Below are 72,089 nucleotides of genomic sequence, written 5' to 3' on the forward strand. Positions count from 1 at the left end.
AGAGAGGTGTATTACCAAGTAAGAATCAAGGAAGGAGACAAGTGGAAAATGGCTTTTAACAGCCCCTTGGGGAGTTTCCAGTACAATGTTATGCCTTTTGGTCTACCGGGGGCCGCTGCTGTGTTCATGTAATTAATTTATCAAGTACTGCATGATCACTTGTATAAGGGAGTTTTAGTTTACCTTGATGACATCCTCATCTACACAGAAACCATGGAGGAGCATGTCAAATTAGTATGTGAAGTGCTCAGAAAACTCCTAAGCACTAAACTTTACACTAAGCTCTCAAAATGTGAGTTCCATCAGACACGCCTGGATTACTTAGGATATAGTATTTCCAGTGAAAGCATTGAGATGGATCCAGCTAAAGTGAAAGCTGTGTTAGAATGGCAGCCCCCCCATGGACCCATAAACAACTCGAGTTTTTGGGATTCACAAACATCTACCGTCAATTCATCCCCTCCTTTGCTGAGATTGCTTTGCAATTACTGAACTGTTAAAAATGGGGAAAAACAGGGGGAAGCCATGACCCTGCCAGCCCCTGCCATGGTCCATAGAATGCCAGATTGCTGTTGAGAACTTAAAGAAGCTTTTTGCAGCAGAACCCATTCTCAAACATCCCAATCGTGAAAAACAATTCATCATTCAAGCTGATGCCAGCGATATGGCTGTAGGGGGGCATTCTTTTGCAAAATAATGAGAATGGAGATTTGCAGCCCTGTGCCTACACCTCCAAAAAGGACACTGAACGAAGGTGAGCAGTCTGGGAGAAAGAAGCTTTTGCAGTGAGGTGGGCTCTGCTTACATGGTGTCATTTCCTTGAAGGGAGTGACTTGCCTTTTGAAGTATGGACTGATCACAAAAATTTAGAGGCACTGAAAACACCCCCTAAGTTATTTCCTAAACAAGTTTGATGGGCACAATATTTTAACCATTTCAACTTCACATGAAAAAACATCCCGGGAGGGAAAAACTTCCTAGCTGACGCCCTGTCCAGACTGTCCCAGTACAAAAGCTGTCAAGAGGAGATTGTAAACTCCATCATTTTGCAGCCAGAATCAATCTCTCAAGTAACTACAGGGGGCCCATCACAGGCAAGGTCAACTGAACCTGAAAGCCCAATATTGTTGTTGTTGTTAGTTGCGAAGTCATGTCCAACCCATTGCGACCCCATGGACAATCTTCCTCCAGGCCTTCCTGTCCTCTAGCATCTTCTGGAGTCCATTTAAGCTCATGCTTACTGCTTCAGTGACTCCATCCGGCAACCTCATTCTCTGTCATGATAGCCTATTAATGAAGAGTTAAAAACTAATTCCTAGTTCTTGGTAAATAAAACCACACTGACTTGTCGGGACAAGTTGGCTTGGAAGGGGTCAAAACTTTATCTACCTGAGACCCTTAGAGTTCAGGCCCTCCAACACAGTCATGATAGCAAACAAGCAGGCCACTTTGGGTACCTAAAGACTTTACGTTTAATTTGATGGCAGTTTTTGTGGCTAGGGCTAAAGAAAGATGTTGAGAATTATGTGACAAGCTCTGCAATTTGTGCAACAATGAAAAAATGTCCAGGTAAGCCCCCTGGATTATTGCAGAAAGTCACAGATCCTTCCCAACCCTGGGAAGAGATTGCCATGGATTTTATTGTGGAATTACCTGAAAGTAGGGGTAATATGGTAATATGGACTGTGATTGACCTTTTTTCTAAGCAAGCTCATTTCATTGTCTGCACCTTTCTTCCTTCTGCAAAGAAACTAGCAAGAATGTTTCTCAAAGATATGTATCAGCTCCATGGAGCTTCAAAGTAGATTGTTTCAGATGGGGGTGCAATTCACTGCCAAGTTCTGGAAAGACTTTCTGAAACTTATTGGGTCCATGCAGGGATTGTCATCGGTTTTTCATCCATCTACTAATGGAGCTATTGAAAAAGCCAGCTCTACAGTGGAACAATATATTAGATGTTATGTTGACTACCAACAAACAACATGGGCTGACCTCCTCCCTTTTCCTGAGGTGGCTTACAATAGCAGAGTACATCGCAGCACTGGACTCACTCCATTTAAAATAGCCTTATTCCCATGCCTGAACTTCCTCAGGACCCTCCTGTTTCTCAAACTTTAGATCAATGGATGACTTCTTGGAAAACCATTTGGGACAATGTGAAAGCAGCTCTAACAAAAGCCTCAAAAATTTACAAAGAGCAGGCAGACAAGAGAAGGGCCTGCCAGAGGCCATTTTGTGTGGGTGAAAAAGTTTACCTCTCTACAAAATATTTAAGACTCACGCTGCCTAGTAAAAAACTGGGACCAAAATTCCTTGGACCTTTCCCCATAGTGTGGATTATAAACCCAGTCACCGTGGAACTAAAGCTCCCTCCCCTTTTAGGGAAAGTTCACCCTGTGTTCCACTACAGCCTATTGAAGCCATACAGAGAGTCTTCATTGCGACCTCCTCCCAAACAGGCACCTGGTCCCCTTGTTGTGGAGGGAGAGACTCATTATGAAATGAAAGGAATTCTTGATTCAAAGTTGTACAAGGGAAAGTTACAGTATCTACTGCAGTGGAAAGGTTACCCAATATCAGAGGTCACCTGCGTAAAAAGTGCTGATGTAAAGGCTGATAGATTAATGTGTAAATTTTATGATAAACATCCAAATAAGCCTAGGGGTGATTCCTGACTCTAACTCCTTTTCTACCTACAGGATTTCTCTCTTCTTTAGAGGATCCAATTGTCAACTTTCAAACGATTCTTTCTGCAGCCATCTGCACTTCGTTTTTGGTTGCCACAACAATAGGAGGGGGGAGATGTATTTTTCTAGTTTAGTCATAACAATAACTTTCCTGTGGGAACCAAGGTCAAGCTACATGAGTTTTGGCGGGCTGGAGCTTCCGCTGGAAAGCCCACCAAAGTAGTTAATTGGGCATTGTGATTTATGACATTTTACAGGGGTGGGAAGTTCAACTTATTACATTGTAACCTTGGGGGGGGGACTTTCAGTCTTGGTTTCACCTTTGTTCATGCCGATACTATGTAGCCATTAAATGTGTTCTTTGAGGAAAGCAAATGCCTTCTTATTTCTACTGGTCTCATCTATCAGAACCATGACACAATGATTGGAAATGGATCAAAGAGAGAAGCAACTTAGAATTAAGGAGAAACTTCCTGACAGTGAGGACAATTAACCAGTGGAACAGCTTGACTCCAGAAATCATGGGCGCTCCATCACTGGAGGTTCTTAAGAAGAGACTGGACAGTCACTTGTCTGAGATGGTATAGGTTCTCCTGCTTGAGCAGGGGGCTGGACTAGAAGATCTCCAAGGTTCCTTCCAGTTCTATTCTATTCTAAAGTACAGGGACTATTTCATATAACCTAGTGTAGCTCATCAAATGCTATTTGAACATCAATAATTCCCAATGTTGAAAGTTAAAACTTATTTATGGGTCTATCTGGATAAAAGTTTAAAAGCTAGCAACTTAAAATTACCCAAATGAAGAAAGTATGAGACAAGAAAAGGCAAGTGGTTTCTTAGCCCTCCAAGCTAGCCCTATTTTTCATCTCTATCCTATCCTGCTAAAGATTTATACACAGCGTACATAACACTCACATTCCTAAACATGCATTATTGGAGACTCTGAGGGCTGGAGGAGTTATAATTCAGGAAAGGGGGTAATGGCCTTTAAGCAGTCAATTAAATTGTGGGACACTTGGGGATATATATTATGTAACTGAAAAGAGGAAAAGAGGATAAGTGAAATTAGCACTTTAATGGAATGGCTCCCTGACTACTCACAACAGTATAGATCTATGCAAACCTATGGGACCATGTCTACAACTCTGTCTAATGTTTCAGCCTCAAGGATCCCTTCCTTCACCACCACCACCACCACCTTCTTGGAAGATAAGGAATCGTCATTGGCACTTTCCTTAATCAGTTTTGTTTACTTTTACTTCTTTTTACTTTGGTGGAATTTGCATTGTATGAGGTGTGGGACATTTTGAATATTTTCTAGACTTGGTGTATAGCCAGAATGGAAACCATTGGGCAAGAAATTAATTTTGGACATTAAATACCTAACGCTTCACATAAGTGGTGCTTAGAGTTCCACTGTAGAATACAGATGGAGACAAAGAAAAAATTACAAAGATTCCTTTTACTCATTTTTAATATTTTCTGTTTTGTTTTGGGTTTTTTTGCTAGTATTGCAAATATGTCCTCAACATATGTGAATGTTTGGGATGCCTTAAAATGGCCTAATTGTTGAAGTCTACAGCAATTACAACTATTTTTATGGAATTCACTTTATGTTGAAGCAATATTAAATAATTATTATTGAGTAGAAGAACCTTGCCTCTGCATCTACATTTCAATAATTTTCCATTTGTAGTGTGGATACATGGTATATTACCCATATATTTTTGGGAAAGGTATTCTAATTTAGCAGGGGGAAATTTAATGATCCATAATATTAGGTAACACTGGACAATTTTTTTCAAAAGTTTTGCTTTCTGAAACAACTTTTGGTGATTATGATAGATCTCTACAAACTGAACATAAATATAATTTCAGAATGACTGTATCATGTAGGAATCTTTAAAAACATGAAATTAACTTTTAATGACTATAATGTATTTAATCACATAATGTTTTCAACATGCAGCTGAATTCAACAGGGCTAAAAGTTATTTTGCTGCTGATTTTCATTTTTACCCAGTGTCCCATGCATCTCTCTACAGGATCCAATAATAGTCAACCAGTATTGATGGATTCCAGTTGCCCTGATATCCCTTTTCCCTTGTGGCAATGTCCTGGTGAAACTTTTCACCATATTCATCACTGACTGCATCCAGATTTTCAGGAAAGAAATCCAAGTACGAATGCAGAATATGAATCCTCAATGACATGTCGCACTTCAAGCTGTAAGTGGTTTATCAACCAGCTGAATGTAGTCTGGTGCTCTGTACTTGCGAAGAAAATTCTCAATGACATCCTTGAATGCTTTCCAGCCAATTTTCTCTGGCTCCACTAACAGATCTTTGACTCGCTTGTCATTGATTTCTGGACCAAAAAATGCCTTCCTTAATCCTGGCATTAGTCATTTTTCAAAACATCTGTCTCAAATAATGAAAACCTTCAACTTCTTTGTTCATTGCTTTCCCAATTTTTTTCATTAGTTCAACTTGTACGTGAACTGGAGACAAAAATATCTTTTTCGGATCAACAAGTGATTCACATGCCATGTTTTTCTGCCCTAGAAACAAATTCTTCTGGAACGGCCATTTTTTTAAAATATAATGCCACTCTTTTACATGGCTGTCCCATTCATGTACATAACAACAGTGCTGGGTATACCCAAGCTGCATTCCAAGAAGCAGAGCCACTACTTTTAGATCTCCAATTGGTGTATTGAATGTGATTTAACAACAATTCCATGTTTTTATATGTTTCTTTTATGTGCAGAGCATAGCCAATAGGTACTGAAGGTGTGTATTGCAAAAACAGAATTCTATAAAACAGAACATGATAGGTTAAGTTATAGGTTATTTTCATGATTAGCAGCCAAGTGAGTTTAGGAAGCAAAATCTTTGTTGTCCAATGTAATCATACTAACCTCTCTTTTCTACATTTCATTCTAATAATAATAATAATAATAATAATAATAATAATAATAATAATAATAATAATAATAATAATAATAATAATAATAATAATAATAAAGTTGGAAGGGACCTTTGAGGTCATCTAGTCCAGGGCTTTTCAACCAGTGGTATGGGTACCACCTGTGGTACATTGGCACCTGGCAGGTGGTACACAACCATCCTAGAAAAGTGGTAGCAGGGGAGGGGAATGAGCTGAACCGGTGGCAGCACCGCACAAGCCTGAGCGAGAGATGGCTGGAGCTGCAGGGCTGTCAGGGCTCAGTGGAAGCATGAGGATCAGCGCCAGACTCCAGCTGGAGCTCAGCGCTGATTCTGGCGCTTCTGAGCCCAGAAGAAGTCCTGATCAGCTGGAATGTTACAGAGTCTCCAGGGTCTTGTGATTTACATTCAGATGTTTGGCAACTGATTCATATTTATGACGGTCACAGTGTTCCAGGGTCATGTGAAGTGACCAAAACCTGCTGCAACCACCCAGCGGGGGGGGAATAAAACCCAAACACCTCCCACCCCACCCCCGCTGCCAATCCTCAACGGAAATGCTCACAACAATGAAAACCTCGGACAGGAAGAAGAGCACTGCCGGGCAGGCAGGCAGGTGTCTTGCTCGGCTATGGCTTGGGGGCATTTTTTTCAGTGCCATTGTAACTTCAAACAGTCACTAAGTGAACTGTTATAAGTCGAGGCCTAGCTGTACTTCATCACTTTTTTCTTTCTTTCTTTCTTTCTTTTCTTTCTTTCTTTCTTTCTTTCTTTCTTTCTTTCTTTCTTTCTTTCTTTCTTTCTTTCTTTCTTTCTTTCTTTCTTTCTTTCTTTCTTTCTTTCGTCATCAAGTTTTTGACACCTTGCTAGGCAACGGGTGGTACTTGGACGTTGCCATATCCTAAAAGGGGTACAATGGGTGGAAAGGTTGAAAAGCCCTGATCTAGTTCTTAAAAACCTCCTGCAGGCAGGTTGTTCCACTGGTTAATTGTTCTAACTGCCAGGAAATGTCTCCTTAGTCTAGATTGCTTCTGTCTTTGGTTAGTTTCCATCCGTTGCTTCTTGTCCTGCTTTCAGGTGCTTTGGAGAATAGCTTGGCTCCCTCTTTGTGGCAACCCCTGAGATATTGGAACACTGCTATCATGTTACCCCTTCTCCTTCTCTTCATTAAATTAGACATACCCAATTCCAGCATCTGTTCTTTATATGTTTTAGCCTCCAGTCCCCTAATCATCTTTGTTGCTCTTCTCTGTACTCTTTCTAGAGTCTCAACTCCTTTTTTACATTGTGGTGGCCAAAACTGGATGCAGTATTCCAAGTGTGGCCTTACCAAGGCATTGTAAAGTGGTATTAACACTTCACATGGTCTTGATTCTATCCAGTAGTGGGATTCAAATATGTGAACAACTGGTTTTCTGTTTCGATGCTCCTTCTGGAAGTCTATTCTGGGTCTGGGCAACAAAAAATTAGCTACCATTCTGCCGAAGTGGTGCAAACTAGCTGAATCCCACCACTGATTCTATCCCTCTGTTAATGCAGCCTAGCACTGTGTTGGCTTTTTTGGCAGCTGCAGCACACTCCCGGCTCATATTTATGTGATTGTCCACTAGGACTCCAAGATCCCTCTCACAGTTGCTACTATTTAGCATGGTACCACCTATACTATACCTGTGCATTTGGTTTTTCTTGCCTAAATGTAGAACCTTACTTTTTCACCATTGAATTTCATTTTGTTAAATAGCTCCCAATGTTCAAGTCTGTCAAGATCCTTCTGTATCTTAAGCCTATCTGATTGGATTAGCACTTAACATTCAATTGAACTTAGTCTCAGATAAGGACTAAGAGCAGGAAATCTAGCAAAAATATTGGATATTTTTAAAATATTGAAATGCTTATGAAATTTTCTTTACAGACAGTCCTCCCTTAATGATGGCAACTCCATCATTAAGTGACATGGTTGTAAGTTGAAAATCCATATGAACATGCCGCAAAGCAATGGCAGTTTTAGCAGGCTCAGTGCTATCTTTAATTGAGGCCTTCACATGATCACAACTTGCAGTTTCCCATTGATTTTGCTGGCAAAGAAGGTCACATATCACAATCACATGACTGCAGGATGCAGAAATGTCATAATCTCAGGATGGACACTGAGCACTGTTATAAGTTCAAACAGTCACTGAATGAGTGGTTGTTAAATGAGGATTATTTGTATTAAGTCCCTATGAGCTGATATCCTCCAGCAATGTTGGGACTTCAGCTTCTAGTAATCCCAGCCAATGAAGCAGCTGGCCAGAATTATATGAGCTCTAATCCTCCAGGGTACCAATTTGGAAAACATTGTTCTACATCTTGAATGATGAGGATAAAAGTACTGAGAAACAGCCACACAAAGCTACAGGGTCACCACCCAACTGCAAAGAAAACAGGAGCAAGTAAAGTGGAGCCTGGCCTATCCACATCAACCTGGAAGTAAATTTCATTCTATTTAGGAGGATTGATTCCAGTGTAATCATGTATGCTGTTGGTTTGCCTTGGATAAATGCCCTCTATATATCAGGACATTTTCTTCTTTTGGAGCAAATCCAATGGTATTTGAGTTCAGATACTTCTACATAAATATGCATGGCTCTTCAGAAAATTAAAATAAAAAATATGCAGGGAAGGAAGAAAACAGCATACATTTCACCTACTACAGTCTCTCTCTCTCTCTCTCTCCTCTACCTAACCCACTCTCTTTCTTATTTTCCACCAAGTATGTTTCTGCTTTATTATTGTTGGTATTTTTCCTTAGACAAGGAAGATAATTGTCTGTTTCCTCAGCCACACTATAATTTAATATCGAACAGGAAAAGGGGAAAAATCCATACCCACAAAAAGACTGAAGCTGAAATACCTTCCTTGAGGCTGGAGACTTTTTTTTTTTGTAACCTGAGAGTAGAGGCAGAAGATAATTTCAATGAAAATGAAAGATGTGGCATTCTCCTCAAATGTCTTTCTTTCTTTTCTTTCCTTTCCTTTCCTTCTTTCTTTCTTTTTCTTTTTCTCTCTCTTTCTAATGTTTCTGTCTCATATTTTGTGGGATTTGAAGGAAGCACTCCAAAGAAAACCTGCCTTAACCTGGCAAAATAAACATGATTCCTGCCACCCTTGGGGGAAGAGACCCAGGAGTGATAGGGATTATCCAGCTGTCCCTGGCAGAGGAGGTGATCTGCTTGATTCAGGTTTCCACCTAGGTGAATGACTGGTTGCTAGTGCGAACCACTTGCCTACAGACTGGAAATTCTGCTGCCCTGGAAGGTCAGCCCTACAGACATAGTACTCCTGGAAGAAAACTCAATCATTGTGTCTTTTGGGTGAAGTGGAAATTGGGTAGATAAACAATGAACCAGTGTAGACCTCTCTCCATAGCTGCTGGATACTTCAATCTCTAACCTCTTGTCACAGGGAGGAGGCCTTACCAGTTCAAAGGATAGAAGATGCAGTTCTGTGAGCCAGGTGAAACAGGAGTCTTGGGCTACAAAGGTTCCAGGCTGGCTGGAGTTGGGGAAGGGAAGGGAAGGAGCTGGGGAAATCCCTCAGCAGCCAAGGAGAGGAAGGTTTGAGACTTTGCTTAATGAGACACAGGCTCCAATTATGTTACCTATCTCTCCAGAAAGGCTCTCCTGCTGGGAAAGGTGCCAGGAAGGAGAAGATGACCAGTAGCAAGGTGGATAGTTACAGAGATGATGGAAGCACCATTGGAAGATCTGAATGACCATTTAGCGACAGTCCTGGGAAAAAAGATATGTAGCTGCTAAGGGTTGGTGCCAATTTGATGGCACACAATTAAAATGAATGCAACACAGCAGGCAAGCTGCAAAGGAATGGATCATCCTCATGAGTGTGATTAAAAATGTTGAAAGCAAGAGAGAAATTTCCACTGCAGCCAAAGATATGTGCAGTAAAAGTGTTTCGGGTGCTAAAATCTAATAGACCTACATGAATCTGTCAGCAGCTGCAGCGTACATTCAGCTGCATTCATGAGAGAATTCCTTAAGAACAGTTTGAACATGTTGGCATAGATGTTGCTCTTAGAAAATGTTGGCATGTAATGAGAGCAGGTCTCAAAATCACACTCAAGAAGAACGGAAAATATCTAGGAAGCATTGGCATGCCTGGCCTAAAGATGCATTGTATGCATTGGCTTCATTTGTGAGAGATGTTGGATTGGGACGAACGTATTCCTGATTTACTCAGTCCATTTTTTTTTAGTTTGCACAACACCTTCATCCTTCAACTAGCCAGCATGACCCTGTGCAATACATTCTGCGAAATCACACTTGGCTAGTTTGTGGTTTAGTATATGTGGCATACCCAGTTAAATTGTTCCCCCAAAAGTCTCTGAATTCCAGATGGGAAAAGGAGGGTATCTTTTCAATGTTTGAGATGAACCAGACTCAAATAAATAAGAGAAATATGCTCCTTCAAAAAGAGGTTTATACAGGAAGCTAGCATGTAAAGGGAAAAAAAATAGTTCCCCACAATGAACTTTTAAAAGATTTAGCTGCACTTAGCAAATCGTGCTGTAGCTTAATGTGTTGTGCCAACGCAGCCAGTCTGGTCAGTTTATTTTTCTGTTTTGATAATCCAAAAAATTGCACTCATTCAATAAGTTACGATTCAGTTAACTATGTCCAATGAACAGAGCCATAGACTGAATTCATGCTAAAACATACTCTATAAATCTTTTTACCCGTATGACAAGCAGATTAGAAAATGATCATGCTAAATATGTGCAATTGCCGGAGAGGACTTTTCTCCAAATTAATGGGAAAGTTCTTATTCTGCCCTCAGCAAAGACAACAGCAACTTTCCTAAAGACTTTATAAAGATCAAAAATAGTCAATACATGTGGGAGGAAGGGTGGAACTTGTTCATCTTTAATATATTTATTATACTAACACAATTCTAACGTAAGTCTTGTTTTGTACATAGGATTTACCCAAGTAACCATTTTTTATTTTTGGAAACAAAACAATAACAAATAGTAGCTTGCTAAATAGCATTTGGAAAGTCATCAAGTCACACAGAAATCATTCTCAGATAGATGTAGTTTTGTGAAACAAAAAGCTCACTCTTTTTACATGCTGTTTTTGCACAAGGCTACTTTGTACCTGGGACTTTCATTCCATTCTGATCAAGCTACTCTGTTGCCATAAAGGTTATTCACATATTCAAGACCTGTTCTGGGGGATGCCAAATACTGTTTCCAACCTTGTTAGTTTCCAGTTTGGTATAATGATAAAAGGCACAAGGCTAGGAGTGAGGAGGCATGAGTTCTAATCATACCCAAGCAAAAAAGCCAGCTGAATTCCCTTGGGCTTGTCACTCTCTCTCAAATCTAGGTAGGAGGCAAGAGCAAACCACTTTGGAAACTTGAAAACTTCAGGCAGTGGGAGTCAAGATTAACTTGACAATTAGCAACAACGAAAGTGGAAACAACAGCACTCAGACCTCTTGGTTATTGCTCTCCCTTTGGCTTCCACCAAAAGGCTTTTGTACAAGCTTGCCCTTGTTTAACTGAATCAGGATTAATTCAATTAGCCCAATAAAACAATAAGAGCCGATTTGATGTAATGGTTAAGGCATCAGGCTAGAAACCCAGAAACCGGCACTTCTAAACCACCTTAGGCACAAAGCCAGTTGGGTGACCTTGGGCCAGTCTCTCTCTCTCTCTCAACAGAACATGATAGGTTAATTTGCATGGGCTCAATTTGCAAAGTTACTAGGCAAAACTGGGGCTGCAGCTTGATGTGCACTTCTGGTGCAATACCTACCACATTTTATTTCTCCTTTTTGCCCTACCAAAGTCAGGAGATTTCAGTTCAAGTTACAGCAGATTAAATAATCGCCTTAGTATGCTTTATGCCAGGCTGCCTTTTTTTATTTGGGGCACAAATCAATTTCAGAACTTTTCTATCACTATCTGAATATTGTAATTATTATTATTATTACTGATTTTATTATTCTTGTCAGCAACTTTTTTCTCTTGTCCTCTTTCCCCTGCCCTCCATTCCGTTGTTTAGTTTTGAAGAACCGGTTCATAACACTTATGATTGGAAGGTGCTTCAGTTGCTTTCAATGAAAATATATCAGAATGTGCTATGCTGAATTAATTACACATACTCCATAACCGCGTCAAACTAACTTTGCTGTTTGAGCTGTTCGACCCAACCCTCCAACAAGCCTCTTGCAAAACGTCTTCCTCCGAGGGCACATTTTGCTCAGAAATCCCTTTGGACCACCACCTTTATACCAATTTGCCCCTTCCAAGTGCCACGAATCGAGTGTCACTCGGTCCGTCTCTTCTGTGGAAAGCAGGATTCCATTCTACTTTCCTCCCGGCTTTAACGTGGCGCGCCTTCTCACGCGCGGGAACCGCCGGTCTGTTCTCGCCCAGCAAATGGCTCTGTTTAAAGCGCCTTTAAAGCGCCTTTAACTGTTTCTAAATGTAGTAAAGGGAATCCAAATAAAGATTCCCACTAACTAAAATGGGACAAGACAGATGTCCTCAGACAAAATCCGTTTCCTGAATTAAGAAATGTGCCTCCAATGCGCCCGGGAACAAGCGAATCCGAAGCGGTGAGGCTTCTGGCGGGAGAAAACAGGCGCGGTCGGACCGCCATTTTTTTTCTGGGCCAATCCTGCTCTAGCGACAAGTACGAGACAAAGGGCTTCTGGGCGACCTCCCGGGTCTTAGGCGCAGGCCCTAAGTCAGGGGTCGGCAACCTCGGCTCTTTTATGACTCGTGGACTTCAACTCCCAGAATTCCTGAGCCAGCATAGCTGGCTCAGGAATTCTGGGAGTTGAAGTCCACGAGTCATAAAAGAGCCGAGGTTGCCGACCCCTGCCCTAAGTAGAGAAGGCAGGCCTTTCCCAGGGTTAAGGCAGGAAAGGTAAGCGACTGCTGCTGCGGAAGAGCGCGGCGCTTTCTGAACGTCGATCCGGCCGGCAGGACGCAGCTCCTCTGCAAGTTCAGCGGCTTCCTCTGCCCATATTGGAGAAATCCCGAGGTCAGGACAGCAACTTAACGAGGAAAAACCATCTGGAGCGGCCTGAAAGTCTGAGCGGGTCCAGCGCCCTCCGAAAGCTAAAAGAGAAAGCGTAGGTCCCCACTCCAAGGCCTACCGCTTCGTCGCCACTTCCCAAGTCACTCGCGCGCTTCCTTGGAGGCGATCCTCCGCTGCTTAGGCTCGGACGTTCAAGTCCTCTCGGGCCAGGGCCACAAATACGTGTCTGGATGGATCGCAGAGCAAATTACGCTTTTAAAGAAAGACGGCGGCGGCGGCGGCAGCAGCAGCTTACTCCAGACTTGACGGTCGCCAAAACGCCAAGCTTCAAAGGCGACGTCTTTCCGAACCCAGCACCATCTTAGCAGCGCAAGCTGCTAAGCTTGTAAGCCGCCCTGAGTCTTCGGAGAAGGGCGGGATATAAATGGAATTAAAATAAATAAATAAAATCTCCTGTTAGTTTTCTAACGACTTATTTAGAAGAATAGCCAGCTGAGGACTGACTGACTGACTGCTAAGAGGGCTGTTCGAACCCGCCCCGCTTTTTTTCCATTCTCCTCTCTCGCCTTCAGACTGAGCCCTGAAATCCTAAATTCTCCACCGAAGGGAAAGGTTACATTGTGCAGGGCTGCAGAAATCGGAATGACCTCTAGATGGCAGCCAAGGGGATATTTTCTCTCTCCCGTTTGCTGCCCTCTAGTCGTCGCCCCCCTCTTCGCAGTCTCGCCGCTGCCGTCCCACCCAGCCCCCGCCCTCTCCAGGTCTGAGCGACCTTATCTAGAATAGAGTTGGAAGGGGTCAACTAGTCCAACCCCTTCTCCAAACTTCTTTCTCAGCTAACCTGTTTTGAAGGCTCCTGCCTGAATAGAATTGTGGAAAGAGCGGTTTAGGATCGGGATTGTCAGTAAAAGTTTATGAATACATAAATGAGAGCACCGTGAAATTAAAGTGGGACATACCTCGAATAAATATTAAGCCTCCGTGTTTAAGATTAAGGCGCAAGTCCAAACAATAACCGAGGCAGACCCAGGCTAAGAGTTGATTTCCGCAGGCCTTCGAGTCCGTTCCAAGGACAGCGCTAAGAACTGAAGCCCATTTCACGTGTTTATTCCCCCGCTGGTTCCGAGAACTCTTCTTTTCCTTCAAGATAGGCTGCTCCATCTTTTTTTCAATATGCAAACTGGGTTTAGATATTGGAGACGGAGAACCTGCAGAAAGTCTCCGGAGAGGCTTTGCCAGCTTCCCCAAAACCTGGGCTGCTGTTGGAAAGATTATTTGGGGGTGGAGGTGGGTTGTGGAATCACCCGTCGCTTAGATTACCTAGAACCAAGGATATTTCAAGCCCACCCATTTCAAAGGGGGAAGATTAAACCGGAGGGGGGGGAGGAATATATATGTAATAAAGGCGGGATAAAAATAAATTAAAATTATATTCGAGAATTAACGACACACTACGGTCCTCCGAATATGCTAGATTTCCACTCCCAAAACACTCAGCTGCCGTATTGAAGTCCGGCACACCAGACCAGAGAAGTTTGGAGTTAATGAAGGATAACCAAAATAATACGAGCAACTCGGTGGGCGGCATTTTGAAGGTCTGCAAAAGAGAGGGAGGGAAACCGTGAGGATTTGTCTCTCTCTGTCTTATCCCAGCGTGCTGTCGAGTTAGGATAAGCGAGCTGGGGAACTACAGCTGAGAAACACAACCAGGGACCGGCCATGCCTCAGGAAGGCAGTTAGAACCAGAAGCAAACTGCAGCTCCTCCGCGAACAATACCAGGGCCGACCTTCTTCTCTTCTAGGCTCAAAGGCGAGCGGTCCACGTTCACTTCTTTGGAGTCTTTATTCTCTGTTGCCTTGTTGGGAGCAAGCCCCGTTTGCTGGGGGGGGGGGGAGGCTTTCTGCCAAAGTACAAAGCCTAAAGTCTCCCTGAGGGCTTACTTAGCACAGCGAGAACTTTCGCCCAACTTAGCAGAAAATGTTTTATAAATCCGCTGATCTCTGGCTTACCTTGGCTACTACGAAATACTTGGAAATAAGGGCCCCCTCTTTCTATAACTATAGAATCTATATAGGATGAAAGGATCCTATGCTCACGAGAGAAGCCAGCCTGGTCCCCCTGCAATTACACTTACTCCAGGAAAATGCAAGGTTTCAGCTCAGCTGCTTTTGTGTTTGTTTTAGGATTGTCTTGCCCTAGTTCCCAAAAGACACTCTGCCTTTCTCGGCTTTGCCCCGTGGGAGCTGTTTTTTTTAAGGTGGGGGTAGGTTTATTGGAAGTAAAACTCAGGGTGAGCCCTTCTCTGGGCCCATTCGGGGCACAAAAGGATGTGCGGGCTCCAATCTCTCCCAAAACTTTGCATTAGACCAACCCACAAAGAATCCAAAAGGAGAGGGAATGTTGAAAGCCACCCAGGCTGCCTTAAAATGGGAAATAGGATTCCTGCAGGTTTCAAATTAGGCTACAGGACTAGGTAATGAGATGGCTTGAGGGAATGAGTGCCTTAATTCTGCTCCTAGGAGCTGGAAAGAAGAAACGGAAACTATCCAAGCCCCACCCCATTTGTTAAAAAACAAAACAAAACCAGTTGCTGCTACTTAGAATCATCCATCTGGATATACAGTTCGAGCGGCCCTGTTAAAGTTTTAGGCGGGTTGCTAGTGATCGGATACATTCATACATTGTATCCATACATTCCACTACATCATTAGTTAAACCTCTTCTATAAATTCAATTATCTTGCAGTTTATCCATTAGACCGTGTCTAAATGGCTTTCCATCGTCTATAATGAACTCTGCCCCTTGGCCGCGGTGTGCTCTACAGAACATGAGAGCAAAGCGCGGAGACTTGGTTTTAGTCAATTCCCCATTTTTTCCCCTCAATTACTGTAAGTGAAGGTGACCAAAGCAAACGAAAGAATGGGTTCACGAACGTGGAAAGATAACCGCTAAAATTTACCGCCCTGCACTTAAAATGTGAAGCACCGCTGAAGCAGATTCTGCTTTGGCTTTACGCGGAAGTTTCAAAACGCTCAAAGCAAACCAGTTTTCGGGAAACTGACCACGTTTTATTCTGCTGATTTCAGTCTGATGGCCTTGGGGCGTCTTCCCTCGGAAGTCCATCTCTTTCGTTTCAGGAAAAGAGAGAGTTCTCGTGACGATTATTACCCTAAATGCATTTATTTAAGAACAGGTTCCTGAACGCTATCAAACTGGTTTCTCACTGGATCCGAAGCGATCCCTTCTTAAAACAGCGGGCGCTGTTAGCTTCTACTTCTGTTTAGTGGCCTTTCGGGGTTCAGAGCTCTCACCAGGTTTAGCGGCTCCGCTCAAGGGGCAGAAGGGAAAGGTAGGTTCCCAAACCGGTGACATTTCACTGATTTTTCAGGGCTGCACTTTAGGGCGGGGGAGGGAGGGAGCGGGGTAACAGAGATATACCGGGTGAAGGCTGCTTGGATCTTGTTCCGAGGTTGTTTCAGTGGTATGTTTTGCTGAACTGCAGCTCCGTGGGTTTAATGAGAAAAGTCAAGTCTCCCACTAGTGGAGCGCGGCTCCCTGGTCCTCCTTGGCCACGTCCCTGCGCTTTTCTTGGCAAGGAGGCAAAAGCAGTCTCTCACTGTTGTTTTCCAGTTGTTGTTGTTTTTTTTAACCTGGTCTAGCTTAAAGCCTTAGAATTTTCTGAACGCATCCCAATCGGATTCTTACCGGCCCAGCTCTGAATCAATTCGGAGCAGCGCAGAGAAAGTTGACCTTAAAGCAGCCTCTTTAAAGCAGAGAATAAATAAGGACACCAGATCAGAGCTCGGGGCTCCGCGCCTTCTTCCTTCAGCCAAATTTCCTTTCGCAACTGCCTCTGGATTCTCGTCTTGCGATCGGGCTGGTTTCCCAAGACCAGGGGTAGGCGACCTTGGCTCTTTTAGGACTCGTGGACTTCAACTCCCAGAATTCCTGAGCCAGCTCTCCACGAATCCTAAAAGAGCCAAGGTTGCCTACCCCTGCCCAAGACGAACTTCTTGCAGGCTTTCCTCGGAGAAGGACCCCTTGAGCGCAGCGGGGCCTCCTCGCGAGGAGGCCTGCGGAGGAGGACGGTGGCATTTATCATAATCCCAGGGAAACGAACGCACGGCACGCCTGAGGCCCATCGTTCATAAAATACTTTATTGAAATAAAATCAATATCTTTACGTTAACACAAACTGGTTGTAAAATGAGTTAGCCGGACAAGTTCGGAGACGCTCCCCGCCCCCTCCCCTCTCTGACAGAGCGCAGGAACAGCCACGGCCGAACCCCCAAGAGGGAGCGGCTCTTCCTTAGGCGCACGCAGGGAGAGGGCGGAAGGGCTCAGACGCCTAGGAAATCCTACAACGGAATCAACTGGGAATCGGAGTCCACCCTCACCTCCATCCCCGGATCGTCCTCGTCGCCTTCTTCCACGCGGTAACTTTCTTAAACGGCGACCTCTGCAACCCAGGGCTTCAGTGGACCCCCTGATGTCTGCGCTCAAGGCAGGCGACCCGCGGGATAGTATTGCAAGCCGGCGGGGCCTCGTCGCTGAGTGAGGCCCGTGAGGCTGAGGTTCAGTCTTGACGGCCGCAGGTCCCAGTCACACCCTTCCGGGCCAAGCCGGGAGGTTCGGGCGCCAGCAGTCCAGCATCCGCAATCCGGCCTTCAGATCTTTAGTCCGCGGGCGTGCGGCGCTCCCTTATTATTCCTGGATGACTTGGCAGGGGGAGTCGAGGTTTTCCGCGGGCTGCTTCTCGGCTTCCCGAACTCGCTCTTGCTCGGTCAGTTGCTCGCTGGTCGGGATGGAGTTTTTTTTCGGGCGCCCTTTGGGCTTGGTGGGAGACTCAAGGCCTCCGCCTTGCAAAACCTGTTTTTTTTTTAAAAAAAAAGAAAGACAAGAACCCACGCTTAAAGGTCGCAAAGGGTCTGACTTAGACCAAATCCAAACACAACAATAGTTAACGCTGGGGAGCGAAACTCTGGGAGGGTTGGGAAATGCAGAATCGCCCTCGCCCCCAATGAAAAGACATCACTGCTGCTTAGCGCTGCGCAACAGGCCCGGCCAGCCGCCTGGCCTCTATTTCCGCCTGCGCGTCTTTGGGGAGAAGGTTCCTAAGTGCTGAAGTCGAGTTTGAAAGGCAAATTGCCGAGCTGGTCAGCTTCTACCTAGCAACACATACACCTTGAAGCGGAGAAAAGTCTCTTTCGTTGGACTCCTTCCCCCCCCCCCCCCACACACACACACCCCGCTTGCCTCCTCGCATTTCAGGCGGGTGAAAAACAAAGGCGCCGTTTCTCGTTCGCGGCGCCCTTCAGTCAAATTCACATCCACACGGATGTGATTCGAAACTGGAGTAAATAAGCCATCTCTTTATCTGTGGCAAAGGGGCTACGAGCGGTTACTTTTAAAACGACGAGAGCACAGGTTACGCTGTGTTCAGGTTCAGGACGTGCCGGTTAAAGGAAAGTGGCTGCCTTTCCTCCTCCCTCCGAGTATGGCTTGGAAAATCAGCTGCTACTCTCTAAATCAGGGGTCTTCAAACTTGGCCCTTTTATGACTTGTGGACTTCAACTCCCAGAATTCCTCAGCCAGCTTTGCTGGCTGAGGAATTCTGGGAGTTGAAGTCCACAAGTCATAAAAGGGCCAAGTTTGAAGACCCCTGCTCTAAATGCTGCTCAGCATTTTGAAGGAAACCGTCTGCCTGCGCACCCGCCAGGACAGACGTTGCCTTTCAAACCAGGGAATTCTCCCTGAATAGAAAGAATGCAGCCGGATTAGTTACAGACTCACCTTCCTTCCGAAAAAGTTTTCTCCAACCGCTGCCCTTCAGCAACGTTGGGCCATGACTCTCATGATCCGGAAGGCGCTTCTTCAAGAGGCGAATGGACCTTGTTTGTTTTTGTTTTTTTCTCTCTGAAGACGTTTCGCTTCTCCTCCAAGAAACTCCTTTAGACCTGAAGAAGCTTCTTGGATGAGAAGCGAAACGTCTTCAGATGTCCTCCTGCTTGAGCAGGGGACTCTTCCAGCTCTATTCTGTTCAAAGAAAAAACAAGATTGCCTCTTGAAAAAGCGCCTTTGGGACAACCAGAACCTGGATGGCTGGGCGAATGGATGAATCTCCATAGATAATTCTTATCATCCTCAGCCAAAGCAGAAAGGGGCTGTCTGGAAAATGGGATGAGACGTGGCCTGAATAGTTCTGGTCAGAAAATGTTGGAAAAAGATGCTTTGGGCCTAATCAAAAACCACTCAGTTCAGTGGAATCTTCTTTTTGCCTTCGAGGCTTGCTTGGCTCCCTTCTCTAGATGAAAGCTCCAAGGCAGGAAAGCCCGCGTTCCCTAAGTCTCCTCCTGGCCCCATGTCTGAGATTTGAGCATGCCCTGGCTTCTGCCATGGGGTGGAGTATTGTTCATAAAACCAGCCGGCTCCCAGTTTATCGAAAGGCTTCTCCCCTATTTTTGCGAGGGACTACAAGCGGCCTTTCAGTCTTGGTCCTTGAGATGAGAAAAAACAGCTCTGCCCTGCCCGGATTGGGTGGCTCAGTCATCCAGGTCCTGGTTGGCCCAAAGGTGCTTTTCAAAAGGCAGCTGAACTTTCTTAAATTTTGCAAAAACCCAAGAAAGTCCGTTTGCCTCTTGAAAAGCGGATTTGGTGGGCTACTTATGGACCCCCGCAAAATCTTCCACAGCTTCCATAGGTGAAGGCTGGAGGCCTGGGCCCAGGAGGGGAGAAGAAATCCTTCCCAGAAGAACTCCTCAGGCAGTCAGCTTGCTTTTCCAATGCGGAATACCCATAGTGGTTGGGAACGATGGGAGTTGTACTCCAAAGGAAGGGATCCCTGAGAGGAAGGATTGTAGCCCTAGGTCTATTTTTCCGAAAACATCCCATTGATAGGAGGGTAGACTTCCTCTATTTGGCTGTATAAATAAGGGCTGGGTGAAAATTTCATAGCCTGAAGTTCAAAACAGCACACTTACTATTTTCTTCCACTTCATTCTTCTATTTTGGTACCAGGTTTTCACCTGCAATTGACTCAGGCCCAGGGATTCCGCCAGGTCTATCCTACAGGGAGGAGAAAGATGCATGGATTGCTGGTCCGTCTTAAGTGTGTCTGGCGCACTGAAGGCAGAGCCCTCGGCTCTCCTTCCCTCCCCGAGCCTGAAAAGAAGAGCCGAGCCGGGAGCAGCCCTGAGAGGCCGGCTGCTTCCAGGAAAGGCGAGTGGAGCACAGGTTGCAGTTTGATCAGCAGCTCCCGGCTACATTTCCTGCTCAGGAAGTGCTTGTCAGCTTAAGATCCCAGGAAGAGGTGGGTGAGTGAGTGAGTGAGTGAGTGAGTGAGTGAGTGGTGTGTGTATGTATGTGTGTGTGGGGTGGGTGGGCAAACAAACAGGCTACCTTAGCTTTTTTCGTTAAGGTTCCCTTTGAGGAACCTTAATCCTCCTGACCTCCACCGCTCCCCCCCCCCGCATGCGAGAGAAGGCCCCGGTTTTCACTCAGGACTCCCTTGTCGGAAGTGCGGACACACACACACACACACACACACACACACACACACACACACACGCTTTCTCTTCCATGATACACTACTGGACCTCCCAGACCCTCCTCTTGCAGATCTGGAAGAAATCTCTCCTCGAGGTAACCCCTCTCGTCATCTCTCTCCTGCAAGCTCGCACATCCACACAGTAAGCCCCCCCCTTCCTCCCCCCGCGGGACTCTGACCTCCGGGGGATGCCCACCTGTCGGGGGTGGAGAGATACTTCTGCTTTTCGAAGCGCTTCTCCAGGCCCATCAGCTGCAGTTCGGTGAAGACGGTGCGGCTCCGACGGCCTTTCTTAGCTTTACCACCCCCCTCGGGGGCTCCCGGCTCCAGCTTCCCGCGGAGGTGCAGCTCCAGCGGCAGGTGCGGGGATCCGGAACCGCCTTGGAGGCTGGAGCCGGCTGCCAGGAGCGCCGAGCTCAGACCCGAGCAGCCCAACGGCGCCAGCGGGAACTTGAAGACCGCCGCCTGCTCCGCCTTCAACACCGCTGGGGAGAGAGAAAAGCAGAGAGACAGAGGGGTAACACACAGGATAGACGCTGGGTAAAAACAGAGAAATCCCCACCTCACCCCCATCCCGGGGTGTGTGTGTGTGTGTTAGGGAGAGGAGAGAGAGAGAGAGAGAGAGAGAGAGAGAGAGAGAGAGAGAGAGAGAGAGAGAGAGAGAGAGAGAGAGAGAGAGAGAGAGAGAGAGAGAGAGAAAGAAAGAAAGAAAGAAAGAAAGAAAGAAAGAAAGAAAGAAAGAAAGAAAGAAAGAAAGAAGTGAGAGTGTGAAGGGCAAACAAAACCTTTGCGAGGCTAGGGCAAAACGAACCCACCACCCCCCCCGTTTTCTGTTTCACTTCAGGAAGGGCGGACTCTACAGACTGCTCTGAGATACGAGATAGCTGCGATCCTGACGCTGCCTTTACTCGCCTCCAGCTTTCTCGATGGGGCTTCTACGGTAGAGAGGCTGCGGGAAGGTACATCAAGCCGCCTGCGTTTCCTGGGACAGACACACACACACACACACACACACACACACACTCAGCCCTCTGCATTCCCCCCCCCCGGGGGCTCTGTCAGCCCCTTAGAAACAAGCTGAAGGGGGGGTGGCGTGGGGAGAAGAGGGCAACGGCACCTTCTGGACAAGTTGGACTATGGCAGCAACCCAATACATCTGGAGGGCGCTGGTTGGGACAGATGTTTTTTTTCAGTTAAGTTCGGTCTGGGATTTGCTGTGACTGGCTACAGTAATGGTAGCCTCTAGGTGGATTATTTTTTTAAAAAAAGGGGGGGCGAAGGGGGGGTTGTCCGATTTCGGCAGGACTCCCCTTTGACCTCAGAAGCATCTGACTGGTCTAAGCAAGAGTTTAAGGAGAGGCACGCACATTTTTTTTTCCAGATTTAAGAGCTGCCCTGTAGGAAAGAAACTCAGGAACAGCGATAACAAATCCAACCCTGCGGTGCCTTTCTGGGCTCAATCTGGTGCCTTCGCATGCGCGGGGTGTCCCTTCCCATTACCCCAATCTCTGCAAGTCTCAAGGTGGTGGCCTATTTAGTCCTTCCTGCTGAGGAAGGCTGACATCAGGTCGTGGGTGGGGGTGGGGTGGGGGGTGTCCCAAAGCTGCAAACACCACTTTCTAAAGGTCTTGGCTCTGTTGGTTAAGAACGGGATTTCTTTCTGAGGAATTGTGGTTGGCTGCAAAAAAAAAAAAAAACCGTGCTCATTGCACGCAAATCCCTGCGCCTTTTCTGCCGGCAATCAAAGTTGCAGGGACCCAAGGGTGCGGGCAAAGGAGCACCCTTGAGCTTTGGGGTTAAACTTGAAGGGCTCTGGGTTGAAGGTGAACGGAGCCCCTTTGCGAAGCCCCCTTGCATGCTCTTCGGGGATGGGAAGCGCTTCTTCTGGAACAGGGGTGGTAAGGACAGCGCAATCCGACGGATGCTGCTTGACCGCAAATTTCGAGGAACTAAAGCTGCGATCCAGGCCTCTTCGTTGGAAGCATTTCCAAGGGACTCAGCAGCCGGTAACTTCAAGGGAGCCCTTCCATCGTAAATCAATACGGTGAAATTTTCCATTGATTATGGAAATTAATGGTACCCTTCCAGGGTTGTAAATAAACTCTTGTGATGTCAGGAAAGCCTAGTTATTTCCAGCATGGAATTGACTCTTGTTTTTGTTGAGGTTTTGGGGTTTTGAAGTGCGTCTGCAAGGCATTAAGACAGCGGTCAATATTGGCTTCCTTAAAGGTATTATTTTATTAAGCTGCTCCCAGAAATCATGAAATTCTTTCTTCCTCTTTCTTTTGGTCCCAGAAGCAACAGATTAGTCTTTTGGAAAGCAAGCAAGGACTGCTGCTAAAAAAAAAAGTACCAAAATAATTTTCAAAAAATGCAGCTCATTTTTTAATTAGGCAAAAATGAGATTAGATTTTACCTAGTTTGGTAATGAAATGTCTACAAGAAACCAACCAAGCTCAGAGTGCACAAAGGACCCCACAACATTAAATGTGTATTTACCAGAATTTACGATGATATATGTGGAAATAGATAATCACGTATTTTCTTTCACAGCTATATATGCAACCTATAAATTTGATATTTTAAACTGAAGCATAAATCCTTTTACTGTAGAACAAACTTACAGACACAAGCATATATCATAAATATATGACAATTATATATAGTTCCAGTTGTGTAACTTTTCAGCTGCTTGTTAAGGATAGCTTTCAATTCTATTGTATAAATAAATTTAGAAATAATCAGAGCTGTACTGTGATCTTTCGGTGAAATGAGAAATAAATTGCTTTTGGGTGCAGCAGGATATAAAAAAGTACATTTTTAAGAACACGCAATTGTACACTTTTTCATTCAATTGAGGTACAACTGAAAACATACAGATTTACTTTTCAATGTTTCACAATACTGAACCCTAAAGGGGCTCAAATCTATATTATTGCATTAAACCATGTTTCCTAATTTTGCACCAACCACTGCTATAAAATAATAAGACTATTCCAAATCCTTGGGAAGGCCTTAACAGATGGATAAATATGCCAATTCAGTCTAATTCAGGCTCAAGGTTGACTCAGCCTTCCATCCTTCCGAGGTAGGTAAAATGAGGACCCAGATTGTTGGGGGCAATTAAGCTGACTTTGTAATAATGCCGCTTGGGGGTGTGTGTGAAAGCCCTCATAAGCAGGCATATACATAGAATGAAGGCTACTGCTAAGCTTGTAAGCCGCCCTGAGTCTTCGGAGAAGGGCGGGATATAAATGGAATTAAAATAAAATAAAATAACTGGCTGACCAGGCAACTGACCATATCAGCACACTGGGTGCTATACCAAAAAAAATATTGAGCAACTGTTAGAAAATCTGCACGCTGATAAAATTTCCATTAGTCAATTCAGTTCAGCTCAGTTTGTTGGATTTGTAGACTAGTGCATCCATCAGTCAATTGCAAAAGGCTTGGATATACACATATACTAGCTAGCCCATACACAATGACATCCTGGGTTCTTGGGAAGAACTTGGAGGCCAACACCAGCTAAAGAATTGGCAGCTGTGACTTCACATTGTTGTAAACACATAACATCATCACAATACAGGCTCTATTCAAGTTCTCTAATTCAGTTCACTTTTATGTGCATTTAAAATCCCTGGAACTTGGAACACATCCAGTCTGAACTCTTTTGCCCTATTACTTAGTGCTGAGTCTTCTCAGGCAAGTTTATGCAGAAGCAAATCCCACAGAACTGAACAAAATTTGAGGAATTTCCCCCCAAGACTTCATACCGTAGAAGGAAGAAACCACCACGTTAGCTTCTTCGCCAACTTGCTAAGCCAACAGTAACAAAAAGCAAGGACACAATAGCTCAGAATCTTTTACATCTTTTGGAAGTCGGGAGGAAAGAGATAGCTCATGGAAACATCCAATCAATATCTATTTTCTTTCTTTTATTTTTTAAAAAAGGGCAAGCTCTGGAGTGCTCATTGTTTGAAGGTCTGTTTGAGGGTCAAGAAGCCTCAAGGAAAGTTGAACATTAATTCCTGAACCCTAGTTCCAAAAGTTATTCCCTTCCTTCTCCAGGCGAATTCCAGTCCTAACCCCAGCCTTCTTGGCGATATATCCTAAAGAACAGGCATAGCTTAAAATCATTTCACGAAAATAAGTCCATTTTTACTTCCCCTGAAGGCTTCTGAAAGGCGATACTCAAGTTGACAAAGGTAAATTAGCGGCCGGGGTGGGGGGATGTAAAACGGAGCGGAGATCCAGCCGGATTTGTTCCAGTGGGCAAAATCTGCTAATGTCTTGCTCTGGAATTTCCGCTCTGGATTCTTGCCATTGATTAATCCATAGCGAGCTGGAGAATCTCCCTGTAGACCCACAATCTTTCTGCCTTCATTGCTGAAACCAGCTTACAGCAATTCTTCCTCTCGCTATCAGTCCAATCCCTCCTTACCAGCAAAGCTTGGGGGGGGTGGTCCTTAAGTAGAGCTGCTCTGCAAGCCGAGGGGCCTGTTCGTTAATCTCCAGTTCCCCCTTTGCTCTGACATAAAGACAGGGTGGAGAATTGTTGCAAGGATTTAGGGCTATGGAGTAAGAAGAGAAAATAGGTTCTGCGTAAAGCATATCCCAAAGCAGGAATGCAAAGGCCCTCCAGAATTGCTCTCAAAGACAGAACGTTTATCTAAGCGCCTCCACCTATTCTTATCTTGTTAGGCCCGGGTTTAGCAGTGGGCTAATGCCTCCTTAAGTAACACCAGCTGCCTGCAATTAGTGCAGGTTCGCATCCCACCAGGCTCAAGGTTGACTCAGCCTTCCATCCTTCCGAGGTAGGTAAAATGAGGACCCAGATTGTTGGGGGCAATTAAGCTGACTTTGCAATAATGCCGCTTGGGGGGGGGCGAAAGCCCTAATAAGCAGGCATATACATAGAATGAAGGCTACTGCTAAGCTTGTAAGCCGAAGGGCGGGATATAAATGGAATTAAAATAAATAAATAAAAAATATTTCGGGAGGTGATATTTTCAAAATGGAAAAAAAAGAAGACAGAAGAATAGAAGAACATCACTTCTTTACAGTGGGTAGTCACTTTCGCGTTTGGGTTGTACAAATAATGTCACTGGAGCTAACTTTTTGGCAATTTGGCACTGTCCCCATTACTGATATAACAACAGGGCAGTGCTACATGTATATGTTAGCCAGTGAAGAAATGGCCTTTTATCTGAACGGGCCTTTTCACTTGTTTTGCAGGCTGGTTGCTCTCACTATCCTCGATCTGAGCAAAACCCGGAGCAACCTCCTCCACTGCGCGCTCCTCCCTCTTCCCCCATCAAGCTAAAAACGTGTTCTCGATGAGCAGCCCCCTCAAGAGAAGGGGCAGGGGCCGGTTCGTGGCTGCTGCAGGGTCATTCTCCAATTAGAACAAAGCAAAAGCAGGGAACAAGCGACTCCCCAGAACTGAGCCTTGGATTTCGCTTTTTAAACCGTGCGAAAAGAGTCTGGTTCCAACCAAGGCTGGTCGGATTTCAGCCGGTTCTGGAGCGGCCCTTGTCTCTCGCTTATGATTGGCTTTGTCGGGGAGATGTAAGCGTGCGGGGGTCCTGATTTAGAGAGGACCCACTGAAATGAAACCAGCCCTGGTTCTCGGCTCCCAGCTGAATGGAGGGTGGGAAAGAACCCGATTACTGATGTTGCATCTCAGGCTCACCTCAGAGAAATGCAACTACCCGCCCAAAGGATCGGACCTAGGCATCCTTGTGCTTTCCGGTTTCTCCTCGAGGTACAATTCACGGTTGGGACATGGGGAGGACCGGGTGATAAGGAGCTGGCAGCCAAGGAGACCCAGCTGAGAGTCTCTTAGCATGTTAGCTTTTCCAAGGCAACATGCAGATCCCACGGACGGGTGGGAGTGCAACGGCCAGAAGGACACACACACACACACACAGAGCCTACACTCTCTCTCTCTCCTCCAAGCCTTGTCCGGGCCCACCGGTTGTTCTTGAGGGAATGGCCTAGTTTGCCCTAAAGTCAGGGCCACCTTCTGAGGACTCCTCCAGCTCTTGGCAGGCCTCTGGGGGGCCTTTTTCTGCAGCAGTCTGGGGGGGACCCGTAGCAGAGAAGGAGGTCAAAGAGGTGTTCCTTGAAAAGAAACCGGCCCAGGAGATCACAGGACTTTCAAATACGATGACCTACCCAAGCCTCCTCAGCCTTCCCTATCGCAGCCGCTGCTCCAAACGCGATTTCCTTTTGCTGGTCCAGATCAATTTGAGAAGGGACCTCGTTCCTGAGAAGCCGCTCTCACTCAGCTCCGCGTCTCAGAACTAAGGCCCGGCCAGACCGACCTCCTCGAAGTTGCCACCCGAGGGAAGTCTGGCGCAGCTCGGCTCAATCTGGCCGCTTTCCACTCCCCAGCTGGGTCGGGGGTCCTTGGACCTCTACATAAGCTTTCTCTGTTTTTTAACCTTTTCCCTGCAAGCTTGGATAAAGCTGTCAACTTTGGAGCCGTCGCTCTATCCCGAAAGTTTTCAGATAGAGACTAGAATGATCTTATGAGAGCCCATCCGTACTGCCTTATTCCCAACAGAACTAGCCCGCAGCCTATTTTTTTAAGGCGGTGAGGGAGAGGCCGTGAAAAAGTTCAGATTTTCCATGGGCTTTGAATCAATGGCAAGGAAAATATTACTCTCTGTGGAAAAGAGAATGCTCTGAGGAATGAGGCTGTCCTTGTTTAAACCCACTAAGCGTAATTGGTCACTCGTTTTCAGAGAGAATTACTTGGACGCTTCTTGCCTGTTCCACCGCGGCAGGCGATCTAAACTAAAAAGCCTCCAGGGGTGTTACCGGATCCTCCGTCCCAGCAAGGCACTAAAGACCCCCGCGTTTTCCCAAGATCGACTCTCAGCTGATTGCAGGGTCTCAGCTGTAGAGCCCAGCCCTCCCAGTTGAGTGGGGGGGGGGCTCCTGAAAAGAGGGGAGCTTCCGTCTCCAGCTGTAGAGAAGATAAGATCGGGGCGACACCCCAAAGGCAGGGTGCATGGGGGAGAGAGGGAGAAGGGAGCCGCAATTCCTCTCTAGATCAATGGGAGCCAAACCACTGATTTCAGGGCTGGGTGGGAGGAGGAACGGCTGGTTGGCGGGCGAATATTCTTTCCCGCAAGCGCTGTGAGCAGCCCCATCCTCTACAAAGGATTGATCTTCGCCTTAGCCCCTCCCTCCAAGAAGACCTGGTTTTTGCCCCCTCCCGTATACACACACACACACACACACACACACACGCACGCACACACAGACAGGACAGGTCCACCAAGAGAGACAGCGCACAAGCGAAGAAAGACCTACCCAAGGGGTTGTGGTAGGGTCGGGTCGACAGTAGAGCCTTCACGCCAAATTTGAGCAGCTCCCCGGCTGGTGCCGCGCTCTTGGCATCCGGGTGATCCGTCAGGATCTCCTCGATCATAAAGCTCCGATAGCGATGCGACCGGTGGTCCACGAAAGGATCTGCGGGGAAATAGTGGGCGGCAGCGGCGGCGCCCAGATCCAAAGGGTGCTGCATTGTTCCTGTCGGGAGAGTTCCCTTCCTTCTGCCAAGTCAGCTCCGCTACGCCCGACTCAGAGCAGCCTCTCATCGGGCGCTTCGGCCGGAACACTCGGAGGCCTCGGGCGGGCCGGGGCCATCCTCGCTGCTGGAGAGCGCCGCTCCTTTGGCTAATGCTCCGGGGATCTCCACCGACCGCCCTGACACCAGCTGGATTCCGCCGCCGCCGCCGCCGCCGCCGCCGCCGCCTCTGCCGCTCTTCCACCGTCGCCAGGCCAAGCAGGGAAGCCTGCACCCTCGGTTTGCTCGAAGGCGCGGCCTCGGAGAAGCAGCTTCTTTCTCCACCCCAGCGCCACTCCAGACAACAGCCTAATATAAGAGTGACGCTGCTCGGAGCGCAGGGGGCTTGGGATGTCGACGCGGGGGGGTGGGGGGGGTGTACGGCGAGGGGCGGGGAGTACCTGGCAAAGCGCTCTTGATCCGGCGCGAAACCAAGCGGATTGGTGGCTGAGCTGGCCGGCTGAAGCGCGCCCGCCCCCTTTCGCAACTCCATCTACGAAAGAAGTCCCGGGGTCTGCCCTGCCTGCGGGCCAAGCGCCCGGACAGTCTCGGAGAAGGGAAGGGAGGGGAAGGGGAGATGCAGCGGTGGGTGCCGAGGAGCTGAAGGGGGATGACCAAGTCCTCACTGCTAAGGCCATAGATGAAAAGGCAAGGAAAAAGGAAGGGAGAGATCCTGCCTTTCCCTCCTCTATCTGCTGCCTGCTTGGTTTAATCGCCTTACAGACTGCCTCTCAGGTCCCCAAAGTCCCAAATGCTAAAACCAACCCCGGGCGCTTTGAACGGGGCATTTTACTCGGGTGCCTCTGAAGTACGAGGATGCGGTGCAGATTTATTTGGACTTGCGTTTAGAGAGAGCGCTTTAAAACAAGATAATCATTATATTCTACAACTCTCTATTCGCCCTGGTGAGGTTATTCCTTCCACCTCCTCCTTTCCTACCTTTATTGGCTCTCAAGAGAAGCTTCATTTGTGAGCGATCAGATGTAAGAATATGAGGGTTTTATTTCATTTGTATTAATATCCCACCTTTATTATTTTTCAACTAACATACTGAACTTAGACAATACACCTTCCTCCTATCCCCCCCCCAACAACTCTGTAAGGTGGGTTGGGGAGAGAGAGAGAGAGAGAGAGAGAGAGAGAGAGAGAGAGAGAGAGAGAGAGAGAGAGAGAGAGAGAGAGAGAGAGAGAGAGAGAGACTCGTTCAAAGTCACCCAGCTGGGTTCCATGGCTAAGGATGGACTAGAATTCACATTCTACCCTTTCCTAGCCTGGGTGCCTTAACCATTGGACTTAACTGAGGATAATGAGAATGTTTCTAAATGCGTGGTTGCTCATTTGACAGTAAAAAGATCGGTCCCATGAATAATCCCCGCTGGGTTTTGGTCCACCCATCCCCACCCCGGTTGAAATAGGATTCCAGAGTCAGAGAAAACCAATCATCCCTAATTAGCCTTGGGCAGCAGAAACGACCTCGCTTACAGTACAAATGTTGCAGAGCTCATTGTATCTTTTAGGTTATCTGAGAATCATTACCTAATAAAGTGTTCAGGATGGTCAACAGTATCATGTAAGATTATTTGAACTTTTTTGGGGTAATGTTTAAGAAGTTGTGTAAGGCAGCAACCTAATACTCATCTGGAAATTAGTGCTATTCGACCAGTTGGAGCTGAGTAGACTTGGACTGTCCATCTTACTGAAAACAAAATGAGCGCCCCATCAAAATTAGACACTTCTGTGCCTATTTAACCAGAAGCGTCTCCCGCTGGGTTAAAAGTATACAAAAGATCGAAAGCATTGAAGCAATTATGCTAGAAATGCCTCCAGATACAACAGGGGGGAAAAGATTGCATTCCTCTCCTTCTTAGGAGTAGGTCGTTCTTTCCCCGAGTTTTCTGAGAAATATTTTGGGAAACGTGCATAAAATCGACGAAGGAGAACCAATTTAGATAAAATTCTGCCCTGGAAATGTATTTCTTTTGATTGGTTGTTAGAAATTCTCTCTCTCTCTCTCTCTCTCTCTCTCTCTCTCTCTCTCTCTCTCTCTCTCTCTCTCTCTCTCTCTCTCTCTCTCTCTCTCTCTCTCCTTCCTTCTCCTTCTCCTTCTTCTCCCCCACCCCACCCACCCCCGCTTTCTCTTAGAAAATATTTATCCCAGAGCTAGTGAGCTTTTATGAACAGGCAACATTTACGCATGTTCCCTTAATACTAAGGGAATCGCTCTATTGCAGCAGTGCCGAAGGTGTCTTTCAAATTTAGGAAGAAGGAGAGCGAGCAGGAGGCAGAAGCTGCGCTTTGTCCAAATGTAGGTTAGTGTCCCTGCAAGGGAAGCCCAGGTAGTGAAAGAAAGCAGTTGAACCAAGAGACAACTTGACTTATCACAAGCTGGCCAATTTATGATTGTGGCAACGTCTAAGTTCAACGTATTAATTTATGGCTAGATCAAGCAAGGATTTGGGCAGCTCTAGTCAGGTATATCCAAGACTTCATTCCCGGGAGTTCAGGAAGATGGATATCTGCTGGGCATGCATATGATTGCCGGGCTGAAGACAGCTATCTGTTACACAGCTCCTTATGCTGGAGCTGTGTAACAGATAGCTGTGTTACTTCCGAAGCAGGAGCCTGTGGGGGCTTCCCTGCTTAGGACCATGCAGCGCATCTCATTGTCTCTTTCTTCAAACTATTTAAAAGCCTTTACCTTAGGTTGGATGCTCAGGTCGTTTGATAGTTGGAGATTATATTCTGCTGCTGTTTTAGGAAAGAGGTGGGGGCTATGCTTGGTTTCGTCTGTGCTAGAAATTGGATTTGTTTCCAAACGCTGGCCAATTCATTATGTTTTAATTCAATAGAACGCTTAGCCCACTTTATGATTAAAAACAACCCCAAAACAATACCCAAAGAAGCTTCTGAAATCAGCGGGAAACAATGCCCCAAAGAAGAGCCTATCACCCTGCCCCCCCCCCCATTGAAAATGGCACTCCCGATTTAAAACCAAACCAAACCAACCCCATACCCAAAGTCAATTGAAAGGCCAAGAAGAAATGTGTCTGCAAGGGGATCTATTTTTTTTAAAAAAACAGATATAGCCCGATCAGTTAGCAACATCAGAACATCCTGTTCACACCCTATCCAAGAGTAAGGGAATCCCAGAAAAAGTGCCAGTTTCTTTGTGACCAGTTAACACGAGGTTGATAGACTAGAATAATCAGCCCGTCTCGCTGCCGCCTTCAACTGTACCTACCGCATTCCACGCGGTGTCGTTCCGTAGGATCTGTCCGCATTTTGGACAGCCTGCCTTTTGGTAGGGAGAAATGTAAAAGCCAATCCAAGGTTCTGTAGGGAGGTCATCAAAAGGCGCTGTTAAAAAAAATCACGTTCTCTGCTTTTGGCCTTTCCAAAATATTATTCATCTGAAATTTCTCCGAGCTTCCATTTTCTTATATCCCGTTTGTTTGCTCAACATTTAAGCTAGGCGGGAACTGCTGTAGTTCTCTCAACCTTCTGTTTCCCTACGCCGGACCTCCAATTGAGGAACTTTTGCTCGGGAAATATTTGAAGAACGGAGACACCTTGGTAAGATTGGACCGACCACCTGGCGTTTTATCTTCGGGTACCATCCTTTGAGTACCAAAACCTACTCTGCTGACAACTGGAAGAATCAAATCGGACTTTATTATTCAAAGTGAGCGCCACCCAAATATTTGGATTGGGGTTTGAATCACCCAGTTTCCAAGGGGCAACAGAGAGCAGTAATAAAAGGCTATGCAGAGCATTGAACTTCTGCTATAAAAATGACCAATCTGCCCTGCGCGGAGGGCCTCCGCTTTCATTCTCACTGTCCTGCGGCTCCTCCGAGATTGGCGCAGTCCTGCAGGGCGATCCACTGCCTGCCTAGCCGGCGTTCGTTTCGCGGACATTATATCAGGTTGAGGACAGGATAGAAATGGCTTTCCGAAGACGCCCCGTTGCCGCCTCTTCATTATAGTCCACAGAAGTCTCATCCGGACGGAGGAAATTGATTGCAGCCCAAGTCCTCCACTTCTTTGTCTGCCAGATTCGATTCTCAGAGATCTGGAAGAATTGTGGCGATCTAGCGGCCATTTTCAAAAACTGGTGTGGGCAAACGCTGGCCGGCGAGCAGTTGGCAACCTTAGTCGTCTAGTTTTTCTAGTAAGTGGAGTCGCGCTCCGTGGAACTTTTCTAAAATAAAAAAAGGTGAAACACGAACAAGGACAGTAGTACCGTGTAATAGAAAGAGGTTTTGGTTTTTGGTTCACAACTATTCTCTTCACTAGCCCTCCTTCCCCCTTGAAAATTCAAGTTGGGCTGGATTAAAACCGAAGCGAATAATCGACCTCAATTTCTTTCTGTCTTATGCAACCTGCCAATATAAGGCGGCAATCCGTAATTTAGTGGTCTATAATTTTGTTGGATTGCGGACCCGTCTGGGATGGTGAGAACGGTAGTCCATCATTTTTGGAGATCGCCAGGTATAGGGTGGCCCATGCGATAAGGGTAGAAGGAAGCGGTCGTGAAGGAGCCAAAGCTGATGGTGGATTCACAACTGACAGTGGGGCAGGAAATCCGATGGTGTGTTGAACCTGGGAAATGCTCCCATGGGTGGCCCTGGGCTCCTAGGAAATTCCTAGAGCAGACTTGGTGTCTGCTTGGGGTCACTTGCTGCTGTTACATAAATCCTAGTCTAACTTGGCCTGCACTTCCCTTTCGACTCGGTGCATTTCTGAGAGTCCCTCTGCACGTCTGACTGTACATTTAAGTTCCCCAGTGACCAGCAGGCAAAAAAAAAAAAAAAAAAAAACCCAAGCCTCTACCGAAGTCTGGCTTGGCAGGAAGGATAATCTGACATTTTCAGCCCTGCCCCATCCCTGGTAAAAAAAGAAGAAGAAGAAGATTAAAAAATCCTTTGAAAATACCCAAGCAAAGAGCTTCCTTTGCTGTTTGGGTAGGAAGACAGGATTAAAAAAACCAGGTTTCATTGGGCAACACCATCTTAAGGAGAGATGTCCGTGTGTTTGGGGGGGGAGAGTTTTCTCTTCTGGGGCACGGAGACAGAGGTTTTATTGGATTCATTTTACAGAGCAAAGAGAGAAGGGATTTCTGATCCCTGGGATGACACTCAGGGGACTTTTCATAGGAAATCACAACTTTCTTCAGCTGGGGTGTGCTAAGAGGCCAGTCTGGAAAATGGATTCAGTTCCTTTCACATGTTTTGTAGCATAGTCATCCATATCCTTCCGAGGTAGGTAAAATGAGGACCCAGATTGTTGGGGGCAATTAAGCTGACTTTGTAATAATGCCGCTTGGGGTGTGTGTGAAAGCCCTAATAAGCAGGCATATACATAGAATGAAGGCTACTGCTAAGTATGTAAAGCCGCCCTGAGTCTTCGGAGAAGGGCGGGATATAAATGGAATTAAAATAAAAAAATAAAAAAAATATTATTTCCCAAATATTTTACACTAAGTTCCCCCTTTCTATTACTTTATTTCAGAACCAGTCTTTGGAGGCATCCTGAGAAGTTCCAGATGAAGTTGTCATTTTATGTCATAGGTGTAAGGATCCAACTCTGTGGATACTTCTGACCACACAAGTCATGTCTTCCACAGTTCCCATCTTTCTTGATGTGGTAAGAGGACAATAATCCTTTGATAATATCTAATCAAAAGGGGGGAAATAGTTGGCATGTAATAATAATAATAATAATAATAATAATAATAATAATAATAATAATAATAATAATAATAATAATAAACCTTTATTGTCAAAGTACAACATGTGTACATTGAGATTAGCTGAGCCTCCCCCGTGCTCTCTCCCCCCAACACACAGTGACAACAAACCCTCCATCCTACCACACCATGTGAACCAACAACACCACACACCGGCCTCCCAAGTCAATTCTGCATAAGATTATGTCCCATTTAAAAGCCTAACAGCCCACGGATAAAAGCTATTTTTCAGCCTGTTGGTACGGCTGGCTATGTGTACAGTTTTGCAGTTGAATTGGACTTAAATCAAGCCAAAGGCACCAAATGGCAAGCTTTCCTCACGCTAAAGGTATCAGTCTCATTTTGTTGGGGAATGATCATGAATCCTGAAAGCAAGAATTATGAAAGCTACGCACCTTCCCGTGTCCTGCTGGCTGCTTTGGGCAGGGAAGAAGAGAGCAGAAAAGTCAAGTTTGCCTGCCTCGATCTTTAATCTGGTGATGAGATGCAGCCCAGCCATGTTATCAGTTTTACTAAAGCATTTTGCAAATACAGCTCCCTCAGTCATACTGAAGTCTAGGTAATAATCTGCCAAGATGATGAAAGTTAAAAACTTTATTGTGATTGGTTTAGTTTGTTGTCCCAACAAACAAAAACATTGCTCCTGTTCTGCCTGCTCCCCACCTCCACTCTAGCTTGGCCAACCAAGCCTACACCTAGCTGAACATGATGACTCAGCAAGGATGGCAGGGCTGCACCAGCACCAGAGGACAAAGTGATTAAACCTGGAACCAGCCAGGAAAAATCCAATATAATGGTTAAGGAAAAGGCAATTCGTTGCCCATATTTATTGTATCATGCAAATATTTCTGGAAGTGCGTAAGTCTGTATCATGCAATAAAAATACTTTGTTATTTACATAGCGGCACAAAGATGATGTCTCTAAGATGCTATAAATCACTAGTGTGGTCACACAGATTCAGTCAACCTGATTTAGATCATTGAAAGCATGATCACCAAGAGAAAGTAGAGTACCATTGTAAAAGTGCAACCACACACATTTCTGCTCAGACTTAATTCTCACTGATTAGCCTAATACTTTTATCTCTGCAAATTGTTCGGTCTTTTTCAGATTTCAGCCTTCCAGAGGGGTCAGACTGCTACTATAGTCCTTGCTGACTGATAATTGTATGAGATGAAGTCCAAAACATCTGAAAAGGCCTGTTTAACTGGAGATCCAATTCCTTTATTCCAAGCAACCTTGCTAATTAATAGAAAGCACTGACTTAGGATCACAGGACTTCTCTGCCTGAAACACACTAGAGAAAATTCCTTCTAGACATAATGTTCATATATGGATTTAAGAATCAGCCAGACTTTGAAAACTGTTTGGAATTCCAATTTCTATTTTCTGGTTGAAATTACTCCCAGCTACTGATTACGGATCTCTCTGCAGGAAGGATTTGCTTGGTGCATGAGCTCCCCAGTCATCAAAACCCAGGTCATATCTATCCGGAGCACCCTAAGTCAGGATGGAGTTACTCTGAAATGAAACCCCCTTGAATCCTCTGAAGGGAAAATGACAAGATAATGCTAACAAATCTCCAATTGTTGTTTGCTGTTTAAATTGGGAGATAGTTTTCCTTCCCTTCCCTGTCCCCCCCCCCCAGCACATGCTGGCTAAGAAAGGTGCAAAAGGTAAAGGTAAAGGTTTCCCCCCCCCCCGCACATGCGTGCTAGTCGTTTCCAACTCTAGGGGCCGGTGCTCAAGAAGGCTTTAATTTGGTATAAATCCCTGCCCACTTGTCCCCATCCTGAATCAAGACAACGTGAAAAGCAGACTTCCAAGAATGCCAGGAAAAGGAACAAAGCGTCTTGTTTTGCTGCTCCAGGTCACTTCAGTGACAATGACAGCTAGTGAAGTTATAACTCACTGGTAAGAAAATCCACCTTTCTGTGTGAGCAAATGTCATTGGCCGTGAAGGACAGCTTGGGAAGGAAGAAGGGAGAATTCAAAATGAACAGTCAAGCCACTTACATAAAAGTTTGTTTAACAGAGAGGTTTGTCGGGGAAGGAAGCAAGCAGAAGTCAGAGTGTCAGACAAAGCTTTTGAACAAATAGAACACACTGTACGTGGACTGGTCCTGAAAAGGGAATTATATCGATGCTCTGTCTCCACAGGAGCTTGAAGTTTTTCCATAGCCAGAAGAAATCCAACTGTAGCAGCGGGAGTTTAATTTTAAGTACTTTATGCTGGGGACAAGCTGGAGCGTTAACCAGAGAAAGGTGGCGTATAAAGGGGGAAGAAGATATTACTTGACACTGACTAGTTCATCAGGGACTGGCTTCAGCTACCATCCATAACTGAGTTATCGAAAATAACTCGATAACAGGAGTTATTTTCACAGCTAGCCTTGATGAACTTGTTGAGGCATCCTTCAGAGGTCACAACATCAAAAGGTGAGATGATCTCAAGCTGAACTGGAGATTTTGAAGATGCGTCTGTCTAGTGTACAGTTTTCTTGATACTCGTCTCTTCAGGATCACTTAACCTGAAGAGGATCGTCTCCTTTTCAGGTTAAGTCTGACACCACTTAAAAGCAATATAGTTGCTTTTAAAAAATTACACAGGTGGCTGGGAAGTTATGTCATGGCAGACAGTTATTTTACAATTTGTATTTTGCCCAGTGCTTTTTCTACCATAGGGTGCTTACTATGTGAGAAAAGGAGAAATCGAAGATATATTCAAGAGCTTTTAGGGGAAGGTGAGTGGTGGTGGTCATGGTAAACTTATCTATTTACACCCTGGCCAAAGAGTGAAGCCTCAGATAATTGTAAGAAGAGAACGCCTATAATAGTGATTCACTGGACCCCATTTATTTGCAAGGAAAGCTATTAAACTCCAATTAAAGTACCTGAGGAGGATACTGCACAGAAGGAGAAGACATAGGATCTGTGGTAGTATTAATCTGTGTAGTAATAACTTACATTTCTTAGTTTATTGCTGTTAACTTTAAGAGTACATTGACAGCATATATTGGCTTCTGCAGAAGAAGGTCTACTTGTGTATAGTAGTATTTTTAAGTTCTTGTGTGTGTGTGTACACATGCATTCTTCATATATGTCTCTCTGTGTGTACATATGGCCTGAATACTGAGATGTTTATGATGTGCTGGCTTATTGTATTGTGTTGTTCTTTTTAATTAAATTTTAATTAATTTAAATTACATTACATTTTCGGTACAAAGAAGGACATTTACAGAACTACTATAAACAGATGGGGAAGGTACAATATACTACAGTTTTCTTAAAATATTAAATTATACATCTCATAAGCAATTTATTTTGTGAAGCACTTGACAGATACAATGAAGACATTATTGGCCCCAAACGGCAACATCTTATGCTTGCTGACAAGTTAATAAGCCTACAGCCTTGTTCCCATGGAGGCTTCCATAGGTTCAAGTAGTGCAGGATTTAGGCTATTCTTTTTGGCCAACTGTCAGGTAAGCATCTTAGGAATGGAATGTCATCTTTAATTTTGTTCTGCTTAGCCCTTCTTTAATAATAAATAAATATTCTACATAGTTGTACAATTATTTCACTCCCTCACAAATATCTAATTATATAGGTACTATTTTTGCCTCATTCAAAATTATTTATTTTGCACTAAAATAGAACACCTCCTAGAAATAAAAAGAAGCTATGTGCTTGAGGATTGAAAACAAAACAAAGCAAAACCAAACCAAACCTGGGAGGCTCATTCTGCAGTCCCATCTTTGACAACTGATCCAGGAGTCACCCTTCAATTGGTAAAGAAACCGGGAACTTTCTTCCTAGCGACTGTGTACAAGAATACTTTTAGGCGATTCTCCTACCATAGTCAGAGCCCCAAAAAGGCCAGCGGGAGTCCAGCTGAGCCAAAAGAAAACGGAGGCCTTTCAAGCACTAGCAATAGCATTCCGGTGCCTTAAAGAAAGATGTGGGGTAAAGTTGCTTAGACCTGGGGCTCGGCTTGCACACAGGGGCGGATAAGGCCATGCTTAGCACTGTCGGTTTTGGCAAAAGGAAGCGGTGGAAATGGGCTCCCCTCCCCATGGCGATAGCAAGACAAACCAAATTAGCCACTTTCCAGGGAGCCCAGAGGGAGACGAAAAACATTCTCTTCCCAAGTCATTCGAGGACCTGAGAATGGCACCACTGGAAAGAAGCGGGTTTAGCCCACGGGTGCCAAAGCAAGCCAGGATTCCCACCCAGCCCTTTTCTTATGGGCTCTTCCCGGCGTGGAAAAGAGCGTGGATCGCAAAAGCGTCTCCAGCGCGCCCTTCCAGACTCTCTTGAGTTGTCAACTCCAAGCTCCACCTGGTGGCAATTTTAGAGCCGCCGTCCGTCCTCCCTTTCCGGGCATTCTGGATTTGACCGGGCGCTCCCCCGCCTCCCAAGGACGCGGGTTTAGTTTGCCATTCAGAAGATAAAAGTCAGGGCTGCGGTGGAAGCCGAAGCGATCTCGAGAAGAAGGATCGAGCGGGAAGGATCAAGTCCTCTCGACTTAGGGGGGGAAAAAAACTGGCCATTCTCCTGCAGCCCCTTTGCCGGTTCCCTCCAGCTGCTGACAGCCGCCGTTCACCAGGAACCCAGAACGTGCCCCGCCAGCACATTCGGTTCGACCCAAACCGATCCCCCAAACCAGGGGTCTTCAAACTTGGCCCTTTTGTGACTTGTGGACTTCAACTCCCAGAATTCCTCAGCCAGCCAGCATGGCTGGCTGAGGAATTCTGGGAGTTGAAGTCCACAAGTCACAAAAGGGCCAAGTTTGAAGACCCCTGCCCAAAACAGTCGGCGGGGCGGGCCGGTGGGGGGGGGGCCGACAAGAATGGCTGCGATCGCGGCTTCCCAGATCCACTTTTGCAGCTGCAGGGGCCGCGCCGCCCATTCCTCGCCCCGCTCTTTCGGCTGGGGGTCCGGAGCGAAGGCTCGCGGCGTGAAGGATCCTGGCAGAGGGTCGCGCTTCGGTCCCCCTCCCCTTCTCAGGTTCCCCCCCCCTCGCCGCCTTTTTTTCTCGGCCTCCGGACGAGCAGACCGGCCGGCTGCAGCGCCTCTGGGCCGCTGCGCTCGCCGAGATGGAGAGTTCTCCAGCCGAGGGCCGCTTCTCCGGCGTCCGGAAGAGGGAAGGGCTGCCCTCGGAGCCACGGAGGCCAGATCTGGGCGCGTCGCTGCCGCCCCCTTCGTGACCTGCTCCGGCGGATCTGGCTGCGGGTTTGCGCGCGGGGCGAGGTTTTCTGTCTTGGGATCTGATTTCAAGAAGCCGTTTCAAGCCTCCAGCCCTGCTTGTTCCGTTTGCTCCGCTGACATAATGGGAAGAAATCGCCCGTGTCGAATAGTTTTAAAGAAGAATGGACTTTAAAGGTTTCCGACCTGGCAGAGATGGCGAAGATTTCGGCCTACTTGAAAGATCATTCGCAAGAACGTTATATTATGGAATGGAGAAAATGGATTGAGTTTATCCAGAACAAGTATAGGGTTAAGAAGTTTTATGTAGCATTCGAATAAGTCTTCTTTCGTTTTTTTTTCTTTTTCTATTCTAGTTTTTTATATATATTTAATATTGCTAAGGTTTGTTTTATCCTATATAAGCTAGAGAGTGATGGATTTTAGAATTTATAGTTGTTAGTATATGGTTGTTTATGATTGCTTTTTTATATATATATACCTTGTATTTAGCTCTGGGAAGTCGGGGGGGGGGGAGGGGGGGAGGGGGGAGGGAGGGGGGAGGAGGGAGGGGGGGAGGTAGGGGGGAGGTAGGGGGGGAGCAGGGAGGGGGAAGGGGGGTTTTTTAAAGGAAAACTGTATTTTAAAACTTTTCAATAAAAAAAAAAGTCTGCGACTTTTTTGGGGGTGGGGGAGCAGGGGGCGGGGGAGAAAACCTCGTTAAATTCTAAATTTCATATTTCTACCTGGCTGGGAGATTGGCCTCGTTTCTTCTGCGGGGCGTGAAGGGGAGTCGCTTATAACGTCGAGGTTAATTATACCTGACCTAAAGGTATATTGAGGAAGCAGCCTGGATCCTCAGGGAAAGAGGCCACCGTGCCCACGGCGAGCCCTCGCTCCGGAGCGCCTCAATACTAGGTAGTCCTGGGCAAATCAAACACGGCCCTGGACCGGTTTTGTGGACTTTAATTTTTTGAGCAGATTTCATGGACGGACAGCTGAATTCAGTCCGTGGGAAAGTGTCTTGCAAGACGGCCTTCGCAACTTCGTTGAACTTGACAACTCGCCGCAAGAAACCGAGATGGCTGGACTCCTTCACACGCTTCCCACGTTCTTTGGATGTCTAAATCAGCTTGGACTGGGAGTACAGCCTCTCGTCTTCTCTCCCTATAACCCTTTCCAGGTTAGCCAAGTCAGCCAAGGAAACTTTCTATAAAGCGGCATCAAACTGGGGGAGAGACCATCGATGCCAATCTTGGGGGGCTTCCGTCAATCTGCCTTCATTTGTTCCCCACCGAAAGTTGGGTTCCCCCCCCCCACACACACACTCGTATATTCAGACAACCTAGAAGTCTAGAAAAACAGCCAGTCTCCGGTTGCATTTCTCTTTCCATCGCCTTGCCCTTCAAAAATAAACTCATCCCCACCGGCTTTATCTCTGAACTAGAGAGAATCCTCTCTTACCACAGGATCCTTGGATGACAGAAGATCCGGCAAAGAAAGCTGGATAGGCCTTTCCTTTTGCCAGTTGGTTGCAAAAGGACCCCCAGAGAGCAAGAGCTAAAAAGATCAAAGCCTATAGTGTTGTCACTCACTTTCCCACCTGTAACCCAGAAGGATTATCTGCAGTTGCTTGCATACTTTACAGGGTAATAAGGTGTTGAGCCTTCCAAAGCCGCAGGGCTTGAGAAGCACGCAGCTGCTTAGGAGGTAATATAAGAACTAATACAAAAGGGTTTATTTACAGCACCTTCCTGTTCATAACACCACAACCAGAAACTGTAAATAAGATCCATCGTTAAAACCCGCTTATTTGTTGAGCAGAACAAAAATCCATAATGCTTATAAATGATTTTAAGCTTATAGCAACTTGATATAGTTCCATTCGATCTAATAAAAGTGTTACATCTCCACAGATTTTTTTAAAAAGGCAATCCCATACATTTAGCAGGAGTAAGTCAACAGACAGATTTAGGGCACTGAAATAATTTTTGACTATCCTAGGCTAAAAGAGCTGTTTCCTATCACGAATTTGTTCCAAACAACTTTGAAGTTCGAAAAGAGGTTTGAAACTGCAGTCCTACTTACAAAACCCCTTAATTTTTAGGAAAATGAGCTAATTCGGAAATCAAATGAAGTGTGTTGAATTTCTGATATCTAAGCAGGATTCACATTTTAAATCAACCAAAGAAAATCAAGCAGCTGGGAAAATAATTCCGGAATGAAAACTTTAAAGGTGATATGGGATTGGAAAGGCTGAATTGAAATGGTCAGTCCTCCTCCACCACTAAAAAAATACATCTTTAGCCAAGGGCTATTCCAGTAAGCCATTTCCTCGGTTTACAGAGTTTTCTAGTGTTTCTAGTGATTTTAAAGACTTGCAGTTTTATCCTATTGGCAGAGTGACAGCGAGATGGTGATGGTGGTGATGATGATGATTAAAAAATGCTATGAGTTTTCCCTACTATTAAGTGCTCAGCCTTAAAAAAAATGCAAATGTGAAATTTGTGCCCTCATGGCTCATTCTTATCCTGCCTATATTGATTCTGTGTGCAATCATCTCAGTGTCCAGACGTTCTGCTAAATAATTAGGAAACAAAAAGCTAAAAAAAATCTTGTATATGGTAAGGCTGTCCTTGGAAAATGCTGGAATAAAGAGTGAAGCACTGTTTTTAATACTAAGACTAAAATGCCTGAAGCCTGCCTCACTTAGAGCATGGGATCAAGCAGAGGTAATGTGGGACACGGACACAGTAGGAAAAGGATGCTGCAGGGGCATGTCCAGGCTCTATGAGTGGAGTATGCAGGGTGACATTAAAATAGAGGATACAATTAATCAGTGGAACAACCTGCCTCCAGAAGTGGTGAATGCTCCAACACTGGAAGTTTTTAAGAGGAAACTGGACAGCCATTTGTCTGAAATGATATAGGGTTTCCTGCCTGAGCAGGGGGTTGGACTAGAAGACCTCCAAGGTCCCTTCCATCATCATCATCATCATCATCATCATCATCATCATCATCATCATCATTATTGTTGTTGTTGTTGCTGTTGTTGTTGTTATATATTCTGACATTGTACACTCTAGAAATGAGGGGAATAATAGAATTACCCCCTAAAAGCATTACACAAAACTGTGCTTTGTAAATTAATTTACATATGGTTGGGTTTCTCAATCCCACTAACCATAAATCATGGATTATAACTAGCGGTTACTGCAATGTATAAATTCAACTATTATAGGTATAGCAATATTAGAAGCCGCAACTGTAGGTAACACTGGATGATATTATCCATACATCAAATGCTTATTTAACATGTAAAAGTCACCAGCCTACTAAGTCCATGCTCACAATCCTTGACAAATCATCTATTTTAGACTTTCCCAACCTGGTCCTTTTTCAGATTTGTCAACAGCAGAACTCCAAAATTTCCCAGCTTGATGGAATTATGAAAATTGTTACCCACATTCTCTGGAGATCTGATACATTTGCATTGTGTTAATTAAACCTTGAGTATTACAATTTGCTTCCAGATTACCCTAAGACTAACTGCTTAAGCTATTTACCCTGACATTCTTTACATTAAGCTACATTTGGCCACTTAGATCCTCAGGTACATTTCATATCATATAAATGATGATCCTGCCCAGCTCTTAGGTTTGGTAGGAAAGGCCTTACTTTCTGGCATACAAAAGGGGACTTTCTCCTGCAGTGATCTCAGACTACAAAACACGCTTCTTTGGGAATGGCATGGTGGAGGGGGGGCATTTAATCAGTACTGTAAACCTTTTCATCCAGAATTTTAACTACTAAAGAATTTTAAGGGCTGTTTTATTGTTAACTTGTATGTCTGTTTTAAACTTTTTATATTCTGAATTTTAAACAATAAGTTAGACACCTTAAGTACTCACTAATGAGTATGATTTCATAAAACACTTAAGTAAGTAAGTAGCTAAAATGTGCTTGAAACCAGTGGGTCTATACTACAGTAGTATGAAGCATTAAAGATTTTAATTAAGACAAGTCTTCCCCAATCTGGAACCCTACAAATGTATAGGATTTAAAGGGTGTAGGACTTCTGAAATTTAAGGCCCAAAACTGGGGAAGCTTGAATTTAGATAATATAGGACAACGCAAACAGAGAAAGGGAAGGAAAACAGATTATTATATTTTCCTCCTTTCTTTCTAACATTGCCTATTTCGGCATTCTTCAGTCTAACAGTTTTGAAAAGTATTTAGAGTGCCACTCCCAAAATTCTTAGCTAGCAGATTACTAAGGAATTATTTATGGCAATGATAAAAGACATGATTAGTTCTTTGCTCATTTCTGAGGGAACCTAATCCTCATATCTGTTGCAATGTAGTAAAAATTATTCGGATCAAAATTTGTTTTCACTCAGAAATGTGATTGACATTTAAGTTATATTCCATGCTATTCCCCACCCTTCCTATATGATTAAGTTACATTTTGGACAATCAAGGTATAATTTAAGATAGGACTCAAATATATCATCTGAAATTGTGTTTTGCAGTTTCTAAGGAGAACTGGATAAGGAATCAAGTGAAGAGGCCTTTCCCGTTAATAATCATAGCAACGAAAGACTGAGAAGGAACCTCTCTGCTCACAGGTCAGATCTGGACCAGGAGTCCTTCTCATCCAAGCTGTCAACATCTTGTTTAAGGCCAAACTATCCTCCCAGCAACTAGCAAGGAAAGTCAATTTAGTTTTGTGCTAAATCTCCAAGATGCCTGGAGCCCTTTGCAGTGGTTTCAAAACAATGCATGCATGAGAGAAATGCCCTTACCTTCTACGAACTCTTCTCTCCCAAGCCCTAATCTAATCTAATCTCTAATCTAATCTAATCTCTAATCTAATCTATCTAATTTTCCCATATATTGTGACATTTTTATTGAAACTACATTAAAAGGTGTGGAGAATTTGTATTTTATTCTGTTGTCCTACCTACAAGTAAAGGGACGTGGTGGCTCAGTGGTTTAGGATGCTGAGTTTGTCTATCAGATGGTCGGCAGTTTGGCGGGTCGAATCCCGAGTGCCGCATAACAGAGTGAGCGCCTGTTACTCATCCCAGCTTCTGCCAACCTAGCAGTTCGAAAGCATGTAAAAATGCAAGTATAAAAATAGGGACCACTACGGTGGGAAGGTAACAGCGCTCCGTGCGCTTTTGACATCTAGTCATGCCGGCCACATGACCACAGAGACATCCTCGGACAAGCGCTGGCTCTTCGGCTTTGAAACGGAGATGAGCACCGGCTCCTAGCGTCGGAAATGACTAGCACGCATGTGCGGGGGAACCTTTACCTTCACCTACAAGTAAAAATTGGATAATATTTTCCTTATTGTTTCTTGTTAAATAAAAACATTGTTTAAAATTTTACATTTAATAGAATTGTGAAGACTGGCCTAGAAGAAAACTAAATTTTTAATTTCTTATTTCACCTTCAGCAATTATTGAGCCATGATGTAGTGCCACTTAACCAAAGGAAGGACCCAGAGGCACCATTTTTGGGCTGTAATTAGGGCATCAACTGGCCTTAATCTCATCCATTTTAAAATAAGATTACTAATATTATGACAAAGAAAATAGGGTGTCTTTAGGCAAATATAGATGCTTTCATACAGTCAACCAACAATGGATATATTGACCAGTTTTTAAACAAGAAGGAGTGATTTATTTGGGTATTGCTTACTAACTTTTGTGAAACTGGGCATTATGGTGGATTTATCTAAATCATGGTTTATGACTTAGTTTAGGATGCAGAGAATGGCAACAGCGGTGCTTTAAAAGGGTGCAATGGTTCCGGGGCCCATAAAAAGGGCTATATTTTAGGAATCTTATTTTTGTTATCAAGTGGAAAGTGGCAAGTTATGATGAGGGAAATCATGGCATAGTATAATGTGTGAAGCAGACTTTGTATGCTTTGCTTCATTGATAAACACATTAAAAGAGCTTGGCACACAGGCCTAATAGTGAGGCTTATTTGCTGCATAGAAAAACCCAGGAGACTCTGTTCTTCAGTGCCATTTTCAGTGGCATAAAATTACAGGGTTGGCTTCCTGCACTTAAGCTTTCAACAGGGTGGCTCCAGATCCTAAGCTATATCTTCCTGAAATCTTCAAAGGATATAGGTTCTTATTTCTTATTCCACCTCTTCTTGGTGCTCTCTAACCTTAGTTGCTTGCTTGCCAACATTTCATCACCTGTCTAGGTAACATCATTAGTGATGGTGAGTGTAGGTTTTGCTCAGTAGCTTGCCCTGCCGATGTTGGTTTTCTCTTTGGGAGTTCCTTGAATAGGGGATTGTTTTTCGCTTTATTGTTTGGTGTTTATCTGGCTGTAGGCTGCTGGAAAGGATGTATTTGGTCTTTTTATTTTCTTCTTAGCTTTCTTATTGGCTCTTTTGAACGGTTTGTAAATATGCTTTATCTCTAGATGTCTATTGTTGGCTGATTTGTCTGAGTGCCAAGCTTCCAAGAATTTTCTAAGATTTCTTAATTTAGCTTGGTCTGGGATGCTCACCGTTTTCCAGGTGCAACTATGGTTGAGTCTGTCCATGTCAAGGTAAAAATCACCTTTGTAGAGGGCGAAGGACCGTGCTTCAGAGAATGCATGATGTGCATGCAGGAAGGAAATAAAACACGACGCATAATCTTACTAAATACCATTTTACTTACAAAAATATAAAAACTAAATATATATTATACAGAGAACTAGCTAGCTACATCCTAACGTAACAGACAGTAACAGCAAAGAGAATGAAACAATAAAGATAAACACTGTGTGAAACTTTTCTAGACATACGCACTAAACAGACTGAAACCATAACATAGCTAGTCATATGGGATTCACTATGGTTACCAGATAAGTTATCACAACAGGTGCAGAGAGCAGGGGAAAATGTACAGTTAGAAATGAACTTTCTGACGAACAAAAAAAAAGTGCAGTGACAAGTGTGCAAGATTAAGTTCAAACACACTGCAGCAACCCAGAACACCAGGAGAAGGACATAGACTGCCTATACAACGTCTTCCAACAAAATGGATACACACCCAACTCGATCAAAAAGTGCCTGAGTACTCAACCCACTACAGTACAACTAACACAAGCCCTGAAAAGAACACCAGCATACATCAAAAACATCTCAGAAACAACCAACATACTTTTGCAACTGCACAGTATCACCATAGCGTAGAAACCAACTAAAGCCCTACAAAAGAGCCAGTAGCTCAATAAGATAAAACAGGAGTCGTCAACAAGTATACAGTGTAAGGACTGTTACGAGCTTCTATGTAGAACAGTCAGGCAGAAGACCAGCAGAGTATATCCATGAACACTAATTAGCAGTCAGAATACATGATGAAAACTCTTAGTTTCATAAGGCATGGGGTCAGCCTTCCCAGGTGAACCAGACAAGAAACATGACCAGATGAGCTAATTCTTCTTTATTGTAATTCTACATCAACAGATTCTTGAAAGTCTGAAAGTATAAGTCTCCTGCCCTCTCTATTTGCAGCCTTATGAATTAAGGACGGGCTCTTCCTAAATTTCTTTCTGTAACTCTTAAGCATCTGTGGTCTCCTGCCTCTCTTGTCTGATCATTCACCAGGCACATTTCTTTCCCTTGTCCCTAAGGTCATTTCCACATATTGTTACACACAGATGGATGATCCTGGATGATGGCACTGATGATGTTACCTAGTCAGGTGATGAAATGTCTGCAAGCAAACAACCAAGCTCAGAAAGCACCAGGGACTCGACTCTTCTGCTGCTACAGTGTACCTAGAAAGGGAAACCCAATCACTCATCTCCAGTTTATGACTCATTTAGGGAAATCACCAAATGTCGTGGATATCACAGTCTGAGTTGCAGAAAGCAACAGCATTCCTGAAGGCATAATTCAGAGTTGAATAATATGTTTTAATTTCACGGTTGAGCAAAATTTAATCAGCACTTAAACATGTATCACTTTTTCTCCCCCAAAATGATTTTTCTTCAAGCATCTGGCCCTAGCAAACATTTGGAATATGCTGTGATTTTTAAAAATGTGCTATGAGATCACATACTTGGCATCCACATAAGCTGCATCATTCTGTTCTGAACATTTTCTCACCTTTACACCACCATCTTCTTTCCAGAACATTTAATGAGAGGTTCTTCTAAATATTTCCTTATGGATGGAATACCAAAACAGAAGAGGTACAAAACCACCCATATATACATGCTTTCAAACCAGGCTCTTGCCTTAATAAAACTCAATGATCTCTCAAGAGTTAAGAAAACAAGGAAGCCCTTGTTTTTGATTGTAGGAATGGCCATTTCTGTTGCGGAGGCTATGTTGCTTGTGGATCCAAATTTAGTTCTAATAATCTGGTTACTGCCAGAATTCCACATGAAAGGTCCAGCTGAGGACAAATTAATGCCATAAAGAGAGTGCATTGTTCACAATACAATTTCTTATATTGATATAAGCTTCATCTGTTTTTGATTTTAACTGACACAAAAAATGTGTTTATTTTCCGACTCCAAAAAGAGAAAATATATTAAAAATTAGTATAATAATCTAAACAAAGAAAACTTTCAATAACTATTTAAGGAACATTAAAATTATCATGTGACATTACATAGCATTTGAGGCGCAGGAAGTAATGGTCTGAATAGCTGTACCATTGGCCAGGAACAAATTGTCCATTGTACGTGATCCATCAAGATTGTGGCATATCAGTAAATGCTCAGGACTCTGGAGTTCCCCACATTCACTTTCCATCTCCTGTGATGTAGCCCCATGTCCTAAGTTCTTTCATCATGACACCCGCTCTCAATCTGTCCAAAGTTTTCCATGTTCCCTGTGGGAGATGGTTCCCAAGCGTAGCTTCTTCCATAAACAATTATTAACAATAGTCTGGAGAATGGAATGCTCTGCTTTCTCTGACCAGGAATGGACTTTGATTCTAAAATTTCTAAAAGTTGTCTTTGTTCTAGGTCAAATCACTTCTGCTGTAGCTACAGTTGAAGAAGCACAGGGAGTCCAAGTTACGACCACAATCAAGCCCAAAATTTAAATTACTAAGTGAAACATTTGTTAAGTTAATTTTGCCCCATTTTACGACCTTTCTTGCTACAGTTGTTAAGTGAATTACTGCAGCTGTTAAGTTAGTAACATGGTTCTCAAGTGAATCTGGCTTCCCCATTGAGTTTGCTGTAGTTGCCAAGCTTCTAAATTTTGATCAGGTAATCATGGGGATGCTGTGATGTGTGAAAAATGGTCGTAAGTCACTTTATTCAGTAGCATTGTAACTTTGAATGGTCCTTAAATGAACTATTGTAAGTTGAGGACTACTTGTAATTTGCAAATGTCTGTTTCACTCATTTAACCTGGCACATTATATTCCAAAGATGTTATCCTTCAGAAGCCAGTGTGTTCTGCCAACTTCAAGTCCTTAACGTTGTTTTCATATACAAACTATATTTCCACTCCAACATGCTAATTTGCTATTGTTAATGTCTTGTGCCAATCAAAATGAGAAGTGATATGTGATGTTTATATAAGTGTATGAATTCCTACTGAGAACTCTGGCAAAACTCTTCTTGATATTAATATGTTCTCAGCAAATGAATGAGAATCAAACTGCAAAACCAATATAGGAGAAAAGAATGAATTGATCAAAAGGAAAAATAAGTTTTTGGTTGATGAGTTCCTCAGAGGGGCAAAAAATGTAAAAATAAGCCACGATATGAATAAATCTGGTGAAAGAAAGGAAGACTTGTAAGGAGAGGGTATTCGTATATATTAGACTTAACTATACATTTTTGTCATATTTAATTCTTTTACTTACTATTTCTTACTCCCTTTCTACACTTTGCATAATAACATTGTTTACAACCCAAATGAGTACCGGTAGTCTGATGGGCAAGTAATATATGCCAACGGATCAATAGTCAGCTTGTCTCAAGATACAGTATCTATTTATTTAATTTATCCATTTTATATGGCTGCTCATTTCACACAAAATATGTCCGGGCAGTGTGCAATTTATTTAATTATTTGGTTAGGACGCTGAGCTTGTCGATCAGAAGGTCGGCAGTTTGGCGGGTCGAATCCCGAGTGCCGCGTAGCAGAGTCAGCGCCTGTTACGCGTCCCAGCTTCTGCCAACCTAGCAGTTCGAAAGCACGTAAAAATGCAAGTAGAAAAATAGGGACCACTCTGGTGGGAAGGTAACAGCGCTCCGTGCGCCTTGGGTGTCTAGTCATGCCGGCCACATGACCACGGAGACGTCCTCGGACAAGCGCTGGCTCTTCGGCTTTGAAACGGAGATGAGCACCGGCCCCTAGAGTCGGAAACAACTAGCACGCATGTGCGGGGGAACCTTTACCTTTTTTTTATCTCAACAAATGACAATGAAACATACCATCCCAAAACAGATTATTAACAAGATCTATTAGGGACAGGAAGCACCAGGGTGGTAAAGAATATAAAATGTTCCATTCCATCCATAGCAACTCTAATTACAAATGAGCAGGGGAAACCTTTCTCCTGAACTTGGAGAGTCATTTGCAGTCCAGAAGCAGCAACCCCCTTGACTCTGAGTGGCTGATTGATCTGGAATACAGTAAGTTCCTGTGTTCTTTCACTATTATTTTATTATTGTTGGTTTCTTCAATGGTTTCTTGTTTTCCTTGTTGAGATTATTTCTGAACATGTTTTAAGACAAACAAAACTCCCTTTTTATGACCCTGTAATTCCTTAATTTGGGGTAGACTCAGCAGGACTGGATGGAGCTGAGGGTTTAATAAAATAAGATTTATTTAATTATGGTATAATAAGCCATCTTGAAAATTGTTTTACTGAAAAGACAGACTAGAAAATGGTAACAAACAATAATAACATGGAAATATTATGTATCTATGTTCTATGTTCTGAATCAGCCTAAAGGCCTTGGTAGCCCAGTATTCAGCTGCTGCTAGGGCTAACAGTATTGTCATTTCCCCCTACAACTAGTATTTTAAATCTGGATTTGAATCTCTCTTTGTAGTAGTAATGTTCGCTGATGAGTGTCAACAAATATGCCACACAATCTGGAAACAAAAAGATCAGGGTGCTAAATGAGTAATGTTTACTTAGTTTAAAACATCTTGGAGACAAACGTAGCTGGTTAAGTGGCACCAGGAAAATACAGTATTATATTTCTGTTAAGCTCAGAAATTTTCCTAGGCTCTATGCAAATTAATATTCCTAGCTTTCATAATATACAGATCATGAAAGGTAACAAGAGGATTTCTAAATATTTAATAGTCACGTAATTATTTGTATATATTGCAAAATACATACACAACCATGAAGGTGCTAATGGGATGGTGAAGCAAAGAAGATAGAATAAAATAAGAAAATTGCTTTCCTATTCTGTTTCTAGGCAGACCTCTAGGGCAGGGGTCCTCAACCTTGGCAACTTTAAGACTTGTTGACTTCAACTCCCAGAAAGCTGGCTGAGGAATTCTGGGATTTGAAGTCCACAAGTCTTAAAGTTGCCAAGGTTGAGGACCCCTGCCCTAGGACCAACTTTTACAGGACTGAAACTGAGCACTCCTACAAGACTGTCATATAGCCTGCCGGATTTCTCTTCATAGACAAGACCACCCTCTGCTGGCTTTGGGATGTAACTACATCAGACTCATTGAATGCTACTTACTGAACGCCACAGACTTTGAGAATAGTATTTTGCATTTCTCCAGGACATTTACTTTTTAAGTAGCATTAAAGATGCCCATGTATAGTGATTTATATTTTGAATACACTGTTAAATTTCACTTCTGAAACGGCTTAAACAGAACACAATCTAGCCAATGGAGCAAATGGAAATTGGACATTAACTTGTCTGAAATGCCATAGGGTTTCCTGCTTGATCAGGGGGTTGGACTAGAACAGGGCTTTTCAACCAGTGGAACGGGTACCACCTGTGGTACATTGGCACCTAGTAGGTGGTACGCGACCATCCTAGAAAAGTGGTAGCGGGGGAGGGGAATAGACTGAACCAGTGGCAGTACCACACAAGCCTGAGCGAGAGATGACTGGAGCTGCAGGGCTGTCAGGGCTGAGTGGAAGCACCAGGATCAGTGCCAGGCTCCAGCTGGAGCTCGGCACTGATCCTGGCACTTCTGAGCCCAGAAGAATTGCCAATCAGCTGGAATGCTGCAGCATCTCCAGGCTCTTGTGATTTACATTCAGATGCTTAGCAACTGATTCATATTTATGACGGTCACAGTGTCCCAGGGTCATGTGAACTGACCAAAACCTGCTGCAACCATCCAGCAGATGGTGGGAATAAAAACCAAACCCCACCCCACCCCTGCTGCCAATCCTCAACAGAAATGCTCACAACAATGAAAACCTCGGACAGGAGGAAGAGCACTGCCAGCCAGGCAGGCAGGCGTCTTGCTCGGCTGTGGCTTGGGGGGCACTTTTTTCAGTGCCATTGTAACTTCAAACAGTCCCAAACAAACTGCTGTAAGTCGAGGACTACCTGTACTTCATCACTTTTTTCCTCTTTTTTTGGGTCAAGTTTTTGACATCTTGCTAGGCGACGGGTGATACTCAGATGTTGCCATATCCTAAAAGTGGTATAATGGGTAAAAAGGTTGAAAAGCCCTGGAGTAGAAGACTTTCAAGATCCCTTACAACTCGTTATTCTGTTAAATGGCTTAAACCGAACTAAATATATTCCCTGCGGTGAATGAATGAGCTTATCTCTGGCTGCGGTTTTGTATACTATTGTTATTTATAGAGGTTGTGAGAATTCTAGTATGTACATGTGCTACCCCATCTTTGCTTCCAGAATAAATTTATTTACATTGTCATTCTTTATAAAATGTGATTACCTTAACTCATGAAATAAAAGTGCCAGAGAAAAAAATAAGTGAGGGAGAAACCAATGAGATATAACTTCAAGAGGTGGAACATAGAATTCTCTGAAAGTCGGTGATAGCATAGAACAGTACAACAAAAACTGTCTTAGACTACAGTCTCCTAGAAATTTTGTCACTATTAAAATTTAATTAAACTTCTTTAAATAAGTGATACCCCAAGGGAATGGTGCAGAGACACCTTTTGGAAGCAGCAGGAATTTTACCTCAGTAAGATTAAAATAATGTTTTAAAACTTTAAAACAGAATACAGAATTATGCCAAAGATTCTCAATTTTATATGTAACCTGAATATTCTTGCCGATAAGTTATAGTCACCTTAACAGTACTTTTTAATTATCTGTACAAAATAATGTTTATCTGGAATTGTTGAAAACACATTTCCAGAATGATTGTAGTTTGGGAATTTTATATACTGCTAATGTACCTGGACCAAACTCTGAAATCAGGAGATGTTAAAACTGAATATATTGCTAATCTGCAATTTTAGGCAATGCACATTCCTCTTGCAATAACGTATAATTAAAAAACAATAATTTTCAATAAGCTGATTTATTGCATTAAGATTATACTAACCTACAATTTCCAACCCCTCTCCTTCAATTTTTAATTGGAGTTAACCTGAAGTATAAAAACATCATATAAATAAAAATCAAAATTATAGTTCAGCTCCAGCATTTCAAAGCATCTCTTGCAGTCATTAATAATGACAGTATTTGAATAAAAATGGAAACAGCATATTGACATCATATCAATGGGTGTAATGGGATATGAGAATAACCTTGGGGGCAGCAGGAGGGGGAGCCACAGCCCAGGCAATGGCCTGATAAGGAATAGCTCAGCCCACTGAAGGACTGGGAGAAGGGAAAGCATCTCAGAAGCGACCTCACCTGGGTTCTGGAAAATAAAGCCAGCTGAGGGAAGAAGCGCTTTCAGACCTGCAAGATTCAGTTACTATACCTTACAATAAAGTTAATGTTAATATTAATAGTTTTGGTTACTTGTCTGGACTGTCTCAAAGGAATGGTATTGGGAGGGGGGTCACATAAACATTTTCTAACTCAAATAGGAGCTTTTGGATTTGATCACTTAAATTCCATAGAGCAGACATGTCAAACACAAGGCCCAGGGGCCAGATCCGGCCCGCGAAGTGGTTTCATGTGGCCCCTGAAGCCATCCTGGAAACAGTGAGGGAACGCCCCCACTGCCTTGGCCCTGGCCCAGAGACCCTCCTTCTGCCAGAGACCCTCAGATCTGTCTCACTCCTGCCCAGGCCCCCATAGGCACCCTTGATGCGAACTATGTAGAGCTGGCCACGCCTACCCAGTAGGCCATACACACTCTAGCCACGCCCACCCAGTAGGCCATACACACTCTAGCCATGCCCACCCAGTAGGCCACGCCCACCCTGTCCACGCCCCCCCTGCCCCCCAAGGGCAACCACAATGCTGATGTGGCCGTCAATGAAATTGAGTTTGACACCCCTGCCATAGAGAATCTGAAGATATATCCAGCGGTAAAGCTCAAAGTCAGGAGAATTAAGCCCCTCTCCCTCAATTTCACATGGTGCTCCTAAACTGAATATTGTTTAATTGTTTAATCTTAATTGACTAAAATATCTGTAAGGTATTTGCATGGAAATACCTCTAAATATATGTTTCAGTCCTGAAGTAAATATCTTTCCCCAAATTAATTAGAATGTCTAACCATCTGTTTATGTGGCTATTAATCTAAAACAGAGAGCCAGGTTGGTATAACGGTTAAAGGCACCAAGCTAGAAACCCAGAAACTATGAGTTTTAGTCCTGTCTCAGGCATGGAAGGCAGTTGGGTGACTTTGGTTCAGCCAACCAAAGTTTTTTTTTTCAGCCCTGGGAAGGAAGAAATGGCAAACCACTTGGAAGATTATTACCGAGGAAGCAGCAGGGATTAGTCCAGGCAGTTAAGGCTGACTCAAAGGCTCAAAAACTAAAATAACAACAACCCCATTCCAACAAAACCACAAGGAATCTGAACAAATAAGGCTCAGGCTCCAAGTGTTACAAATTTCTATAGCTAAACTACAGCCTATAGGAATTATATGAGACTTATCCAATTAATAGAGTATTCTGTTCTATAATAATTTTGATACAGAGCATTCATAATCATCACCAAGGCATTAAGATATTATTATCATAGAACAAATATTGGTGTTTGATTCTACCTGCCTTTATATCCAGAATATTCTTTCGTTGCCTAATGATCTAGGGCAGGGGTGTCAAACTGCCAGCCCATGGGCCAGATGCATCACGTGGAAGCCGCACCCACCCCATTGCTGGCAATGGCATAATCGTCCCGATACATTGTGCGACGTCATGCGACATCACGAGTTTGACATGTCTGATCTAGGGCCTCTAGGCCAAAAGTTCCAATACCAAATTAAACATAAGCAGAGATATTCATTTATATCACTACTTCAATTTTTATGCACAACAGCTTTGTCATACGTTCTAGGGGACACATTAGAAAAACTGATTTCATTTCTAACAAACTTGGCAGAAGGATTAGAATACAACATTTTAATTCAATTGATAAAAAGAGAATGGTATCCATATTTGGCTAAAATGTATTCCCAAAATTTCCACTGTATCATATCAAAGGCTTTTTTTGTATCCAATGAGACCATCCCTGACAATTTCAGTTAATGTAATTTAATTATATGGATCGTTATATATGAAACTAAATTCATACTTACTATGTACGTGCATCTTTTAAGTGTCATGGTTCCGATTAATGAGACAGATCAAAGAACAATGCATGATTGTTTATTCCAAAAAAGTCTATAATAATGAGAACGGAGCATCGGCACTCATGGATGGGATGCCAGAATCTGAATTCTCCTCCCCTTAACACATCATATCATACAGAATCTCCCTCCCTTAATAACACAGCATAAATCACATTCACCAATTAGTTTAACACATGAAGTTTCACTTCCTTTCTGAAGCATGCTCTTATCTTCTCAAAACATCCGGGTTGAATTCCTCCAGCGCTTTAGTGATTCAAAGCCATACAGTTAAAGCAAAAGGCTGCCTCTTATATTGTCAGTGCAAAAACATGTCATCATAACACACACACAATCCACGTCCTTATGTACACACCATAAATCACATTATCCAATTAGTTTTACATATGAGGTTTCACTTCCCATTCTGTAAGCGGGCTTTTCTAATCTTCTCACAACATCCAGGTGGATTTCCTCCCCCCAAACGAAGCAATTAGAATAACAGGCTGTCTCTTATATTATCAGTGCAGAAACATGTCAATGTTTGCAGCATTGACATCCTGCCCCCCTTACAAAAGAACAGATCCTATAATGTAAACAAACACAAGTTAGGAGCTGGCTTTTGGTTTGTTGAGGTGTTTCTCATAAAACTTTTTGATATGTCTGTCAGCTTCCACATCACTAGATTTCACCCAAATGGCTTCAGACAATGGGTATCCCTTCCATTGTACTAGGTACTGCAATTTTCCCTTAAAGATTCTAGAGTCAAGAATACGTTTCACTTCATAATGGGTCTGACCCCCTACTATGAGAGGTCCAGGTGCTTTCTTAGGGGGAGGTCTTAAAGTGGAGGCTTGAAACGGTTTCAGTAAGCTACAATGAAACACCGGGTGAATTTTTCCTAAAAGTCTGGGGAGTTTCAATTTTACTGTGACTGGGTTGATGATTTTCACAATGGGGAAAGGTCCCAAGAATTTCGGTCCCAATTTCTTGCTGAGTAATTTGAGACGTAAATATTTAGTTGACAGATAAACCTTTCCCCCCACTTGGAATGTTCTTTGGGGAGCCCTCTTTTTATAAGCTTGTTTTTTATAAGTCTCAGAAGTCTGTTTTAATGCCATTTTCATGTTTCTCCAAACCTCTTCCCACCCTGTCACCCATTGATCAAGTGTCTGGGAAGCAGAGGGCACCTGAGGATAGTCAGGAATAGGGCTGAACTCTTTTCCTGTGGCTACTCTGAAAGGCACATAGCTAGTGCTGCTGTGAACAGAATTATTGTAGGCCACCTCGGTGAAAGGGAGGAGATCAGTCCAGTTTGTCTGTTGGTAGGAAACATAGCATCTGAGGTATTGCTCCACCATTTTGTTAGCAGATTCTGCAGCCCCATTGGTAGCTGGATGAAAAGCAGATGATAAGCCTTGAGATGATCCAATTAATTTAAGGAAATTCCTCCAAAATTTCGCTGTGAACTGCACTCCTCTATCTGAAATTATTCGCTTAGGGGCGCCATGTAGTCAGTAGATAAGTTTCAGGAACAATTTAGTCAGTCATTGTGCAGATGGGAGTCCTTTGCAGGCAATAAAGTGAGCCTGCTTCGAAAAACAGATCTATCACAGTCCAGATGACAGTATTTCCTCTACTGTTGGGTAGTTCTACAATAAAGTCCATAGCTATTTCTTCCCATGGTTGAGAAGGGTCTACTACCAACTGCAGTAGCCCAGGGGTTCCCTGGAATTCTTTTCATGGTGGTACATATGGTACAACTCTTGACATAGTTTCCCACATCTCATTTTAGCCCCGGCCACCAAAATTACTGGTGGATGAGGTGTAGAGTTTTTAAATATCTGAAGTGTCCAGCCTGTTTTACATCATGGCTGTGTCTGAGAGCATTGAGACAGAGGGTTTCAGGTAGATAAAATTTTTCGCCCATGTATGCCAAACCATCCCTGCATGTTAGGGAGGTTTGATTATCTTTGAACCATTGATCAGTAAGAAGCTCTCGTTTTATCTTCTTCACTCCTGGGTCATCAGGATTAGGGGTTCTGCGAGGCGTGAGTCGTGCACTGGGGCTGTGAACTGGGGATAATTGCCTCGTACACCACTTCGCATTCACTTTTGTACTGTGGCAATTGGGATAGCGCATCAGCTAGGAAGTTTCTTCTTCTCGGTATGTACTTTAAAGTAAAGTTAAAACGGTTAAGGTACTATGCCCATCGCACTTCCTTTGGGGACAATTTGCGGGGAGATTTTAGTGCCTCTAAATTTTTGTGATCTGTCCATACTTTAAAAGGCACCTTGCTCCCTTCTATATAGTGTCGCCAGTTTAATAGCCCCCACCTAATTTTTTTTAAATTTTAATTCCAATTATATCCCGCCCTTCTCCGAAGACTCAGGGCGGCTTACAAGCTTAGCAGTAGCCTTCATTCTATGTATATCCCTGCTTATTAGGGCTTTCACACACACCCCAAGCGGCATTATTACAAAGTCAGCTTAATTGCCCCCAACAATCTGGGTCCTCATTTTACCTACCTCGGAAGGATGGAAGGCTGAGTCAACCTTGAGCCTGGTGGGATGCGAACCTGCACTAATTGCAGGCAGCTGGTGTTACTTAAGGAGGCATTAGCCCACTGCTCCACCAAGGCTACATATTGTGAAGGCCTCTTTCTCCCAGACTGTCCATCTCCTTTCACCTTCAGTGAATTTCTTAGAGGTGTAGGCACAAGGTTGCAGGACCCCACTTTTATTCTTTTGCAGTAACGCAGCTCTGACTACCACGTCGCTGGCGTCTGCTTGAATTACGAAGAGCTCCCCTGGGCAGGGGTGCTTTAGAACTGGTTCAGCTGCAAATAGTCTTTTTAAATTCTCAAAAGCTTTCTGACAACTCATAGTCCATGCTAGTGGTTGGCCAGGTTGCGGTTTTCCCCCTTCCTTGCCCTTTTTGAGTAGTTCTGTAAGGGATAGGACAATCTCGGCAAAAGAGGGAATGAATTTATGGTAGAAGTTGGCAAACCCTAGGAAGCTCTGGAGCTGTTTGCGAGTCTTTGGGGGCTGCCATTCAATTATAGCTTCCACTTTGGCTGGGCCCATTTAGATGCCCTCATCAGAAATTCTATAGCCAAGATAATCTAATCTGGTTTGGTGAAATTCACATTTAGACAATTTGACATAAAGTTTGGCATTCAATAGTTTCTTTAACACTTCTCTGACCAGTCTTATGTGGTCAGTCATATTTGTACTGTATATCAGAATGTCATCAAGATACACCAGAACCCATTTGTATAAATGATTGTGTAGGACCTCATTAATCAACTGCATAAATACGGCAATCCAAATGGCATGACTTTGAATTGGTAGCTTCCCAAGGGGCAGTTGAAGGCTGTTTTCCACTCATCCCCCTCCTTTATTCTCACCCGGTAATATGCTTCTCTCAGGTCTAACTTAGTGAAGACATTCTCCTTCACCAGGTGGGTTAGTAAGTCTTTCAGGAGGGGGAGAAGGTATTTATTTTCCACACTCGTGGTGTTAAGACCTTTATAGTCCACACAGAGATGAAGAGACCCATCTTTTTTTTCTTTGAACAACACAGGGGCTCCCACAGTAGACTTGGCCTGTTCAATGAATCCCCTCGCTAGGTTTTTATCCACATATCACTGCATCTCCTCCATTTCAAGGGGGGACATAGCATACATTCTTGGTCGTGGAAGTTTGGCCCCTGGCAACAGTTCAATGGAACAATCATTGGGCCGGTGAGGAGGCAAGGTATTGCATTCTTTCTCTCTAAATGCCTCCGCTAGGTACCAGTAATCACTGGGGATGAGTGGCTCGCCTGGTGGCCATGAGGCAGCCATGTGCGCTCGCTCATTGGGTGGGCTAAAATTCTCTGTAACATCTGTTGAATCAATGGGGGGATCGGGCCCTATAGGTAGTCTCACAGTTCTCATTCCTTTCTCCCACCAGATAAATGGCTTCCATTTGTCCAACCAGGCTAATCCTAAGATCACAGTCCCAGTCATTTTTGGGGCCACCAGGAAGTGAATAAATTCCCAGTGCTCACCTCTTTCTAAGCATAGGGGCTCCATTAATTGCATGACTAAATTCCCTCCCATCAAGGAGCCATCGGCTTGCTCAAACCTCACAGGTTTAGAGAGCAGTTTTGCTCGTATGCCCAGTTTCGTGGCAAATGGCAAGTTAATGATGCATTTTGAGCATCCAGAATCAACTAGCACCTTTAAATCTACCTGCATATCCAACTTAGGGATTATGAGCTTGGCAGGTAGTAAAAAAGGTGGGATGTGTCAGCTCACTATCGGGTCATTCTCTCCTTCGTCATCGTTGTCGAAAGAGGGTAGAACGGGGGTGGATCCAGCCTGAGTTTTGGCATCCTCCCGTGTGGGGGATGTGACCTGGGCAACAGGTTCCTGCGTCATCTGGTTGGATTTCTCTCCCATTAGCCACTGTGCAGGTTTCTTTCTCACTGCTGGTCCTGGTCTGTTCTGCAGTTGGGGGTAGGGGACTGGGCATTTTGCTGCTTGATGACCCTGCTGTCTGCACCGGAAACACTTAATTGCCGGGCCTACAGGTGGCCTTGGTTTTTCAGCCATCACAGTAGCTGGAGATTTTCATGGGGATAATTGCCATTCGGGTTGTTCTGACCTCGGCTCGGCTTCAGGTAGGAGAGGCTTCTTATAGCAGGCGAGCTGAACATTTAATCTTACTGCTGCCTGATACCATTCTTGCAACTGGTCAGGTACTGCTCGGTATATGCAGGCCTGAGAAAGGTGGTCATCCAACCCTTCCCTGAAATAATGAATTATGGATTGCTCTCCCTATCCGACCAGCTATTTTGCGAAACTCCCGGCCAGCTTGTTTTATCTTATGGATTTGTTCTTCTGCTTTGAGGGCAATAGATGGGTCCTCAAATCTCTCTCTCAGCCCTAGGAGGAAGAGGTGGGGGTCCTCCAATTCAGGGGCTTGCTCATTATATAAATTGTTTAACCATTTAGATGCTTCTCCCTCTAGGCTGGATGCAATCACATCGACCATAGCATCTGCGTCCGGATAGAGATAGGCCCAGCGATTCAAATGACAGCATACTTGGTTTAGGGGAAAAAACAGTTTCTCTGGGTCCCCATCAAAGGTTGCTCTGAAGGGTGGGGCCATCATTGATTGCTGGGGCCCCCACTGCTGCTGGCCCCACTGGTCCTGCTGTATGTTCAAGGATTGCATGTTCGGGCCCTGCTGCTGCCACCCTTGCTGTTGTTGTCATCCCACCAGCTTCTGATCTCCAGGCTTCTGTACCACCCCCAGCTGTTGCAAGGCCTCTATTAGCTGTGGCAAGCTCAGAGGTTGTTGGCCTTTCACTTATGGGGGTTCCCCAACCTCCCATTGCTGTAGAGGCCCCAGGCTGGGGTCCTCTGTCTCTGTGGGTCTGGAGGACCTGGCAGGGGACTCCTGGGGCTGGCAGGCTGTCTGGTCTGCAGACAGGATTTTCCACTCACCCAAATTCTCAGTGGCAGATGGTCTGGTAGCTCTCCACCATTCTGCTTTTGAAGACTCTGGCAGTGCAGTCTCAAGGCATCTGTAGTCTCCACTGGAGTGGTTCCAGCCTGACGATCAGATAGGGTCACTTAGCTGCTGAGGGTTGGAGATCTGCCCAAACTCATCTTCCCACAGCAAGCCGTCTATTACTCCCTCCTCTGAGGTTTCATCAGCAGCCAGGCTTCCTCTTCCCATGATGAAGATTCTTCCCTGAATCTTTGCCAGCTTCTCTCCCTTACTAGAGACAGCGGCAGGCAGGACTCCCCAGGATGTTTGAAAGAAAGGAGATTCTGGCATGATGTCATGGTTCGATTAATGAGACAGATCAAAGAACAATGCATGATTGTTTATTGCAAAAAAGTCTATAATAATGAGAACGGAGTATCAGCACTCATGGATGGGATGCCAGAATCTGAATTCTCCTCCCCTTAACACATCATATCATACAGAATCTCCCTCTCTTAATTACACCTCATAAATCACATTCACCAATTAGTTTAACACACGAAGTTTCACTTCCCTTCTGAAGCACGCTCTTATCTTCTCAAAACATCTGGGTTGAATTCCTCCCACGCTTTAGTGATTCAAAGGCAAACAGTTAAAGCAAAAGGCTGCCTCTTACATTGTCAGTGCAAAAATATGTCAATGTTTGCAGCATTGACATTAAGGATAAAAAGTTTATTCGCAAGCATGACATTTTATAATCTTCCTGCCTTTTAATATTATCTGAATTAAATGAAAAGAGCATAGCTTATTTACAGCAATTACTAAATATAAAGTACAGGGGATATGCTGCTCAGAAATATTACCAAGAGATAAAAGGGTATTTATCATAGAACTCTATGTTTACATTGCACATGATGGGATGCTTTCATGCATAAAAGAAAAGGCCCAATGTATTTTGTTTCTAGTTACATTGCTGTTTGCAAGTACAATAAAGCTTTTTATGGTTTCTGACAGCATGACTGCTCTTCATTATTTCAGAAAAAAACAAGGGCAGGTTACATAGAAATATCTATCTTATTTGATACATTTGTATTTCAAGTTACATCAGAAAAATAAAAACTGTGACCAGGAGAGGGCTATAGAGTCTAACAGAATAGCAAGGCAATATAAATCAAGTGGTATTTCTCTACCTATACTATGGAAATGATGAAACATTACAGTACATTCAAACTCTTTCTACAATAGCAATAGAAATAGCAATAGCACCTAGACTTGTATACTGCTTCAAACTGCTTTACAGCCCTCTCTAAATGGTTTACTGACTTTGCTTGTCAGAAGCTGGCTGGAAAGATCATAAATGGCAATCACATGACCTCAGGACACTGTAACCATTGTAAACACACACTAAGGGGCCAAATTTTGATGACATGTGTAAAGATGATTACTTCTGCTTTAATTTTGGCTTTGATCACATAAGACTTTTCAGTAAACTAGAGAAGATATAGGTTATGTTTCCAGCTTCACTTTCACTCAGGCGACATGTAGCATTACCTACTATTGATAAGGATGGCACTAGACAATTCTGCATGCATTTGGCAGTACACTGTAAATGAAACTGAAGCTCAGTTTCATCTGAAGTATCATCATGCTATTATGTGCAACCTAGGCTCTCTAACCTAAAGATTATCTTTTGTTGCTTACGTCCCATCAGCTGGGAGATACATGCCTTAAACTGACACATACAGGGAAGTTATCCAACTAATCATACTGTATTTATAAGTACCCAGTTAGTTATATATTAATTTAATTAGCTGTCACATTGCATAGAAAACCTAGCCTCAGAAGGAAATCCAAACAATAAGTAAAATTTATCGTAGAAGTAAAAAAAGTTCTAAAATTGGTTAACCCCAAATCATTTCCCTATAAAATGCAGTTGAAAGGTAGGCATGCTAGCTAATTGAATCTGAGAAAGCTTTACTTGAGATAGTTGTAAATGGCTGAAACAAAACAGGGAACCATTATTGTCATTTTTGTATCACTTTAGGAGGAATATTCAGCAGATGTTGTTTTCAAACCTAATCTCTTCTCCATGGAGAAATTACTTACTGGCAATAGATGCTGGTATATTTTTCTAAGGTTCTGGAAGAATGGTGAAGTCTAGAGTATTTGTTGCAGGTATTCAGCAATGTTATGAACTGTTTAGGGAAATGTCATATACATATTAATAAATTAAAGGGTGACTATAATTGACGCGGTGGCTAAGTGGGTTAGGACGCTGAGCTTGTTGATCAGAAGGTCGGCAGTTTGGCGGGTTGAATCCCAAGTGCCGCGTAGCAGAGTGAGCGCCTGTTACTCGTCCCAGCTTCTGCCAACCTAGCAGTTCAAAAGCACGTAAAAATGCAAGTAGAAAAATAGGGACCACTACGGTGGGAAGGTAACAGCGTTCCGTGCGCCTTTGGCGTCTAGTCATGCCGGCCACATGACCACGGAGACGTCCTCAGACAAGCGCTGGCTCTTCGGCTTTGAAACGGAGATGAGCACCGGCCCCTAGAGTCGGAAACGACTAGCACGCATGTGTGGGGGGAACCTTTACCTTTACCTATAATTGCTTTGTTTCAAAGGACATTCAGAACATTCAAATAGAAGTTCAGGGAAATATGAATTTAGAATGAGTACACTGGTATGGTAAGAGCTACAAGAAGAAGCTACTTAGAAGGTTCAGATTATTAAAATATAGAACATGAGAGTTTCACTGTATTTATAACACACCTCTGTATTTTCTTTGTTTAAAATGATTTGGAATGACATTTAAGTGAATGTACAAGTAAGTTATATAGAGACAATGGCTTCATGCAGCTACCCACGTCTGTAAAGCTGTTGAGTGAAAACATAATTAACAGTTGACCGTGTTGCCTTGCAACATGAAATAGAAATTAAATGTAGCAGCTTGAGTCTCACACTGGTAGATTGTTTGGCATTTACCTTTGATGGAGAAAATTAGGACAAATGAATTGTTTTTAGATATAAGCAGCGGTTTTTCATTCCCTGTGTTTGCAGATGAATATCTAAACTCAATGTTTTTAACTCAATCAGTTCAAAAACAGCCCCCTCCAAGCTGGCACCTCCCAAATGTATTGGAGTGCACTTTACTTCCCAGAATTACTAGGCAATATAACCTTTGCCCTTGTTGGCTGAAAATTCCAGAAGTTGCAATGGCAACACATCTGGAAGGCTGTTTTAGAGCTTTATTTATATCCTACCTTTATTATTTTTATAAATACCTCAAGGGGGCAAACATACGTAATACTCCTTCCTCCTATTTTCCCCACAACAATCAGTCTGTGAGTTGGGCTGACAGAGTGTGACAGGCCCAAAGTCACCCAGAGGCTTTTATGCCTAAGGTCGGACTAGAACTCACATTCTCCTGGTTTGTAGGCCAGCACCTTAAACCACCAGGCTAAACCGACATAAAAAGCTACTTATACATTTATAGGTTATAAAGCTTGCTTACACATCTGGCAATTTATTTCAAAAACTGTTTCCATTTAAATATTAACATGCCAATTAATTCCCACATGTTGATTAAATTATGAGATCCAGTGTGGTGTAGTGGTTAAGGTGTGGCCTAGCAACTACACTAGGGGGCAGTGATTCTAGGCCTTCCTTTGGCATGAAAGGCAGCTGACTGGCTTTGGGCCAGTTTTTCAACCCAACCCACCTCACAGGGTTGTTGTGAGGAAAAGAGCAAGCAGGAATATTAGGTATTTTCGCCACCTTGAATTACGCATAAAAAGGCATAAGGTAAAAGAATCAAATAATAAATATACACAGCATTATATAGAAATCCTCGGCACAGGTTGCTTTTAGAACAGTGCTGTTCTGAGGAATGCTGGGAGTTGAAGTCCACACGTCTTAAGGTTTATAATGTTGAGAAACACTGTCCCAAAGTTATTTCCTTTATTTCCTCTACTTTCTTACTTTTTAGAATAATATACACATTTTTCATCTTCCAAAAGAATACTTAATAATAGCGCGCGCACGCACACACACACACACACACACACACACAGAGAGAGAGAGCTCTCAGCAAAGAAGAGATCAAGTGCTGTATCTGCTGACAAGCCTCCTCTTTGTCCCATTGTCACAATCAAGACAGCAATTGTGTAATGTGTTCTGTGTAAACAGGGCAACAAACAAAGCTGCCTCTGGGAAGACTGCGTTCCATTAGCCAAAGAGCAAAGTTAAAACAACTTTCCATAATAGGCACAATTGAAAGAAGGAAAGATGAAACATGTGACTTTCTTTTCTTACTAGAACTAGAATGAAGGAGTTTATAGTTCTGCAAAGAGAGACTGATAGCTCTCATTTAACAACCTGTCACCTGGAGGACTCAAAATAGATATTTATAACCTGGATTTGAAGTTCTGACAGCTGTCCCCCTCATGTGATCACTTTTTGGATACTTAGTAACTGGTCTGACTGGGAATAGTCACCTGGGTACAAATTATTTTTATTTTTATTTATTTTATTTTAATTCCATTTATATCCCGCCCTTCTCCGAAGACTCAGGGCGGCTTACAAGCTTAGCAGTAGCCTTCATTCTATGTATATGCCTGCTTATTAGGGCTTTCACACACACCCCAAGCGGCATTATTACAAAGTCAGCTTATTGCCCCCAACAATCTGGGTCCTCATTTTACCTACCTCGGAAGGATGGAAGGCTGAGTCAACCTTGAACCTGGTGGGACTCGAACCTGCACTAATTGCAGGCAGCTGGTGTTACTTAAGGAGGCATTAGCCTACTGCTCCACCAAGGCTCCTTTAAATTACCTGAAGTAGCCAGGAAGACAAATGATAATACGGACCCTAGTTCCTTTCCTAATAAATAGTATTGGAGTTTGACCAAATAGCAGCAAAAATCCTTTTTTCCTGCTTGGAAGAAACCAAGTTCTCCAATCTGATGAACAGTTACAGCATTGGGATTATGATATGAGTCACATTCATAAAATGGCTGCCATAGTTTAATCTTCAGCAAGCTTGCAATCAAAAGTTTTCTATTATCCTACACCCAGGAGAACACTACTCAAATGACTAGAGTTTATATAGATTACTCTTTCCATAAGGGTTTACATTCTTCTCATTCTTTACCTTTAACTTGGGGACTAAGTAAGTGATAAACTCAGATATTTCTTTTCTTATTTTTTGAAAAAGAAAACATTGTCTTAAGGCAAGAGCAGTTTTGGAATTGAGAAATAATGGTTTGGAACCACCAATCCACTCTTTTTGGTTATCTCACAATCCATAATCCATAGCATTTCCTGAGTCACTCAAACTAGGGTTTCTGAACAGTCATTCAGTTTTAGATAATTCCTTGGAGCCTGCAGGGCAAATTGTACCCTTAAGGAGAATTTATATTCAGCAGCTCACAGCTTCTATCACAGCAGGTGCCCAGGCAAGCTCCCCTGATCTCAAAAAGGATTTTCTTAGTACTTGGTGTCAGGCTTCACACTAGGTCCCTGCAGTAAATCAGAGTTCTCCAGGCTCTTAACCTTTTATTCAGATTTGCCCCCAAACTCTCAGAAAATAATTCGGCTAGATTATGATCTTAATTGTAGAATGAAACCTTAAACACAAGAATTAATTGCCTATTTGCAGCACAAAGGAACCAGAGCTTTACATATATTCAAGATATAGAGTTTAAACCATAGGCTTTTTCTTTCTGATGATGTGAGTCAGTAGATAGGGTCTCCTGTTGGCCTAGCGATGCAAGTTTGTTTAGGTAGTGCTTTTCTCTCTAGTTTGGCTCACTAGCCTGAGCCCTTACACTTAGGGGAAACGATGGGGAAATCCTCAAATTGTAGATTAATTGTGAAGTTGAAAAAGCATCATAGAAGACGGCAATGGCAAACATCCATTGTTGCTAAGAGAACTATGTGGATATGTCCACATAATCACCAAGTATTGATATCGGCCCCAAAAGACCATTTCAATAGTTCTACATTTTACCAATAGCTGAAGTGTTTTAATTCTCAGCTTAGATTATTTTATGTTTTAAATTTTAAGCAGTGCACATTGGACCTTTTGCTAGAATATTTTTGCTGGTGTTTATCTTTATGGAACTTTTTTATAAAATTTATCAATTATTTTGTAACTATTTGATTAGCCCTAATAAATGCATTTATCTTACTACTCTTCTGATAATTTAAAAAAAATCTAATATATAAATGTAGTTACAAATATTAGATAAAATGCTAAGTCAAAATTTATAAGGCAAGAGTAGCCGAAATCACACACTTCATGAATTGTGAATCCAGTTAAAATAGCTAGATGACTTAAATTGTTCTGGTCCCACAAGAGAATGCTTGCAGCATTTAATGAATGCTAGAGTGCTGAAACGTTCAGTTACTAATACAGGCAATGTCTAAAAAAAATCTGCAGAGCTTCAGTGTAATTTAGCTGTGGGGAAAAGATAAGTGTGAATTGATTTGCAGCTTTTTAATTTTTTCTTTTACAAAAATTCATTTCACAAAGATTCTTTTTCAGAAATCTCTGCCTGCTCTCTATTTATAGTCTGACTTAACTGTGTGGTGTGTATGAAGTAGATTCTTATCATCTGTATCTTTGTACCTGTAAATCCTACCTACAACATTTATTCTCATTTATTTAATCTCCTGGATTAATGATTCTGTTTATAATGTTAATTTGACACCCATAATAGAAAATCTCTGGGATTTGAAGCTCTTAAATTATGTAACAAACACCATGTGAAAGAACACGGTGGCTAGACACTCTCAAAGCTGACACAAGTTAGAACTTAAAAAACCTCAAAGTAATACAAGATCAGATGAGTAGAGACCTGGCCCATAGAACCGCCAAAAGTAGGATACAACTGAATGGATATCATCATCATCATCATCAACAACATCAATCATCACAATAACAGCAATAAAAGATAACCAGGCAGTTTAATTAAAAAAAAAAACAATTATTCAGCCTTTTTTTTACTATTTTTATAAATAACTCAAGGTAGTGAACATATCTAATACTTCTTCCTCCTATTTTTATTATAATTATACAAAATTATATATTATCTCTGCATAATATATATTATAATTTACCTGTCCTATACTTAATGTTTCCCTTCATGGATTACTGCCTTGTTGTGGCGAAGGGGCTTGCATAATTCAATGAAGCTATGAGCAATGCCGTGCAGGGCCACCCAAGATGGACAGGTCATAGCAGAGAGTTCTGACAAAACGTGATCCACTGGAGAAGGAAATGGCAACCCACTCCAGTATCTTTGCCATGAAAACCCCATGGACAGTACCAAAAGGCAAAAAGATATGACGCTGGAAGATGAGCCCCTCAGGTCGGAAGGCGTCCAGTGTGCTACTGGGGAAGAGCAGAGGGCTAGTACTAGTGGCACCAGAAAGAATGAAGTGACTGGGCCAAAACCAAAAGGACACTCAGCTTTGGATGTATCTGGTGGTGAAAGGAAAGTCCAATGCTGTAAAGATTTTTTCTCCACAGGAACCTGGAATGTCACATCCATGAATCAAGGAAAGCTGGACATGGTCAAACAAGAGATGACAAGACTGAACATCGACATGTTAGGAATCAGCGAACTAAAATGAACAGGAATGGGTGAATTTAATTCAGATGACCATCAGGTATACTACTGCAGGCAAGAATCCCTCCGAAGAAATGGAGTAGCCTTCATAGACAATAAAAGAGTAGGAAAAGCAATACTGGGATACAATCCCCCAAATGACAGAATGATCTCAGTTCGAATCCAAGGCAAACCATTCAATATCACAGTAGTCCAAGTCTATGCCCGAACCACCAGTGCTGAAGAGGATGAAACTGACTGGTTCTATGAAGCCCTACAGCACCTTATAGAACTAACACCAAAAAATGATGTCCTTATCATCATGGGGGATTAGATGCTAAAGTAGGAAGCCAAAAGATAACCGGAATAACAGGCAAGTTTGGCCTTGGAGTAAAAAATGAAGCAGGGCACAAGCTGATAGAATTTTGTCAAGAGAATATGATGGGCATAGCAAACACGCTTTTCCAACAACCCAAGAGACGGCTCTATACATGGACATCACCAGATGGTCAACACAAAAATCAGATTGACTATGTGCTCTGCAGCCAAAGATGGAGAAGCTCTGTACAGTCAGTAAAAACAAGACCAGGAGCTGACTGTGGCTCAGACCATGAGCTTCTCATTGCAAAGTTTAGGCTTAAAATCCTACAAGCTAGACTCCAGAAATATGTGGATCGAGAATTACCAGAAGTACAGGCAGGATTTCGAAGAGGCAGAGGAACTAGAGATCAAATTGCTAACATACACTGGATCATGGAGAAAGCTAGGGAGTTCAGAAAAACATCTACTTCTGCTTCATTGACTATGCTAAGGCATTTGATTGTGTGGATCACAACAAACTGTGGCAAGTTCTTAAAGAGATGGGAATACCAGAGCATCTTATTTGTCTCTTGAGAAACCTATATGCGGGTCAAGAAGCAACAGTGAGAACTGGACACGGAACCACTGTTTGGTTCAAAATTGGGAAAGAAGTCCGGCAAGGCTGTATACTGTCGCCCTGCCTATTTAACTTACATGCAGAGCACATTATGAGAAAGGCAGGGCTAGATAAATCAAAAATTGGAATTAAGATTGCCGGAAGAAATATCAACAACCTAAGATATGCAGATGATACCACTCTAATGGCAGAAAGTGAAAAAGAACTAAAGAACCTCTTGTTGCGGATGAAGAAGGAGAGTGCAAAAGTTGGTTTGAAACTTAACATTAAGAAAACCAAGATCATAGCATCCGGCCCTCTCAATTCCTGGCAAATAGATGGGGAAGAAATGGAGGGAGTGACAGATTTTATTTTCCTGGGCTCCAAGATCACCGCAGACAGGGACTGCAGCCAAGAAATTAAAAGACGCTTGCTCCTGGGGAGGAAAGCCATGGCAAATCTAGGCAGCACACTAAAAAGCAGAGACATCACCCTGTCATCAAAAGTGCGTATAGTCAAGGCTATGGTCTTCCCAGCTGCAATGTATGGCTGTGAAAGTTGGACCATAAGAAAGGTTGAACTGTGGTGCTGGAGAAGACTCCTGCGAGTCCCTTGGACTGCAAGGCGATCAAACCGGTCAGTCCTAGAGGAGATCAACCCTGACTGCTCTTTAGAAGGCCAGATCCTGAAGTTGAAACTCAAATACTCTGGCCACCTAATGAGAAGGAAGGATTTACTGGAGAAGAGCCTAATGCTGGAAAAGATTGAGGGCAAGAGAAGAACGGGATGACAGAGAATGAGGTGGTTGGATGGAGTCACTGAAGCAGTAGGCGTGAGTCTAAATGGACTCCAGAAGATGGTAGAGGACAGCAAAGCCTGGAGGAACGTTGTCCACGGGGTCACGATGGGTCAGACACGACTTCGCAACTAACAACAACAACAATACTTAATATTATGTAAAATTGGTTAATATAGGTATTATCAAGCACACTCTAGTCAAAGATTTTCCTCTTTACAAATGGTCTGTCATTTGGGTCCCCTTTCCCAACATAGATTTTCCAGGCCCTAGTAAAATGCACCTTTTCTTATCACCCATGCTTAGATCTTATTAAAATACTATATATTTTGTTAGTATATGTGCTAGACCATGAATTGTTGGTATTCAGAAACACTTGTAAGAGATACAATAAAGAAAGCACTGTTCTTATGTGTTCTGCAGATTAGTATTGCACTGCAACAAAGGAGTAATTCAGAATTCCTACAACATTTTCTTTTGAATTCAGAAATCCAGAAAGACTAGTATAATTCAGTGTGACCATGCACCCACTCTTTTGTTCTGATTGTTTGTGTATCATGAACACAAATAAGGCTTGCTGGAATGGAAAAGTGGGGAAAATGTTTCTCCCGCTTTGGTCTGTTGAAAATATTGAATGCTTTTCTTTGTGGTCTAAAATAGTGATTTTTTCAATACAAAGAACTTGCAGAAAATGTAAGAAATTCATTGTTACCGTAAATATTTTAACTTCCATTTTTATTCAACTATTTTCCAAGGCAACTTAAAACAGCCCAAAATTTTGATCTTGGGCTTATAAACCATGAAGAGAAACACCAAGTGTCATAAAGAGGTGGTGGACTGAATGTAATTTTCAGAGGCCTTTCCTTTGTTGTCATTTTTATTTGTGTGGAAAGAATGCATCCAACCTCCGGTAGATTGTTGCTTCTGACTATGGTGGGAAGAAAGCTTTTTTGCCTCATTCCTGTGATCTGTGGACAAGTGAACAGTGAGCTGTTCCTTTTCTGGCTTTGGCTGTACTCAGCTTATTTTCTTGTGGAATACAAATGCAGCTTGCTAATGTTCTTAATCAGATGTGCTAGAGCACGGGTGTCAAACTCGCCACATCACATGACTTGTCGCAACATAGCACGACTCTTTTTGCATTGCTGGCAATAGGGTGGGTGCGGCTTCGGTATGATGAAACTGGCACACGGGCCGGCAGTTTAACATCCCTGTGCTAGAGCAAACTGTTTCTCAGTCTTCAACAATATGTTTTTAGGAAGTTCAAATGAGACTGAAGCTCTTACCTGCACTCAATACTCAAAAGTAAATATACATCATTCATTGAGGTTTACCGTGATTTAATCTGTGTGAAAAGATTACCATCTCTGTCATGCAAATCTCTATAGCCCACTGTTTCTCAGTGTGTGAATTTTAATTTTCATGTGACATGCTGGCAAGTCCACACATCTCCAGGTCAGTCAAGGTTGAGAAACAGTGTTCTCACCACTCTTTCCACTCTGCTGAGTTGAATTGTTCAGTTGCTAAATTGTGCCTGACTCTTCATGACCCCACCATAGCATGCCAGCTATATCCTCTACTCTCCCAGAGTTTACTCTCCCATCCATTATGTTCAGATGACACTATCTAACCAGCTCATCCTCTATCGTTCCATTCTCCTTTTGCTTTCAATCTTTCCCAACGTCAGGATCTTTTCTCTTCTCATTTGGTGACCACTGTATTTGATCAAGTCCATCTGGAGTTGAACTTGACCCCTTCTTTAAGTTGATAGAAAACTATCTGACATGGGATTGAGTCTCCCCATATCTGTCCCCATCTTGCTTCTGTTATTGTACTGTTTGAAATCATTAGATTTCCTTCCATAGCAATGGGTGTCAAAGCCTAACAGGATTTATATCTTTGGGTGATGTTGGAATAGCAATGAATTTATCTCCTTCATGGACTGGGAATGAAATGGAGGCACCATTACCGAGACATGGCAAAACAAAAAAAATGTTGCTGTGGTACATTTATGATCTGCTAGGAAGAAGTAACTAGTAAAATAGCAATGTATGGAACTATATCTTCTGGTAGTGATGATACCTGGCAGTCCTCTTAAGACAGCCAGTTTAGTGCAGTGATTAAGGTAGGGGTGTCAAACTCAATTTCATTGAGGGCCGCATCAGCATTGTGGTTGCCCTCAGGGGGGTGGGTGGGTGTGGCCAGGGTGGGCGTGGCCTACTGGGTGGGCATGGCTAGAGTGTGTATGGCCTACTGGGTGGGCGTGGCCAGCTCTACATCGTTCGCATTTAGGGTGCCTATGGGGGCCTGGGCAGGAGTGGGACAGATCTGAGGGTCTCTAGCAGAAGGAGGGTCTCTGGGCCAGGGCCAAGGCAGTGGGGGCCGTTCCCTCACTGTTTCCAGGATGGCTTCGCGGGCCGCATGAAACCACTTCGCGGGCCGGATCTGGCCCCCGGGCCTGTGTTTGACATGTCTGGATTAAGGCATCAAGCTAGAAACCAGGAGACTGGTTTCAAAAGTTGCCTATGGTGACCTAGGCCAGCTATTCTCTCACCCTAGGAAGCAGGTAATGGCAAATTACTTCTGAAAACTTGCTAAGATAACTTCAGGGATTTGTCCAGGTAGCTGCCAGGAGTCTGGCACTGGCATTCCCCTTCCACAAAGTCCTACCAGCTAGTGTTCTTCAGAGGGGCTGGTTTGCTGGGAATCATGCAAAAAGGCCAAAAGGGACAGCACAGGTGAGGGAGGGCAAATATTTAGATTTTAACTCCTGGTCTTCAAAAGGGATTTTTTTTTCACTGCAAAGAAATGAAACGAACCTTAATTGTCAAAGTA

At 43.6% G+C, this 72,089-nt stretch overlaps 1 protein-coding gene across 1 annotated transcript; it reads right to left on the reverse strand.

The window, feature by feature from the left end:
• Window positions 1-16,878: 16,878 nt before the first annotated feature.
• BARX1 (BARX homeobox 1) lies at window positions 16,879-27,958 on the reverse strand. Its single transcript, XM_083352229.1, has 4 exons — window positions 27,559-27,958; window positions 20,429-20,717; window positions 19,667-19,751; window positions 16,879-17,555 (listed from the first exon to the last, which is right to left on the reverse strand). Exons 1-4 carry the CDS (start codon window positions 27,770-27,772, stop codon window positions 17,391-17,393), a joined length of 753 nt encoding a protein of 250 aa, XP_083208355.1. The 5' UTR covers window positions 27,773-27,958; the 3' UTR covers window positions 16,879-17,390.
• Between the last annotated feature and the right edge of the window lie 44,131 nt (window positions 27,959-72,089).

The sequence above is a fragment of the Vipera ursinii genome (genome assembly GCF_947247035.1).
Source record: "Vipera ursinii genome assembly, chromosome: 2".
Lineage (NCBI taxonomy): Eukaryota > Metazoa > Chordata > Lepidosauria > Squamata > Viperidae > Vipera > Vipera ursinii.

Bases quoted from the DNA above. Each gene is read 5' to 3' on its own strand.
- BARX1 (XM_083352229.1), bottom strand. From the start codon at position 27,772: ATGCAGCACCCTTTGGATCTGGGCGCCGCCGCTGCCGCCCACTATTTC. The intron at 19,752-20,428 runs GTGGGCATCCCC...TCCTCCCTGTAG, and splicing joins TATCTCTCCACCCCCGACAG to GATAGACCTGGCGGAATCCC. The intron at 17,556-19,666 runs GTAAGTGTGCTG...AAAAAAAAACAG, and splicing joins GAATGAAGTGGAAGAAAATA to GTTTTGCAAGGCGGAGGCCT.